At 39.4% G+C, this 72,089-nt stretch overlaps 1 protein-coding gene across 1 annotated transcript; it reads right to left on the minus strand.

Annotated features, from left to right (window-relative positions):
* Window positions 1-30,426: 30,426 nt before the first annotated feature.
* LOC306826938 (BMP/retinoic acid-inducible neural-specific protein 3-like) lies at window positions 30,427-50,566 on the minus strand. Its single transcript, XM_079348515.1, has 8 exons — window positions 50,005-50,566; window positions 49,535-49,829; window positions 45,162-45,364; window positions 40,864-41,081; window positions 38,932-39,037; window positions 36,161-36,397; window positions 33,887-34,109; window positions 30,427-31,707 (listed from the first exon to the last, which is right to left on the minus strand). Exons 2-8 carry the CDS (start codon window positions 49,795-49,797, stop codon window positions 30,573-30,575), a joined length of 2,385 nt encoding a protein of 794 aa, XP_079204641.1. The 5' UTR covers window positions 49,798-49,829; window positions 50,005-50,566; the 3' UTR covers window positions 30,427-30,572.
* Between the last annotated feature and the right edge of the window lie 21,523 nt (window positions 50,567-72,089).

Genomic DNA, 72,089 nt, shown 5'->3' on the forward strand with positions numbered 1-72,089 from the left:
TTTGAGTGAGTCACACAAAGTGCTGCACTGTTCTCCCAGAGCTCCTCTCAATGGTCACTCAAGATCCCACTTATTTTTCTGTTTATGTGCAACAATGAGTTTTAGGCTATATTTAAATCATATATTTTAGATATAAAAAATATGTAAAACATATTTTAGCAGTCAGTCAAATCTTAACCCCTACCACACAGATGAGTGGAGGTTTCAGTGTTTGATCCTACATTACACAGTTTGCAATAAACACAAGATATACAAGTGTCCTAATGAAAGGAGAAGTGCTCAGTGAAGAAACCCCTGTTTCCAATCATGCCCTAATGCCCTGATAAGTTACATAACCCACCTTATTGCCCTTGGTTCCCACAGCAACTAAACAGCATTGCTACCCTCAGCGGACCAAGGCTCTGGTTGTGTAAGCTAGCAAGGTAGTGATTACCCTGTCCCCTGAAATTCCTTAGATGTAAACATTTGTCATAGTCCTAACTTGAGTTTAAGAGGATGTTGAATGCAACAATATAATACAAAAAACAAGAACACCATTAATGAGAAAAATCCGCATTTTACATATGAAAAGAAGACAAAGTAACCGCGGAAATTACAACAAAATAAGAACACAGGCAATTTATTAACCCTCCCTAAACAGCTCACATGAATCCCTTGTAATTCTTTTCCGTAGGCCTAATAGTCCCATATTTACATCTGTAATAACCTCATTATCTCTATTTCAATAGGAATAGAATGAAGAAGAATTTCTGCTAAAATAAATAAAGATCCTCACAAATACAGTAACATAAACTGTGTGCCATAAGGAAGAGGTTACACAATCTCTGTCTGGACTTTTGTGCTGATCCGTCGACTTCCTTCCAGGCTTGCCCAAGCAAAAATAATTGTGCCTATAAAAAGCATCAAGGTGGAGAAGGCTGCTCTGTATTTAGTTTAACACACACACAAAAAAAAAACTAAATTTAGACCAGACAGAGAGCCAGCTGAAACTAAACTTGGCTTATGAGTTATTACTCAGGAACTTTTTGGTGAATAATCCCAGAGAGGAAAAAGCAGGCAGCCGGATGAAACGGTAAAGAGCTCATTGAAAGTGTCTGAGCAGACTTCCTGTTCAGGCAGCCACAAACAATACATTACCTCGAGCTTACTGCTGGGTCCGACACACAGCTCTGTGTCAGCAGCAGGTCACTGACAGACTGAAATACTCTACCGCTCCACGCCGCCTGCCTCTGTTGAACACAGTCTCACAGGCCTAACAGGGAGAGCAGAGCTTCCAGGAAATATCTTAGAAAAAGGCCTCCAGCTGTGACAGTTATGTGATTTCTTAGAGGAAGAGACGGCAATCCATAGCGTATAATATAATAATATAAGAGTCTAGAAAAATGGCCACAAACGGAGAGATAAAGGATTAAATACTCTTTAAGTCTCTCTTCACTTCTCTTGAACACATGACAACCTAAAACTTCCTTTATAAAGCATTATTTACTGTTTTATGCAGAAGTTAGTATTTCAACTTTATAGTTCTAATAATTAAATAACATCAAGAGTTCCATTTAATTTATTAAACTCTATATGATACCAGAATGTAAACTTTTAACATCCAACCTTCAAGTTACATGTAATTCTTACCTATAATGCAAATGATATAAGCCTTAATCTCTGCATCTGTTTTTTTTTCTTTCTCTAATTAACACAGGGTTTCTTCTTTAATGTATTTTTATTCACTGCCGGTGAAGTTTTTAGTTCCAAAGTTGTATCATTGTTGTAATTTAATTACGTTGCATTATGAGATCAAACAGTTATATTAATTCAAATATTTCTTTCTTACCAATTCAGTGTAGGAACCTTAATGTATACAAACTGAGCTGACATACTTTCTTTAAACAGAGTGACTGATGAGTTCAAACATCACTGGTTCCTGAGTTCTTTTGTTTACAGACACAAACTTGGTCTGTGTCTGATTTTACTTCATTGAAACAGCTAATAATACAATGGATGTTATATCACGAGAGTTCTGTGTTATCTAACAACAAAGAACGACCTGGATGAGTCCTCCCACCCATTGACACAGTTACACCGTAACCCTGATTTTCTTCTTTGGTCCATTCATCGTTTGTTTTCCTCATTGATCAAGCAATCTGTGTTAGCTAACAAAAGCATGAGTAACATGGCTAATGCAATTACACACACATTCAGACACCGGTGTCAATCTTGTCAGACTAACAGGAGATGTCATAATAGCTATCATGACAATATACAAATTAGGTCATACTGTTGTCAAAAACCAGGCCACTTAAACAACATGAAGCTGACACGCTTCCCTTTGTAGTCGCCTACTTTTGTTATGAGGAAAAAACTTTATAAATATAATCTGGATTATTATGAGGCTGAGCCCCCCCCCCCCATAAATAAAAACTGATATGGTCTCTTTTCACAAGTATAAACTGGACATTTTTTTTACCAACGGTAAGATTAACGTAATGTGCAAAACTGATTTAGACATCTTCAGATAGGCCATTAAAGTAACATTATCTAGCTTCCCAATTAAAAATGTATTGAAGAAGTTAGTGTCTTTACACTACTGCGGACTAACTCCACTTCCTGTCTTTCTCATGCAGAGATGATTTTCAGCCAAATTTTGAGCCTTGTTTCTGGAAAGCTCTTTGTAATGCGGGAAGTACACTGCTGCTTGGAATTCCCAGTTAGTGTGTCCATTTCCCAGCTGATGTGACCCCGGCCTTTAGTTGGAAGACTTCCAAAAACAACTGTTTACTCCTTTTCACTACTTCCCACCGCTCCACTGAAGCTCACGTGTTGGGATTTTATTTTGTTAGCTTGCAAACAACTTCAAGTCATAACAAAGAACATCATACACATTGGGCATTAAGTAGATCAGTTGTTGCTCTGTACACAATCTTTTTTTAACATGTGCAGGGTACAAATACATAGTGGCACCATATGGCAGAGTACATAGAAGCCATGATCTACATATTCACTCGGCTTATCTTACAGAGCAGGTGGATGCTTATCTAATGCATCCATACTTGGAAGCCCTAGAGATGGCTTCCAGTCGTGCACATGATCCTATCTGTGTGTGATCAAATGTCATATAGCCACCGAAAATCTGAGAAGCAGCAGCAGAGATGATCAATCAATGTTAACTAGTGGCGGACTATCAGTGACTGATCGTGAAAAAGTAGACCCAGTGTTAGCAGTGTTCTAAATTGTCCCATCTGTCTATGTAGCTTTCTGCACCTGCACAGCTACTGAAGCTGGATTTTTTTTTATTCTGACACACTGGCTTTAATAAATGAACAAGTTGTTGTTTGCCCATCTGGTTTCAAGCTGCACGAGCCTGCTCTTGTAACCTGGGGGGGAAACCCATGGCATGCTGACAAACCATAGCTTGATTACTTGCTGTTCTTCTCTTCACATGGGCACATTTGTTAAGACATTTAGAGCTATCCCTCTCTTCTTAGAATAATTACAGCCCCCTCCAACATTGGTTTAATTTTTCCAAAGAATTCTCTGCAGGAGACTAATTTGCACTCGCTAGCACCAAAACAGCAAGGCTAGCAAAGTAGCAGCAGGACATTGGCAGACTGGACTAATAGGGTACATTGCCAGAAATTCAGCAGCAGGCTAGAAAAAAAAAACTTTTTTAAAGCAAATAATCAGGGACAATACACAAGGCTAATGTGCCTTTGCTTATTCTGCAACATGACTGCTTTGTGACTGAGAGGTGAGCGGGAACATGAGGGTTCATGAGGTGACCATAAACAGGGAACAAATGTCACTTTGGTGTAATGAGGGCACGAGTGTTTTCTCCCGTTTATTGTGTCATTTTAAAAAAGATCGATGTGTTCTTTTTGAAGGTGTACTAAAACTAAGCATTCAGAAATAAAGCTGATAAAAGTATAAAACTCAAACCTCCTGTGAGGAACTTTCGCTTTGAGTTTTTGGGGCCCCCTATGGACAAAGCAGTAGGCCTACTTCTCGTCGCATTGCTTATCTTGCCCTGTGCATGTGTAAGTACAGTATTTAATACAAAAACACCTGGCTATGGCTAATACTGTATATCACTCATGGAGAATGTTGACTGTGTAAACTACAATGGAGGCTAATTCCTCAGAGTCCAGTTACTCACTTCCTCTGACACGTTCTCTATGGCAGGGATTTTAAGCATTAAAATGTAACATAGAGAAATAGTCAACCTTTATGCCGATTTTCTTGTTTGCTTTTGAAGGTCGTAAAAAAAGGAAAAAGGATTAGCTTCAGTCTGTTTAAAAACTCCTTATAGGAATTTAAAAAGTGAAGCATTGTAATGTAAAATTTGACCATACCTGAATTTCTTTTTCCTTTCTCCTAACAAGCAATGGAGAAAAAACAAAACAGTTATACCATTGGTAACACCAATGTGTCAGTTTAAATCAATTGCATGCAGGATTTTCTCTTTTTCCTTTACAGCAACTAAAGTCAATGTTTGTCTGCTTTTAAGCCCTGAAGCTTTTTGAGGCTGCAGGTGAAAGGTATTCATGGCGCGGCCTGTTGAAAGTACCCAGGCAAACACATCGGTCGAAAGCTCGCCTGCTCGGCAACACTTGAGTGCGGAAATCTTTGCTATGCTCTTCTCTGAAATGAGCAGTGAATGTGGATCATTAGAACGACATGTTAATGTTCTGGGCTCTTAGAGCACAACGAGTGTACTCAGGCACAGCTGGGCTGTGAGATGCATGCTAACATCAGCATGCTATCAAGTGCACAGTAACGTCTTTAGAAGTCAAATGTTTAGGAGGTGTTATGAAGGGTATTAGTTAAAGATGTGTGAGTTGAAAAGATTACATTTGGAGCAAACAAAAGTAAAATGACTGCCAAAGTTCATGTGTGGAACAAAAAAGGTTTCATTGCAATTTATTTCACTCTGAATCATGAATATCAACATCATGGCTGTCCTATTGATAAAGTCAAACACAGACAGTGTAAATGTGGCTTCAGTACATTTGTGAATTGACAACATGTTAGTTTACAATAACTTCATAACGGAACAATGGAATAAATAGGCCTACAACAGTCAAGGTCACACCTCAGTCATTTATAAGTGGAACAAAATACTTTCTTTGAATATCTTAGATTAGAATGCAGTTAAGTTAAAAGATCTTCTGTACTACCTCTGATGGCAGCACAAAGGCGTTGCATCACTTTGTTCCCCCATTACGCTTCTGTGACATTCATCGTAAAAGCGAGGCATCACAGGGGTGTAAATGTCGTACCTTGAACTTTCTGCCTTAATTGGGCTATAACTGTTGACATATTCTGAGGCAAGGACTCGTGGAAAGTAAAACATTGAACTGCTAAAAGACAGAAAGATGAGATCTAGAGTCAGGAAACACTACACACACACGTACAGGACAAGATCAGAGGTAAGAAATACCACTTTGTTCACAGGAAGCACCACAATCAACATGTGTTGATTGACAGAATCAATTAACATTTGACAATGTTAATTTAAATTCCTTTTGTGGGAAAGAGTTTTTAATGAATTAGGCTTTTAAACAATGTTTAAAAAAACATTAAATATTGGCTGCATGTTTGTAATATGCAGTGATTTATTTATAATTCTGTGTATTCTCAGGGCTCCTGTCAGTAAGTTTGGATCCATATATTTTGCTTCATTGCGCTGCAGATATCTCATGCAGCATGAATAGATGTGGGAGTGGCTGTTCAGCAGATTGTGTATAATAAAGCGTCTCCATCTGAAAGCATCTACAGCAGCTTGCTTGTGGCCTGCGGGGAGTCAGGAGAAGTTCAGAGAGAATTCATGTGCAGTCGATTGTTTCTTTTGCTCCCTCACAAAGCTGAGCTCAGAATGCTGCTGGTAGCTCTTTGACAAGAGCTCAGAGGGTGCACTCTGTTAGATCCCTCTCATTGCTATGCAGAACGGAGTCAGAGGACAAAAAACTAGTGTCAAATTTGCATTACCGCTAACCTGAAGGAACAAAGTGTAGGGAAATGTTGTGGGATATTAAAACGGACAAGAGAAGATACCTGATTCTTAAGCAGAGGAGTATGCTTCTACAGGGTCTTCTCAGCATACATTTCAAGGTCTTCTTTTGCTTTGGCAATGATAAATGATCAAATGTAATAAAAATATGCTTTGTTAAAAAGCCAGAGAGTAAATAATACATGAAGATAAAGCCAACAAACAAAAACCTGAAATGAATTCTATATGTGGGCCACTTTCCATAATAAATCTATAGAACATACTTTGTTCTTAAATGTGTGACATATGTGTCATGTTTCACTTGTTAAAACGCTGCTTTACACATCTGCTTTATGTTATAGATTTGGGCGCAGAAGCAAAAGGATTCTTTGCTATTAACCATTATGGCCCTGACACACCAAGCAGACAGCAATGGACCAAAAGTTGCACTAAAATGTATTATTATTAATAAGACTAAAGCCGACGGTCAACCACCACGTATGTTCTGCCCATTCGTGAGAGGAAATAACTCTCTATGCCAGCAGGCGGCCGGAAGTCTGTTATCGTTATTCCAAAAAAGTGGAACCATAAGAGGACGAGAAAGAATGCAAAAAAATAAACACTTGTTATGATACGAGAAGAGCATTTTCTCACCGCTGTCAGTCACCACTCATAATATAAGTAATTGAGAATAATGTCTGATAAGGAGTTGAAAAAAAAGCCCTCGTCTTTTCAGCTCTAGGTCTTTTATTAGTGTAACAATAACAGAAGAGGCGCTTCTGTTTTTCTTCTTGTGCACTGGCCCTCCAGTTTCGCCAAGTAGAAAAGCCAATCAGAGAGATCTCTCCCACCAACTGTGCTGGCCGACACTGTTTCAAACATGTCCAATCAGCTCAGAAAAGCCGACGGCTAGCAACAGAGCCAGACATACAGCATAGACTAGGACGACGACCACTCACCGATGGTACAAGTAGGACCGACGGCCGACGATCTCCTTGGTGTGTCTGAGGAGAGCCTTTAGGCATCAGACATCAGGCGTGTCAGTCTGAGCAAAAACATTTGAAGTATGATTTCAGTGAGACGTACATCTTAGTAAGTATTTTAAATATTCAGTTATAGGGGTCCTGTGGTCTAGTGGTTATTTTGCATGCTGCATGAAAAGAAGGCTAGAGTCCTCAAAGCGGGCATCTTGGGTTTAAATCTGACCTGTGGCTCATTTGCTTCATGTCTTTCACCACACTCTGTCTTCCTGATTTCTGACTCAATCCACCTGTCTCTTGATAAAGAAATAACCCCGCCTACCAAAAAAGTCCAGTTTTAGTCATACTTAATCTATAATCAATAGGAGAGCTAACTGCAATACTCCAAGGAAACAGTGGAAGCATCAGGTGAAATGTAAAACACAAATCCTTTCCTGTACCAAAGACATTAGCCTCAACTTCATGTTAACGACTCGTCGGCAGAGGTTAGCATGCTAACAATCGATCTAATGTTAGCACTAAGATCAACACACAGCCTCTAAGTGCTACTACTTCAAGTTCTTTTACACATTGTTCCCCTTTTTTCTGTGTTATTAAGATATAGAAACACTCCAAAGAATATAATGCTGTATCACACGCTTATCGGATCATTGACCCTATACATGGATGATAACCTAATCAACCCAAGCCTATATTACATAGACACTTTGTGTAAAAAAAAATCTTAATATGTGAATCAATGAATAAAAACATTTCTTTGAATGAACCCAAACATTTAGAGTCATCTCTTTTGGTTCTATGTTTTATTATATTTTCAGTTAACCTTTCTGTTACATTTGATCTTAACTGAGAAAATAGATGAGAGGAGCAGAGAGGGCAGTGTCAGGAGCTTCTGTAGGAGGAGACAGAGAGATTAATAGAGGTCATACTCCTTTAATTCATATATATTCCTCTCATTTACATCTTACATAAGTGTTGCATACATGTTCTCCTTCAAGGATTTTCTCAGAAATCTTCCCATCTCTGTTGATTAGTCTGACCCAATGTAATCCCACCGTGGTAACACTTAAACAAAAGCCCATTTCCATCGATGAAACAAGGCAAAGTGTTTCATGTTAAGACAGGAGGAGGAGATGTAAAACAAAACTTATTAAAAAAGAAGAAGGACTGCAGGTGTATGAAACTGCAGCACATACTGCACAACAACACGTTCAAAGCTTCACTTCTTGCTCAAGGCTGCTGAACGCCCACTAAACAACCAGTGCTCTCTTTGTGAAGCTGCAGTGAGTCACACGTACAGTGGTTAAACTTCTGTCTCCAAAACACACCTGCATATGATCAAAACGGCTCAAAGGTGGGAGACAATGGGTGATGACAAAAGAAAAACTAAATACAGATAAATGATTCCAGCTTTTCAGACACTGTATAAAACAAAGCTGCACCCACACACTCTACCAGTGATACATACAATAGTGTAACAAGTCATTTAACCCTTTGAGGGTCCTCTTAGCTATTAAAATTCAAGTCAGTCATTTTCTTCAGAAACACTTTTTAAGATTTTGGTTGAAATTGTCTTTAGGTCCTGAAAGAAATTGATAATTCATGTGTTCTGAAAAAGAAATAAATAAAATCCAACATTCGACCAATGTCTGCACTTGGTACAAGTTTCATGAACCAATAATGCCTCCCTGTCTCCCTGCTCGTTTTCTACCGCATGCATTCACAATCCCACATACAAAGCATGAGCTGAATCCGCTTCTGGACCAATGGTGCTAGTGCATTTAAGTGAGGGGCGTGGCTTTTGAGGGAGCACAGAACGGAGGGGGTGGGTGAAGACCGAGCACGGAGGGAATGCTACTTTCAAATCATATCCTTCCTTTAAGTTTTACACATTTAGAACAAGAAGTCCCTCTGCTGCTTGTAGTAGTTTTGTTTCAAAAGGCTAAAAAGAAACAAAATGTCTGACCATTCTATAAAAAATAAATAAATAAATATATATATATATATATATATATAGTTGGTGGGAGATATATATATATATTATATATATATATATATATATATATATATATATATATATATTTTATATTTATATATATATTTTTTTGCTAACTACTTATTTCCATTTAAAGTAATTAAAAATGCAACGCTTTCTTTCAAAGTAAAATATTGCCACAGAGTGTGAATTGTACTCACTGTGAATTCAAACCCAACTGATGTTTAGATTTATCCAATGAAAATACACTTTGTCGGTCAGTAAGTTCAGTTCAGGGTTGTTCAGATAATGAAAGACTAGACTTTTTCTTTACTCATTTAAAAGTTTGAAATATATCAAAAGCCGCAGACCTGCATGTCTGCAGCAGCCGGTTTGTCGCTATATTGTGTCTTGGTAGAGATAACCACCAACATATGTACGATTGGATCACAAGACCTTTAAAATCCCCTTCATTCATATCAGTTTGAAGTTGCAACATACTTTTTTGCCATTCTCAGTTCTTCTCAGCTTTCTCCACACTCTGTTAGCATAGCTTCCAAGCAAGATGGTGGACGTTAAGTTTTGATTGAAGTTCTGCCCACTGATCTGTGATAGTTCTGTAACTTCACTGGGTCAAAAAAATTAGGAACTAGCAATGTAGTTACACCCCTCTATCAAAACAGCCTCAAATGATGCAAAATGACGATTTTTGTGTCATCGAAGGCTCCTTTTCAAAAAAGAAACACAGAGCTTTCCCGTCTCAGGGGAAAATGAGGGCTGGATGCACAGCCAATCAAAAACACTACCAGGTCTCTAATGATACAAAGCTTAATATAAATGGGTGAAGTACCCCTTAAATTCTTCTAACATACAGTTGCTGTTATTTTTGAAATAAATTGTATGTACAATTACATTTTTATTTTTAAAGCTTTTAGAGACTTGCAGTATGTCTGTGTTGGTGCTTTTCCTCATTCTGCTGAGTCACAGCGCTGATTAACAAACTTCCCATGTTGCCTCAGACCAGCCTCAGTGGATCCTCTGGTGGGTGATTGCAGGCCACAGAGATATGTGTGGGAATTCAGTGTCCCCATGGGAGGACTACCATGAATCAGTGATGAGCCATAACATTTGTCACTTGGTTTGTAGTATGTTCCGCTTTAAAGATAAAGGATTGTGGAAAACATATCAGGCTTTAATCACAAAAGAGCCATGAACTCGTATTCCTCTCTAAGGAAAAAAAAGCCTTCTTGGCTTCAGGCCGACTGAAACCACAGTGGCTTTATTTCATCTACAAGCACATTATCTTAAATAAAGCCAAAGTTAAAGATGCAGCTGCTGTATCAACAAAGATCACAATATGAATATGCAACGAAACACAACTGTCCTTTCACTTCTGAGTCAGATAAGGCAGGTTTGACACATTTCCCAAAAGGCCAACACACAGAAAGTGGGACATCAAAACAAAACAAAACCTGGCTGTCCTTTTACAATCTTTCGGTCTGAAGCATCAAAGTCTGTCTGAGCTGACAAACACGAGACTGCTTTGTGCAGATAACTCCAAGAAATCAGGTCAGTAAAAATCAAACACGTGCCCCCTAAATCAGTCTGTGGTGTCACTGCTCACTCTTGTGTTTACCCAGGAGACCAACAAATGATCCTTCCTGACCAACCAGCCTGTGACTTACGGCGGAGAGTAATGTTGCGTCATGTTGGAGTTTTGCCCCTTATCTGTCTCTGTAGGCCTGTGGTAATCAAGTTCCATGGAAGCATTATGAATACGAATTCATAAAACGCTAAAAATGTCGGACTCTTTATTGAGCTAGCTAGTCTTTAGTCTTACCCTCAATTATGGGAACAATCATATCAGGTACAACTTACTGTATCAGAGAGAAGGATTTAGAAAAGGGCTGCAACTTATTATTATATTTTATGTGGACTAATCTATTGATTTTTTTTTGTTGCAATTAATCACAATTATTTTTAATCACAATTGTTATTTATTAATGTTTTGGACCCCCATTTAACCTTAAGCATGTAAAAATGAGAGAAGAAATGTGAATAATGTGAAAGAAGTATGGGTACTTATCAATACCTTGAACAAAAAACACTGATTTCTCCAAAATGGAGTTATGAATGTGCTCCAAATCTTTCGAATTAGTTGCCATTAAGTGGAGGTTTAGAGTTCAGAGGGAACACAAGTATTAACAGGAAAAATACCTAGTGGTTTAGCAAATTGACTCCAAAACAGATGAGTTTTTACCGGTATTTGATTTTACCAATAACAAACACAATAATACAACGCGTCGATGCTTGAATTCCTGTGTAAGTAATCAATTATGTTGACTAATCGTTGCAGCCTAGATCAGACCACAGTATTAACCCTGAGGGATCAGGATGTAATTAATGGGTTGGTAGTGTATCAAAAGTATGTTTTTTCAAGATAAAATGTCTACTGTACTCTGTCAGAAATGTCATAATTCTGTTTTTATTGTCCTGTTTTATAGTTGTGGCATTTTAACCCAAACAAATCAAAGCATTTGAGAAGAAAAATTCTCTGAGATGAATAACAGAGAAAACAAAACTTTACACAATAACCATACTGTTAATAATAACAACTTTAAAAACAGAAAACAATCCGTGAAAGCTATACAACTCAACAAATGAAAATACATATGAAGTAGGTTTTTTAAAATGGACTGTAGTTTACCATCCATAAATACTTATTTCTTTCCTTCTATTACAAGAAATGTGAATTTTTATGGTAAATCTAAAATGCTATTGTCAGCAGCTTGATCACTGTGAATACTCAGTGTTGGTGTGATTCAGTAAGTGTCCAGCAGATGGAAGCAGAGGCACATCACAGATCTCCTTAACTTTTGTCTGGTCCCTGACAAACCTGCATGAGTTCTTATTAAAAGCTCATCTATCACTTTTTAATAATAAAGCAACAATCTGTCAGCTGCATTCAGTCTTTCAAGGTGACAGGGGTAAGTAACAAATGAAAAGGGATCGTTGAAAAAAAGAAACAAAAATTTTGTTTTTCTTTTGCTGCTTACCCCTGTCATCAATAAATGAACATTTGAAAGGCAAATTTCATTCACTGCTTATAGTTGATTGCTTTGATCTACACGTACTTAAGAGACACGGGGCAGCTATCACAAATAAGCTTTTAAACTCAAGGCCTCAGACACACTTATTACGCTTTGTGTCATATATAATAGGATTGTGTGAGTATGCATGCCTGCAAGCTACTGAATACTGCATGTCTTTAGCACCGTATGTGTCAAAAGAAATGCATTCATTTAGTACACAAACACTTTTTCTGCAGATATGAGAAATGAATAGAAGCAGGCAGGAGAACGTTGTTTTTGTTTTTCTGATTTCCCGTAGCCTGCAGAAACCCCCTGACACTTAGTTTTGTGTTACATTCTTCACCCCCAAATGGCCACATTATCTTGCCTATTTCCATAGCAGACAAAAGAGAGAATGTGTAAAATGCCTCCATATGTTATCCACAGGGTGCAGATGTGCATGTGTAAGCATATTTGATCATGTACACTCGTGTTTAGTTCAAAATAATTCCAATCATTATCAGCTCTTTCTAAGCTATGTCTATTGTCTGTGAATGTACTTGAAAAAAAAAAAAGCCAAGTTGGATACAAAAGGTACACAAGCGTGAAGAATTTTCTTTTATGAATACATTTTAGTGCTTGCTATGAGGGTGGTCTTCTTCTAGACCTATTGTGTCTACAGGGCTCAGCAGGTGTGATTGAAGCCTAATGGGAATAGATGATGGCTATAAGTGCACCTGTCTGTAGATGATAGCTTAAATCAGTATTCTCTCTTGCAATGAGATGTGGAAATAGGGGCTGCAGTTAAGTCAATAGTGATGTCTCTCTCTTGGTCTGTGAAATGGCTCAATCTCTTCCCCCGCTTCACTGTTTGATTGTGATAAATCTTTTTAGAATCACATTATCTTGGCACTTTCATTACTGATGATTGTAATTCTGAGGCTGTGAAAGCAGGGTTTGTTTTCATAACTTTAGAGGTAATACTCTATATTCTAAGTTTATTCTGTAAAAATGTCATAGAGTCATTTATCAACCTTTACATATGGGACTGGTGTCTTATGCAAACAGTTGAAGAGAATGTTACATTAGCATGATTAAGACTCACCATCCATGATAGTGTAACCGAGCTTCCTGGGTTTGTCTGACCTGATATACTTAATAAGAAATCAATAAATGGCACATAGGCCAGGAGCTTTGTCATCCACAGCTTTTCACTTTATTCAACACACACCTGTGTACAACGAGCCGAATAACAACAACCACCACCGCTTTACAGCAGCTATGGCAACTCTCTCGGGACACCATCCAAAAGGGAGTAGATATCGTATATACAACAGGCCGTTACATACTCAACATGAAACTTCCCTGTTTCACTATGAACAGTCCAAACATACACAACACAACAGGAAACCTTTTGAAATAATAATAACTTTATTTATATAGCACCTTTAAAAAGAACTGCTGACAAAGTGCTTTACATATAAAAACAAATACAAATACATCAGCATTTAAAGAGGAACAGAGGTAAACGGATGGACCAAACTAAAAGTAAAAGGCTCAAATAACAGAACCAAAAATAAGACTGAAGGGGGGGGGTTAAAATGAGTAGGAATTATTAAATACTAAGAGCAGTGAAATGAGTGCAGGAAGGGAGGAATTGAAAGCCTAAAAACAAACAAGAGATAGATAAAAAGCAATGAAATGAATTAGGAAAACAAGAGATTAGTAGAAATCTTAAAAGAAGATATCACATAAAAGCAAGTCTATAAAAATGAGTTTTAGAAGTTTTAAGAAGTGATGCTACATACTCTGCCCGCCTTATCTCCTCAGGCAGGTTGTTCCAAAGTCGAGACTCTCTGATCTCAAAGGCTCGGTCTCCTTTAGATTTGAGCCTCGACTTTTGAATGACCAGAGGATCTGCCGGAGGATCTAAGATCTCGGGGTGGTTGATAGGGGGTTAAAATCTCACAGATGTAAGTTGGAGCGAGGCCAAGACGGGCTTTAAAAGTAATCAGTAAGATCTTAAAATCAATTCTAAAAGTGACAGGTAGCCAGTGGAGAGAAGCGAGAACAGGGGTGATGTGATGTTGTCTGTTAAAACCAGTGAGAAGCCTAGCTGCTGCATTTTGGACCAGTTGAAGGCGGGAAAGTGATCTGGGAGTTAAACCGGAAAGAAGGGAGTTGCAATAATCGAGGCAAGAAAAGATTAATGAGTGGATTAGTTTTGATTTAAGAGAATTGATTGAATTTTTTAAATGGATCTGATTTGGATGAAGCAGGACTGAACGATTTTCTTGATGTGCTGGTTGAAGGTGAGGTCTGAATCAAAAATGACACCTACATTTCTTGCAGTGGGTGCGATGTTAGCAGAGAATGGACCAAGGGTACTTACAATCTGGCAGATGTTTTGGTGTGGATAATTGAAGAGAATGATTTCTGACTTTGACTCATTCAATTGTAAACAACTTTGAGCCATCCAACATTTGATATCCTTGAGACAGATAAAAAAAAAGCAGCTAGGCTTACTTGGTCATCAGGTCTCAGTGGAAGGTTTATCTGTGTGTCGTCTGTGTAACAATGAAAAGACAGGTTATGGCGCTGGATAATTTTACCAAGTGGGAGCATATAAAAAATAAAGGAGGACCTAAAATTGAACCTTGCGGTTTCTTGAGCAGAATTTAACCTGAGAAGGAAAAACAGAACATATCACTGTCAACACCACATTGGACTTAACATGAACAGCAAAATACATTTAACAAAAACATGCCAGAAAGAGGGAAACAAACACTATGCATCAAACTCAGAACCTCACAGAATAGCTTCGTGCGGCTCTCGTGGGGTTATTCAACTTGGCACGGTGGCAAACATCAGTGCCATGATACTTTTTTCATCTCTCATGAGCCGCATCGCAGCAATGAACGGCACATGGGCGGGGAGCTTCAGCATCCACAGTTTTCCACTTTATTTAGCACACACCTGTGTACCATTTTAGGTTTGAGGTCATCATCATCAAGACAAAGTGGTGGTCTAGGACTGCTACAGTATATTTAGATTGATTAACTAAGAAAAAAAAGTCTTATATTCTCTTAAATGATCTACAGTATGGCCTCAGAGTTCTGCCCATGTACTGTATATAATGATGGCAATGCAGGGCATGTTAAACTGCATTTTAGGGCAGAGGTCAAAGTCATTTTCTGGAAATGTTCAAGAGAACTGTTTGCAAAATTACAGTTGTATGGTGAAAGGAGGATATAAAAAAAGAAAGAAAATTACAACTTCAGTACAGCATGATCACTTTTACGTAAATTCATCAGAGCACTTAAGCTATAGGGTAATTTCATAAATGGAGATGAAAGCCATTGAAGTGACTTGTCTATACCAAAGAGATTTTCCTGTTTATTTCATTGAGAGAAATTGCTATTCAGAGCACTGAGCTCTTGTAGCACCATTAGCCTGAACAAAAAGTATTTTTCAGACTGTGACACAGAAAAAACGTATCTGATAATTTTTTATTTGCATTGATTGAGCTGAAAGTGCAGCACTTCTATCACAAAATAGATGTTGAATACCCTTTTACGAAAGATAAATCAATATGACATGATTTTAATGGTTTTTAACTCTCATTGCTGCATAAAAGTAATACAAGTCAGAGGTAGCAATGTGGGAGCAGGTGTAATATTCATGGCCATGATATTGTTGTGGGGGCTTTGTATGTTTTCAGCATACATAATGAACTATTTTAATTAGAGGCATTGAATATTTAAAGAAACACGGAAATTGCTTTCAATATTAAAACATTCCTTCTGTCTCAGTCTGTCAGTCAGGAGCGCTGATAGGAATTTCAGGCCACAGTAAAACATGTGACTTGAGCATAAACTACAAAAATATCTTTATGAAGTTTTGACATTTTTTTCTGAGTTCGGTGTAGACAGAGGGCTGTTAAATTATTTCTATCCTTCCCCTCCATCTCACAGCAGCCCTGCCTCGAGTTCTCAGAGTTTGATCATTATAAAATATTTTATCATTGTTGAGGGTCATTAAGCATCTGCCATAGCAGTAATAAAACTTACACATAGTTCAACCCCTTAAGTAATTCAACAAGCAGTCAGTTGCCAAATTAGCATATGGTAATAGTCCTCTTGGAGGCCCAGCCCAACTGTGAGCATGTTAATTGCAACGCAGCTTAAAATGTCAGTTTCTTTGGCTGGAGAAGGATGAAAACTCTTGAGAGCTTTAACAGCCACATCGGTAATATAAATGCGTGTTACTTCAGCTCACTGGGGCATCTCAGCCTGCTAAGGACAGACTGCTGAGGACGAACAAGGGCAGTAGGAATGAAGTGAAGCTTGAAGCTCATCGTAATCCCCCCACACACTGCATGTTAGCTCTGGCTTTACCCGAGAGAGCTCTTATGGCTTATCAAGACAGAACCAAAGACTTAGCCTGCGCTGATCATGTTTAATTAAGAATCACTGGTGAATAGTGTAACGTAGCGCTAATAGAGGATAACATGCCTTAAGAGACCGGGGTCATTTAGTGAAATTGAGAAACTACTTATGAAATGATACTGTATGGAGATACGAGCTGTTTCCTAATGTGGAGTGAAGGTGCTGGTCAGGTCAATCACAAGAGCAGCACATTCATAGCTTTAATTATTATGGCATGCATTAGTGAACATTTATGTCAGTCTCTTGCAGCAGGTGAGCTCAGAGAGTGTCTGAAGCCTCTTTCATACATGCGCTACATTCATTGACATGGTGCAGGTGATGTGCCCGTATGAATGCAAAGGACTAAATCTGTTAAACCCTGACTTTTTGGACATCAGAGGCAGGGGGAGCAGAGATGCCTGGGTCAGCTCCCTTCTGCTCTGTTCATTTTTTTCTGTCTTTGACTCTCTTTTTTATGAAAAACTGTGTTTGGTGGATACAAAATGTATAAATAAAGGAACCCCATTTGCATGAAATGTTCATTTTAAGTGATATAATGATTAACATTTATTATTAATTAATAATTATTATTATTAAGCCTACTTATCTGAAATTTAGATTAAACATTTGACACAATACGATGCAGCTCACTTGTGAGTCATATTTTTATTCCTCCTCAAAGACACTGAAAATACATTTTTGATATTTGGCTTATTTTTTGCACCTTATTGATTGTTTTATAATGAACATTTGTACTTTCTCACTTTGCAGTGCACATCTCTTCTTTTTCAGATAAAAATAGTCTTATGTCACCTATTTGACCTTTCCTGTGTGTTTAGTAAAGTCTTCACTGTAAGATATGGGAAAGGTCACAGTTGGAGTACACAGTACTTATACTGTAGGTCATTTTCAACACAGAATAGCCTTTCATGTTCAGACATGATCAGACACAAGAGTCCCTAGCCATGCAAGCACCTGACTTGCCAAGACAGACAAGTAAACCTGACAAATATGTTTAATTGACTATATGTACATGTCACATTTGTGGTTGTTAATATCCATTGTGGTACTTTGTTTACTGTGTTGAGTTTTTCTTATTCGTTGAATTAACACTGTATCGCACTGCTATAATTTCACATTGTTATGTAGCTGACGCGGCTATCACCTTACACACCAAAGAGGGCATGGTTGGCTGTGGAAACGCAAACAGTATCAGGCTTTATCAAACCACACCGTACTGATCCATACCAGACCACTAGAAACAAGGCTATTGAAGCTAATCGGAAGGAGGTATTATTAGGTGATTGTTGAGAGTGAAGCGTCAATTCGAGTTGACTACCCTAGCTATGAGGCACGACCACCTTTCCGACGTCATGATAAAATCAAAAAAGGAGCTGAAGAGAGAAGATGATTAGTGGATAGCTTACTCATTTTGCAGTCTTTTAATAAAGACTAAAGTATTTTTACGAGTTCTGTTGGACTGCTCTGACTTTCATTCATCTCATTCAAAACTTTAAACACAGGTCACAGGATCTAGGATATCATTCCACAAACAAACACTCCTCTCCTGGAGGATTTACGAGAACATGTCTCTGGTCAGACTTGTGGTTATTGTCATTGTCGACCTGCATGTCTTTGATGCTTTACAATCCGTGAAATAGACCCCGCAGATGTTGGTGTTTTGAGAGCTTGCAGTCTCTTCAGCCTTTCTCTTTTTTTCTCTTGTCCTCTTTTCCTTCTTCTTCATGAGGAGGATTGTTGGCGACAGATGGAGAAGAGACGAGGTTATCAACTCTGTCAGGCAGTCAATCAGGATGAAAAATGGTATAACAATGTCAGGTTAGACTCTCATTCCTGAGCCCTGTTCTCTCTAATTTGTTTTTCCTATCCATCATTTGGCAAGCACGTGTAACACATAAATACTTTCAAGTTTAACTCTCTGTTATTGTCAAAGCATTTCCAAGCATATTGAAGCTCCACCATCCATCAAATCCTTAAAATTTTGGTACTCTGCGAAAGTCTTTCTCTGCGTACGACTACCATGATGCGCAAGCAAGGATATTGTAAACATCCAATTCAATTAAAGTAGAAATGCTGGCAACTATGCAGGCGTCAGCTAGTTCTGATGGTTGGTACAGGCAGATTTATTCATCTAGTATAGTCCTTCATCATAAAAGCCTGTTTGAAAGAAACCAGTGGAGACAAGGCAACTCAGAACTGTTCTGAGTCAATCAGAAAGAAAAAAAAATGGAATTCTGTGAAAAAAACAAAATAAAATCCAAGGAAAAATCACAAGCAAGAAGAAAAATAGCAGCACATGAAGCCTGACCCATCTAACATTGCCCGCTTTACCCATCTTTAGATTTTCAGAATAAAATGACTGACATATCACGTTTGCTTTACTCTTGGATAAGCAAATCTACCAATAGAAACAGGCGTAACCTTCAGTTTAATAATGTAGGTGAGTGTGAAGGTGCCTTTTGCAAAACATTCATTTGTCTGTTTTATCCCTGACTGTTGAGAATGAAATTTGCAACCAGGAAATCAGTTAGTGCAAGGTGGCACAATGCAACAACCTCTGGTACATTCAAACGATTTGTCTCAATTTTTACCATCAAAGTCCTCGGAGAACCATTGTGATCCTATTAGTGAACATCTCAGGCTGAATATGACTCTACTGAGCCGTGGAGAGGGGGGTGGGGACAGCTGATTGGTGGGTTCGAATGGCAAGGGGAGGTGACTGAAAAGGTGGAAGGGAGGAAAAGTGGATGGGAGTTTGTAAAAGACACCTGAATTGTGAGTAATGAAACTAGAGAGGAGCGCAGACATCTCTTTCATCTTCAAGCAGACTTGAATCGCTCTTTCATCATCGTCATCTGAAAAATGTGCATGCTCGTAGCGCTGGCACATTTACCTGCAGGGAGAAAAGACACGTTTCCCTTTCAAAGAAGATACTCTCCCACTTTCCCCCTTGTTATTGCTTCTCAGGGTCCTGCAGTGTATGGAGGCAGAGTGAGGAGTCATTTAAGATCCGACACACGCTCACTGTGATGAACATGGGCAGGTGACAATTATTTACCCAGAAATTAGCCTTGTTATTGTGCCTGATGAATGTGCGTGGAAATTAAGAGTGAAAGCTTTGAATGGCAGGCCTACCGAGCAGAATAACAAGAGCATGGAGGGGGTTTGAAGGGCCGCTCATCAGCTTGACAGAGAGCAACACGAGCAGCTACAGTTTCTTCTATACTTTAAAAGATGAAATGATTCAAGAGGAAGGGAGTTTCATTGCTTTGATTTCCTTTGGTCTGTCTCCTGTTAGTCCAAGACGAGTGTTTTTTATCAGGCTCTGGTCCGGACTGAAATATATTTAAGTCTATTTTTATGGACATAATACAAAAACAATATGAAAATCACAGTTCACTTATGTTATTTGCTGGCTTTTTGTCCAGTGCCATCAGTTGGTCAAAATTGTCGGCTTCAGGTCGTATATGTCAGCATCTAGTACAGATATTAGATAATATCATTCCTCTCAGGAGTCCATTTCTATCATCACTACGATAATGAATAACAGAAACGGATGAAAGCCCTTTGGTTTTAACATCAAAACAGAAGTCCCTTAAACCTGCTTTCCTGGCCAGAATTGGTCGACTTCTTTTGTTGCTTGAAAAAGTCTTATTGTATTTTAAGTTTTCTCCAAAAAGCATTTTTTTTATGGCAATCTCAGAACCACCAAATTTACAGAACATGGACACAGTCTTGGTGACATCAGCCATTGGTTTCTGAAGAACAATTTCCAGTGAGCTCTTAAATCATATTCAGGTATTGTATACTGCATGTATAGGAAACGCTATCTTAACGATGTGGACTTGAGTCGGGTCTGAAGCCCTCTGGAAAACAGCAGTAAGTGTCTACCTGTCAGTCAACATAGATACAACCATAATTATGCAATAATTTCACAGAAATTAGCTTTTTCTGGACCGGGCTGTAAAAATTTAATATTTAAATTTCTTATGTAAAAATGGGAAAGTATGGAACTAACAGAGATTTCTTGGCTTTTGTAGCCAGTTCCTCAGTGGAGACTCAAGAAACTTTTGCAATTCTGCTGGTTTAACACCAGATGTTGCTGCTTGCTCAGAACCAAGCATCTATCATCTGACAACTATTTAGTTGACTGAGTGATGGCTGACTTTTCAGTGATTCAGGTGTTGGCCAGCCGTAAAAAAGAAGATCCAACCAAAACTTCTTGCACAATGCATTGTTATTGTTAACAGTCGCTGGAAGTGCTAAACTGAGGTACTGTTTGATTTGTTTACTGCAGCAGTCCAATCCTAATTTGTATGCTTTCCTAAAGGTGAAATGAAATCCCTAGGTGACAGAAAAGGCATCACTGCACCCAGCAAGTCCAGCACAGGAACGGGCTCACTTTCAGCCCTTCAGCTTGCTAGCCAACATGTCGTGTGCAGGGCAAGGGTCTGTGAGTTCTTAAAAAAACATGTTCGCAAAAACTGCAGAACGGATAAGAAACCTATAGGACAAACACTAGACAGTTAAGTTATAAGGATCCAAACAAGTGGCATCATCAAGATTGCCCTTTTTTGGGTCTGAATAATTTAGAAATGTAAAGTCCTTCTTTTCCATGTGAATGAGCAGGCTAGATCTGGATAATTCGCCATTAATGAGTCCTCCAAAACCCTTTAACTGGGTTACAAGTTATCCAGAAATTGGCTGCACAAATTCTAAAGATGCAACCTTATAACACTATTTTTTGTTGGTAACCTTTTCTTTTTAGAATAACAATCAAAGTCCTCTTTTTGGATTGCTTGCTACTGTGGCTCCAAAGTAAATCTTTCAAAGTTTGTCGAATTATAAACTATGCAGATGTCCAGTAGGAACTTGAAGGATATGTGCTGTCCAAATGCATTTGAATTTAATTGAATGATCCTCATAGGCAGAATTGTTCAAAATGCACACAGCGGCCCATTATCTTTGACTTTAGGCTCAGAATAGGAAGCTCAAATGACTTTTTAATAACTTGATGTGTTCTGCTTTGCAACTTGTATAAACAGAGACTATTTATTTTTGTGATTAAATAAACATATCAAAGATGTTTGTGACATTTTAGACTTTATTCATCTTTTCTATCATTTCAACTTCTAATGTCAGCTAGGATATTGGATAGGATAGCTACCTTTAGCAGTTGATTTATCAAATCAGTTGTACTTTTCCCGTTTAAAATGTGTTTTTGAATCACCAATTGTCCTCCCAGTCTTATAAATGGACTATTCCAATTTCCAACTATCTATCTTGAGCTTAGGGTTGAATTAAAAAGCAATGTGTTGTTTGTGCCCCAAACAGCTAGACGGTAGCTGTTTGCTTGCTATTGTACTCTTGCTTATGTATCTGTTCATTTAGGGAAAATGCAAGACGAAACAGGAAAAAGAGAACATGTGCTCCTGTCTCCCCGTACATGTCTCTCACTCTCTCTATCTGTAAGTGTAAGTGTGTATGTCTGTGTGCATGAGTCAGTGTGAGCTGTTGAACTAAAGCTCAGTGGCCTTACTCGGTCCACAAGCAGAAGACGTGATGTGCCCGGACCATCTGACTGGATTACTGTGACCCAGTTAAGCTGAATTCTCGTCTGCTTCTGCTGCTGCACAGACAACCAGGCTTTGCTTAAACTCCTTTCTTAATTGAAGAGACAGTGTAGTGAGAGAACACACAGCAACTTTCAAAAGGCATTTAGGTAGAAGTTTTTATTCACTTGAGGTGAGCTTAGTCACTGTTTAGTCATCTGTAACAGACTTCGTCCCATTCCTCTCTGTTTAAGGAGCAGTTTGCCTTGAACTGCGATAACGGGCGTTTCCAAACGAGAGACAACATTTGGAACCTCTTCATTAATTCTGCAGGAGAAAATTATTTGGAGTGATAAATTTGTAGTGATTTTGAGTCATAATTACTCCGTCTGGCAAAGGTCTTCCAACCTGTCTCTGGAAACACCAGTTTACTGTTAATAATTAGTTGGAGAAATCTACAGCTGTAAAAAGACTATTTGTCCAGTGATGGCAGCTTCAGCTTTCCAACAGCTCCCATGGGCCCAAAAGTGCTGATTCCCTCTGCTTTGATGAGAGAACGTACTCTCTCTTATTCGCAAAACGGTCTCCAGATGCCTTTTTTAGTGTGAGTCAGCCCCAGTTTGATTAATGTGATCAGGGAGCACTGAGTGCTGCCTAGCTCAGAGGTGTCAGCCGGCTCTGCTGAATAAATGAACATAACTAATTGTTTGTTTATGATTTGAAATATTAATAACGCCAAATATATGAGGTCGTCAGTTGTAATCTCCATTTGGGACAGACTGGTGTAGTTCGGTGTTACCGTTTGCCGTAAAAGCGTTGACAGCATGTTGTCGGGTCTCAAACTCATTTAATACAGTAGTGGCAACATTAGCTAAACTTTGACGTTTTCATATTAGTCCCTTAAAGATTAATCTGTATTTACAATTCAAATAGCTTATGTGATGTATTGTTTCGGGGGGAAGTTTGAGGGGTAAATATTGGAAACCATTGGGGAAAACCACCAGATATGGCAATGGAGATAGTGGCTTCAGTTAATGAGGTGATGAAATATTCTCCTATAGATTACTGCACATTGCACATCTGCTTCACTTCTCACTGTGTGCCACTCACAGGGACGATCAAAAAGGCCCCAGTAACAGATACAGTTTCACATCCACAGGGATCATGCACCGCTACTGAAAGTGGCCTTCACAATTATCATCAAGTGTGATTGCACTTGAGGATCCTCGAGTTCCAGGGCGACACGTATTCCCGAGCCTCTGATTAATGGACTATTATATGGTATGTTCTGCTCTCGAGCCACTTAGAGGAAGTATCAGGGTTTCCACAGGCAGCGGTATAATGAGTACAGAGACTGTACAGTGCCTGTGTTTGAGCCCTGGAAATCCCAACCGAGCTGTTTTGTTCAAATGTTGCCATTTTGAGCTCTGCCGGGGTTCATCTGGATTTCTGTTCCATGCCTCTCAAACCCTCAGAGTTTAAAGATGATGACGTCGAATCTGGAGACTCAAATCCCTCTTCTCCCTGGTGCTCCAAACCCGGGGCAAAGTTTTGTTTACACTGTGCTTTATCAGTGATCTTGGAAGCATTGTAAATCCTTTGCATCTCCACTTTCATCTCCATGTGGCACCTTGATCCTCACTACGTCATTAGCGCTGCAGCAATAATGAGAGAGGGGTGAAGAATTGCAACCTGCTTTTGCACAGTTACTGGGTATGTGTGTGTGAGGAGGGGGGAGGTGCTACTCATTACAGGAAGACTATATGTAAATCCAAAAGCTTCTGTTGTTGTTAATCTCAGTGAAGAAGCGCCTCAACATTTTTTTGTTCAGCACACAGCATGCAAAATGAAATGAGATGCTGATTATGGATGATAGTGGAGAGTAAATAACAAGGTCTGAATTATTCTGAGGCAAGTAATCAGTTACTTAATTTGTATTTAATCGCGCAGCGAGAGGACATCTTTCAGAGAAGAGCAAAACAAACCAAAGTGTTGGTTTACAGATGGAGCACAGGATGAATACTTCCCTTTTTCACATCTTGTACAGCAGTCTTGTAAAGCCGCAAAATGATTTCACGATATTTTAATGAAATGTGCGATCATGATACATGTGAGAATATATCGAAAAAAAATACTTAAAACATGTTATCTGGTGTCTGCAGCTTGCAGGTAGCAGCAGTTCCTTGAAGCTCTTCCTGTCCACTGTCTGGATTGGCTTATGTCTTTGTCCAAACATCAGTAATCTCCGTTTGCGCTTCCTGTCTTATGAAGTGCAACTAGCGAGTGCTCCAGCGATTCTACAATCCATTTAGCGCAGTGCTTTTGTCCAAAGCAACTTACATCAGGAAACACTTTGCAAAGTGGCGTGTTTTGTTGGAGGTCTGACCTCTTGTAGCCGAACCACTTAGAAGTAACTCCTTCTATATAAATCATCATCAGATGCTGACCGGCTGCTCTCGCTCTCATATGACACCTTTTTTTAGTAGTATTAATAAGTATTATATTAAGTATTATTGTGGACATTGTGATACGACACAGCATTATTGTTTTCAATGAGTATTTTCCTGTGATATTTTCTTAATTTCAATGTCTTTCTGCAGTACAGACCAAATTTTACACTGCATCCATGTTTCCAAACACTTTATACTCTTTTTGGTGCCAAAAGGTGTTTTGTTTTTTTGTTGTTTGACAGAATTTTGCATCTTGTCAAAAGGAAAATCCTGGGCCAAATACTTAATAGTTGTCTTATTTGACTTAACATCATCAAATTTAATGGAGGCACATTGCCAGCAGCCCTAAAACATTTGGGACAGGGATTTAACAACCCTGTTTTTACGCCTCTCAGCCAATGGAAGCAGAATAGTAGAAGTTGAGAACAAAGTTGTTTAGTCAGTGAACCTGCAATGGAGAGAGTAAAAGAGGGGAAACAGAGACCAAACAGCCCTACTGTAAAACAGCAGGTCTGTGCATGTATATGTGTGTGTGTGTGTGTGTGTTGCAAAAAGCTGAAAATATTTGGGAGCTGGAGAGAGTTCAGTATGTTGGCAAATGTTTGCTTTGTGTCCTATGATGGCATTATTGTAAATCTGTGCAGGATTTCCCCCTGTTATAAGTGCCAAACAGAAAGGAGTGGTTGATCAGTATAATCTCTCAAAGTGATGGACAGCCCTCTGTTTTTCTCCCCCATTTTCCAATAACTTCTGTCAAAGACCGAATAAAATAAGAGAGCGACCTTTGAAGTGTATGTGGTGTTTGCGTAATGCCAACGGAGCTTCACTGATGCGCTGTTGCAGACAATGAGAGAAGGGCTAGTTTGACTAGATTGTAGGGATGTTATCATATGGTGGCTGACTTTGCCAGGTGATGCAATGAAGATTTTGATTTGGAGAAAGTGAATAAGAGTGTGTCAAGAAGAGCAGCTACACTTCATATAGCAGAGCTGTCTCCATTAGAATGTCTAATATCGACAGTATGAAGTATGAACCAGTGTCAGAGACACTGACACTTCTGTCAGGCAGCATTGATTGTTTCGTGGTCAGATAACGAGCACAGTTGGTGTCTGATCTCTCTATCTCTCTCTTTTCTTGCTGATCCACTGAGCACCCTCACAGGTCTAGACCATGTCTACTATTATGATAGGATTTGCATCCTTTTGCTGTTGCATGTTTTTTTTCTGTGATAATCTGTTTTTGACTTTCCTTTGTTTTCGTATTTTCGTCGATAGCTGTTCATGAACTGTTACTGCAATTAGCAGCATTTTTATTTATATACTGCATTTTCCCTTGTCTTCCTTTTAGATTATATTTGTTTTAAGTTTGTTTGAATGGGAATTGTTCTGGCTGTTGCAGCATCTTTGCACTTGTGGGTCCCTTTATTATTGCATGAAAAAGTAAACTCTCTTTGGGTTCAGTGTGAGGTGGTATCATGTCACATTGCTGCAGTAGTTCACATTATTTCATGTCTTATCATAATTCCAGTTGACATTACACCACTTATTACTGCTGGCAGAATAGCCCAGCTTTTAATTTTCTAAATTAACATGTCCTTATGCTAATGAATGGAGCCTTAATAGCTCTCAGTAGACAGCATTTAGAGTGGAAGAGAGGAGAGCTGAGCGCCCCTGTTGCCCACCGACATTTCCCGTGGACTAAAGCTTTTCTTATTCAGAACTAATGGCACAGGGTGCCAGTGGCCTAGCGGTTAGTCAACATGCCTCATGTATAAGGCTGCTTCCTTCAAGCGGGCGACCCAGGTTTCAAATCCGACCTGTGGCACCTTTCTCGCATGTCATTCCTTGCTCTCTTTCTCCCTGATATTTGACTCTATCCACTATCCTATCTCTAAATAAAGGCACAAAAAGTAAATATTGGAAAAAAAATATGATGGCACCTGTAGACGTCCAAGTAGGACACAAAGTCAACAAACAAGTGCTCAAAGAGAATTTGCAAATCAAAAGCAAACAAATGTTTTTGTGATTGAAATTACATACTGTATTTAAAACATGTGAACCCTAATTTGAAATATGTTGATCAATAACATTTTACTGCTTCTTTGTGTTCTTTTTTTAAATCATAAAAAGGTCTATAAGGAAGCAGTGCTATACAGTTAGTTTCCAGGAAAAGTTTCCCTGCAGGCTTTTAAAGCAAGCTGTCTGTGCTGCTCTGACGTATCGTCAGCTATTATTCCTGATGCCTCCCATGGGGTCGTCCTCTTCCATAAACTCTTCCCCTTCACTGAGCCCTGGCCTCCCATCACCAGCATGCTTGTTAAACAGAGTCACACATTAGTCCAACTCATGTTTCCTCTGAGGCCCAAAGGGCTGCCAAGCCGAAGCTCCTGCTTATCACTCAGCCTCTGTCCCCTGTGCATATGTGTGTGTGTGTGCTGAGCTGCTTTCACACATTATACTCCTACTCTGCCCTCAGATAAAACTGCTTGACGCATGTGTACATTTCCTTTATCCTAGAATCCTTCCTTTTTTTTTTTTTTATCCCAGAGTGTTTTCTTTGTTTGGTTCCAACCAGAAGATGTGGCCCAGAATGCATTATCAGAAGGCAAACATATTTCATTTTTCAACTTGAATAGAAAAATGCATTTTTTGATAAAGAAGGAATGCCGTCAAAAACATGATCACACAGTGTGGTAACACATCACCACAACATATTCAGACTTACAGAGCACAGAGGAATTCTGTCTTGGATGCATAAATGTCCTCAGGTCAAATTGATTCAATGCATCTGTTTATCTGTTCTCTAAAAGCTTCCATGTTAAGCATGTCAAAACTTTTCCTTAACACAAGTAGAGAAATCATCTCCAGGGTAAGCAGAAGGAACTCAAGCAAACAGGCCAAATCAAAACATCAGTGTGAGGAATGAAATCAGCAATACTTACCGACAGGATGTATCAGAGAATCAAGGCCTGCAAAGGTCAGTGTACTGGAGCGTCATGTTTCCAAAGACGAAGCATAACAAGAAAAGCAAAAACAAAGAGAACAGTACAAGTCATGTAAAGGGAGCAGGATGAGAGTTAGTGGTTGTAGGCAGTGTTAAAGAGGTGAGTTTTTAGGGATTTCTTCAAGGAAGTGAGTGTGGGGGAGTCTCAAATGTTCTTTGAGACTGAGTAGCAAAGAGTGAGAGCGGCAATGGATAAACACCAGGAGCAGGTGAGACAATAAACAGAGCAAACCTCTCTTTGTTTCTAATGAATCTTTGAGTCTTCAGCCTAAGGACGTTGACACTATGCTGTCAGTGCTTTTCTGTTCAGCAGCATTACCCTTTTATCTAGAAATAAAGAGTGGTTGGCTGTTTATAGGCTACTCTTTTTAGGAATAGTCCTCTGGGTATGTTTTTAATTCAAACTTTATTGACGTATCCAATATGGCATGCATTTAACTCCTTTGCACAAAAAAAGGTTAAGGAAGTAGAACTAGATCATGCATGCGTGTCAAAGCTAAAAAGAAATAAAAGTCAAATGAAGAACATCGTCCAACACCAACACCCCCCCAGTAATTATAAGACAGGGCTTGAAAGACAAAAACCTTTTTCATTTCCATAAGTTAACTTAATTGCTTCACACTCTTGATTTATGACATCAAACTGTTCTCAATGTTCGAGATCCTGAGAATAAGATATAAAGAATGAATTATATTTGCTTAATATGAAGCTATAAGCAGCGCTAACTACATTTAACATAAAGTCGCTGAACGGACGCAGTCCAGATTTGATGGTTATCAAAAACTCTAAATGGCACATATTACGCACCGCTTATTTAGTTGGGTTTCAAAAAGTAAACAAGGATTTTTTTTTTAACGTGTTTTGAAAATATTGAGGATGTTACTAAATTTCTCTTTAACTTGTCCTGTCTTTGTACAGCTAATTCTTCAGCAAAGTTCCAGTAAGGCTCTCCAAAGTAGTGACTCTTTGGAGGCTCATGTTTAATCCAATGATACTGTTGTCACCGTCAGATATTATTCCCTTACTCCTACTGAAAGTTAATGTAGCACCAACTCTTATCCAGTAGATATATTTTTTTTAGGATATTCACCCTTTACAGAAGTTCACTCTGCGATGCCTTCTTCAGGAAATGAACTGAACCTGTTTTTCAACTCTAGATAAAGTTGAATGTCCTCAAACCAAAGTCTGACCTCTAAATCAGATCAACTCTCGTCAACAAGCTCTGTCAGGTTCACCTGAGAGGTACCCTGGATGGCGTCCAATAACTCTGCACCACATTTCAGAAACCCAGATGTAGAATATGTGCTTGTTAAAAAGATTTTAAAAACACACCAGATGCTCCCTGTTTAACCACAGGCATTAACCCTTCACTGGGACACGGTCCAGATTCAGTATCTTCCTCATGCACACACCTTTTCCCTGCAGTCAATTAACAAACTCTGAAGGTAAGTCAATTTTGGAAAGTTAGATATTACTGCTTCTTCCAGCGCATTAAGCACAAATAACTTGTTTTCTGACATGAGAGCAAAGGAGGGGGAAATGACAGGGGTGTAAAAAAACACATTTTAAAGGGGGATTTAAACAAGATAGGACTAAATTAGCCAACAGCAGAGTGCTGTGATGTCTGATAGCTCAGTAAGGACTTGTGTTTTAGCCTGGAGACACACAGCTGTGTCTTTAAATGTGCCAATAACATTGCTGAATCAATCTATAAAGTAAAAGAGGATAAAGCTTGTCATTAAATAAATGCCTCAAGTATATTATTTTAGCCTTTGCCTGTCAATTGTGTGTAACAACAACACATTTGTACTCTCTTTGCATTCATTTTGAACCATAGCATATCAGAGCAGATTGTGTCTGGCTTTAATCTCAGGAGAAAAATGTCTGGTGAATCCTGATGAAGCTACGACTTTGCTCTTTAGATGCAGGCCTAATGAGAAAGCTGCAGCATGCTGCTAGCAAGTGGCTCCTCTGTTGACGGCTCTTGGCGGATTAAAGTTGATTTCCCGTTTGGTCGGAGTTGCTCTTGTAAGGATCCAGCGCCAGGCGAGAGTCCTATCCTTGTCACTGATACCTAGCTTACTTTTGTTTGATGCTGGGCATGTCTGCGCTGCGCCCCAGCTCATCTATCACAGTAAGTGTGAATGGCGGACAGGGACGTTGGAAGAACAGAGGGAGGCTGCACTGACCATCCCTCCCTCTGACTATATACTTAGTAATCTGTGCCAAGGCTGCTCCCTCAATGGAGAAAGGAGACCTTGTGTTCAGAGGCTCCAGATGGGCAAAAACAACACAGCCCACACACGCACATTCTGAAGCCAAATGAAGAGATAAATTGAAAGGCTGTGAGGGTATGTTGATGCATGCTCACGTTTGATTTAAATCGGACAGGATCCAATATTTTCTGCCAAGGAAGACTAACAGATTTGGCTATTTTAAATAAGATTGTTTAAAAGATACTTGTCTCTGGTTTAGATTTGAGAGAAGGCATTTGGAGAAGGTGATCTTCAGATTTTTAATGGTTTGACTTATTGACAATTAAATAAAATAATGGACAATTTTGGGGTTGCTGTAAAGGCACTTTCAACCAAATCCAACCCTGATAACATAGTTTTTTTGCCTGATGGTGCTTCTGCTGAGTGAAGGAAGCCATTCTTACTTTGAGGTACATCGGTTTTTATAATTTACTTAAATAATAAATGTATTTAATTTATTAACTATCATCACATTCATCCACTTCCACCCTCTGATCCAGGCTAACCTGACTGCGAGCTAAAATGTTTTTTTTTGTGTGCTAATTTTAGCAGGTCCAAACATGATATTCAACTTAAACTATCACCCAATTTCAGAACATTGTGTTTTAGCCCCTGATCAATCAAGGTTTAACTTTGCTCAATGCCTGTTTAGTCACAAAGCGGTCATATCCTCGCGTTAAAAAGAACTTTAATCCATAAAAATACACTGGAATGATAAAAACATCTAATTTAATTGCACATAGTGTACAAGAAAGCTTTGAACAACATACCACACACTTGACACAAATGGATCCAGCTGACAAAAGATACAGGCCTATCTGTGGTGAGGAAATAGTACAAAACATCAAACGGAGTCCATTAGCTGCACAGTTTATTAGCCTCATACTCGACATGGTTTGGTTGTCTGGTACTGAAAGCCTGCAGGGCAGTGAGTATCCTGCTCACATCTTGACTCGACAGTTTGAGTCTGTGGCGGAGTAGACAGGCGAACAGATCCACGTGCGGGGCCCCCGGAGGCGAGAGGCGGTTAACTCTGTAACGCAGCTCCACTAGCTGCAGCAACGCCGAGTCCTGTGATCCCTGAGTGTATGGGTAGTCTATCTGCAGAATCAGGTCCTGGATGGCCTCTGGGTCAAAGTGCACGCTGTATCCAAACAGCTGCATGCTGTTTACTTTCATGTAACCGATGTTGCTGGCTGGTTCTGTTGCCTCCAGAGGTTCGTAGAACACAGTCACGTTCTTGTTTCCTCCCGTTACTCCCACAGAGTCTCTGATACGACTCCGCAGGTAGAAATGAACGGTCTCAAAAAAGCTCTTCCATCTGTTTCCCAAAGTCAACGTCCAGTTATAGCAGTCCAAAGGGATATCCAGCTTGGTCCGCTCCCAGTCTGGATATCCGTGCTGACCAATAGGCATGGTCCAGCTTTCTGAATGGCTGCCCCCAAAGGGATTCACAAACAGAGACATTGCCGGCTCAAGCGTGCTGTTTCTAGTGAGGCAGAACTGCAGGGCTAGTCCGAGCAGCATATGAACACGGTTAGACTTTACCCTGTTGCTCTTGAGGGTGAGCAACATTCTTTTCCTCCAGGACGGGTCAAACCAAGTGTTAACACGCACGTCGTTGCTCACAAACACAGCATGCAGAGTGATGCGAGGATCACGCCGCTGTAGCAGATAGCGCAGCTCCAGATCCTGCAAGTCTCGGTCGCTCTCCAAGCCCAGGTAAGGGTCTGTTGGGTCGGGCACGGCAGGCCGGCAGGCTCCCTGGGTCAGCGTGAAGCCGGGGTTGCAGCTGGAGCATCGTGTTCGGTTTTCTGTGGAGCAGGAGGCACAGCGGGGACCATCACCCACAGAGCAGGGGATTAGAGCCTGGCAGGGCGGGTGGTTGTAGGGGCAGGAGCAGCTGCGGCTCTCGTCACTGAACACACCCACCTGGTTGTTCTCACTACAGTATAAGATGGAGAGCGCGTAGCTCAGCCAGGAGGGCAGAGGCCTGAGGGAAAAGAACAAAAGTGTTAGAGGTTTTATTCAAATACGGCTCTGTTTGTTAATGTTATTGAAACCAACATTGTGTAGTGGCCTGGATACAGTCTAACATCTCATAGAAGTCAATGACAAATATGCTTAATGCGTTTCTTATATACACAAAGGGAACTTTGATTCTATTTATCTGGACAATAGTTTATTTTTTTAACTTCTGTCCCATGTTTTTGATGAGAACATGATTCCTCTACACTGTTTGACAGTGCATCACTCGCTTCAACGTTCTATTCAAATTTTTTATTTTATTTTCAAGTTATATTTTTGGGCCTTCTTCGCCTTTAGTGGACAGGATGGCTGAAGATGGAAATTAAAGGAGGAGATAGAGGTGAATGACACTCACCAGAGGGCTCGGATTTGAACCCGCAGCCACAGTGGCGAGGACCACGGCCTCCAGTCATGGGGTGCATGACGTAACCGCTAGACTATACAGCACCAACATAGCTTATATAACTTTCAATAATAATAAATGTATTTTAGAAGGTTCAAACATGATATCAAGCTCAAACTCAAACTAGCACACTCAGCATCTGTTTTTCACGTTATTAAAAGTGTCCAGAGCTACCTCGACGGGACTTACCGGTAAATTAAACCTCAATAGAAACTACCTTGAAGCACCATTTAAAACCTGAACACAGTAAATCCCTCTGTAGCCGTGTTTAGGGCACATTTGAGTCACAGATGGCTTCTACATCATTTATGCCAGAATAACTGGCTCTACACAAAACAACTTTTCGAGTGTTGTTACTGTCACATCAGGTATTCAAACATCAGAATATAATTAGGACATTTTTGCTGGAATTTGGGGCGTACACATCATCTTGTTTATTTGTTCTAAATATGTAGTGAACCTCAGTCAAAGCAAAAATAAGCTTCCCAAGAAGTCAACATTGTGTGAGTTACAAATAATAACTGTGAATTAGCAGAGAGTTTAATTTTAAAGATATTAAAATTAAAGCCATATATGTCCGATAATATTTATAGTATTGTTTTAGTACTGTTAATAAAGTCACTAGAATCTGTATCAGGGAGTAGCAAGTTTTTTGGGACCATAGTTATATGGATCCTGATCTTGTTTTTCTTTTTTGAGTCTTTGTTGTGTTTTTGTGATTATGCAGTCATGGAAATGTTTTGTCCAAGAAGATTAATCCTGTCTGTCATAAATACAAAGTGTATTTATGATATGAGGAAACAATTTTAGCCAAACAAAGCAGGAGATAGAGAAGCGAAATCTGATCAAAATGAACATTTTAATCTATCGAAATCCCTCTGCTGCCGCTGTGGAGCAGATGGATGCCTATGACACAGTGCGCGCGCGCACACACACACACACACACACTCTTCAGCTTACATTACATAGCAACATTGCTTTCAAGATTCAGTTTCAATTTAAAAAAGAGCATATTTAAAAAAAACAGACATCTTTTTTTAAAATGTTCACAAAAATCTGTGTTACTCTGTGACCCGGCACTACGACTGGATCTTTCTTTATAAGTGGAAGGGGTGTGATAAAGACATGGAATTGGATTTTGGACTTAGGAGGTCTTGCATGCCTTTGACTCCTGAGCTGATGGATTGTGTCATTTTGTTAATTTCCCTGCCAGAAATAGCTATCAACATGGAGTGTGCATTAGAGAGGCATTAATCTGAGGGAAGTTATGACCACGGAGGTCTCTTAAAGATTGCTGAAATCTAGCATGCAGCTGGGAGTGACTCTGAAACAGCAGCTGTAACAGAAAAAGGAAAGAGATGCATTAGTGGCCTTCGCTCTTTAAACTCCTGGATGTGATTGTGTTAAAATAAATGGATTATTTTATGAGGAATTAAGGATACTGGATTGATTGTAATGCCCTTTAAATCTGCAGACAGTGAAACGACTATGTTTGGCCGAACATGGTCTCGTTTGTCTCGAACAGAGAAGCAGCTCTGCTCCTGTCAGCACTTTTCACCTCACTCCACATCTCCTCCTCCTCAAGTGCCTTCTAATAACCACCGCCTCGCTCGGCTGCTTTCTCCCAGCGCCTGGCACATAAATCTGTTTCATAATTATACGGTTTTTTTTTTGGGAGCACCTTGCATTCACAGGCTGCAGTATAAATATTCCTCCCTCTTGTCCCCGTCTCCCCTCTTACCTCGGCCTCTTCAGGACGACTTTGGGCTGTTTTCGACACCTCTTGCTAAGGCTGAAGAGCTTGTTAGCTGTGCGGCGGGCTTTGGCGAGAAGCTGGTCGCTGCTCGTCTCCAGCTGCCTGTAGCGCTGGGACAAGCTGGGGTCCACCCTCCACAAGTGTTCCACGACAGATGTGTTAACGGCGTAATGGGTTGGCAGTTTCCCAACAAAGCTCTGAAACTCTTCTGGTGGGACGAAAAAAAGAATGAATGAATAAAAACTGCCTGTGGCTACGAGCCTCAGGGTAACAACAGGAACAAAAAATACAACAACTGTCTACTCATTGTTTGTCCCAGAAAAAGCAAACAGCTCAAGAGGAGGGATAACAGCTGCTCCATGCCAAAAGAGCAGGTTTTGTTAGTTTGTTTTTCCTTTTGGACTGAGGATTGTGTGTCTCAGTTGCTGGTCATATTGCTATGCTATGATTTATGTTAATCATCTGTTTTTCCCAAACATACAGCACTGTACATGCACCTTCAAAGCAGCAATTAGCTAGAGTGACACTGAAAGCTAAATTTTTGTTCCTGCCTCCAACAATCTGAAAGTGAGGCGTTTAGCTCGAGCTAGCTGTAATGTTGTGTGTCAAACATTAAAAATAGCAACGTCTCTCAAAAGTTCCCAGACTTTGTGAGAGCAGCAGGAAACCTTTTGATACATGTGCTTTCCACATTGCTGAAATACAATATATAATTAGTTTCACACATGATAGCTGTGCACTCTTTATAATGTGATTCAACAGGCTTGACGTAAGAGCTAAAAATAAACACACACATGAAACTCACCTCAGAGGTTTTTGTGAAAGGTGCTCTTCATTATGATCTTCTAAATGTATTAGTTTATTGTTTTGTGGTCCTTATATTGTGGTTACTTGGACTTTTGCTCTGAAAAGCATTTTTTTCACTTTAAATTATGCCAAATGAAACCATTTGAATTTGTACTTTATCGATCCGACATTGGGAAATACTCAGGCTACTAATCTTTTCTGCAATTGAATCATATGTTTATGGGTTCAACAGTACTGTCTCACAACTAAAGGCAATAAAATGTTTTTAGGCCAGTAGGACTCTCCCTTTATACTTGGTTATTTATTTGTGGACTATTTTTAAGAGCTTAAAACTGAGAGAAATTACAGAAAGTACAGTGTTTAGTATTTAAAGCGCCTTACAAACAGGACATTGCTAGATTTTGTTTGCAGCGCTCTTAATCTGCTCGCTATTTATCTGGACTGCCCTGAGACACAGATACTGGTGCTTGTAGTCCTTTTGGTGTTTAATTAAGATGCACAAGAGCCTGACAGAAAACACAGGAGAGAGACAGCCTGATCTCTTTTCTTCAAGCCCGTACATGCAGTGCTGACTGTTAGCACCATCACTGACACACATAACTGTGTCCACACAGAAACATGACGAACAAAGTCACAGTGTCTTTGAGACACACACACGCTGTAAAAGTCAGCAAAAACTAGATTCAATCCATACAGGTTGTTCCTGCATGATCGGATCCACTACTATACGATACTGTACATTAAAAGGATATGATGTAGATACATATCGCCTTATTGTTACTTTGTCCCAACCCAGTTAAAGCGAGCATAGTCCTGTTCAGCGGTAAAGAAAAAAACACCACAGATCCTGACATTAGACCAGTTTTTTATGTCAATGATTTATTTTTTTTAAGTTCACATGGAGTTCTGTTCTTGATCAGTTTAATACTGAACCTTTTATATGAAGTCAACAAACAAAGAATCCCAAGGTCTAACTTTAAATGCATTTAATGCTTTAAATTTACTCATCCAATTCTTGAGCAAAGAAAAAAAAATCCATTAGCAATTTATTTATAACCTGCCAAACTTTGCTTCTCATTCCACCTCTGGTATGTGGTTCTTCAAAGCTATTTGTTGGACTTCTTAAAGAGTCTGTTTTTTCTCCCACTGCAGCCCTGAGCACACAAAGAACATCTGAACCATCATGACACTTTGATTGACAGTTCTCCTGATTCTTCATCACGCAGCTGTGCAAAGTTTGACAGCCAGGAATGCATTTAGAACAAAGACACATGTTCATGTTCACCCTCATATCTGTTTTTTTTTTATAGAAGTACAATCCTGACAGCCAGTATTCTGAGAGATTTTTAAAGGACAATGTTCCACCTGTAGGTTTTTTGAAAGGCACTTTTAAGGCTGACATTTTCAAGTCCACTTTTGGAGGTTCACGTTGAATTAAAGCCCCTGACTCACCTGATTGCTCAAACTCTTGGTTGTTCAGTCTCCAGGAGTCTGTGATACGCAGCAGGTTGTTTTGGAGAGTGTCTAAATCAGCGTGAGGACAGTTACACTGAGGATAGTCCACGCTGCACTCACACCAGCAGTCGCTACCCTGACACACAAACCGACCCTCCGATTTACAGCCGATGTAGTCGAGAGCTGCCTGAACGAAGCGGCTCTGCAGGTAACCCGGCAGGATGACCTGCAGCCCTGTGGAGGGGGAAAGACATGGTGAATATAAAGCTGACGTAACAACAAAAACAAACTATATGAAATGACACATTTCCTCTTGCATGAAGAATTTTTCATGTCTGTAAACTTGACTCAATCCTGTTTTAAAAACAAAATGGATTTGGAAGACTGAACTGATTGCATTTAATGCACAGAGAGGCCTCACATGTGCTAAAGCAGCAGCCTTTTAACTGTTTATGAAGCTTGAGATTCCTTTGATACAAAGTCCAGACTCTAAACTAAACTTGTTTCCAGCATCTGTTCTGTGGAGCAGCCTTTCAGAAGAAAAAAGGCTGCAGCACAAGATTTGACTATTAAATCCCTTTGAAAAAATGACTTTAATAAGCTGGCTTTTAGTTTTATAATATTTTGGTATCCTTTCCACATTTCTTCACTTTTTACTTATAATTTAACTTTTTTTCCCAGTCTTTTATTATTTCAATCGTATCCAACATTTGCTATGTGTTTTTTTGTAGAGGAACTTAAATACCTCATGCATAGCAGGGCTGTTTCCACCAACTAATTTCGATGTTGATTAGTTGACTGGTCTGAATTCTAATCTGGGTTTAAACACATATTTTTCAACATGAGTAAACACAGGATCACAGCATCTGTAGGCACAAAATGTCAAATTGGTTTGCAGAGTGTGCCGAACGTAAGCAGTCCTGGCACCACCAGCCTTCAGTCCTCCTTACGCATTACTAGTTATCTTGACTTAGTTCAACTTGACAGAGCCTTTCTAGATCAAAATACTCCCAAGCTGCTCTGCACTAAGAGACGCAATTTGTCCAGTGCTGTGGTTCTCATCCAGGTAGCAAATCAAAATTACAGAGCTAAAGCCCTGGATGTGGAGGGTGACTGTGTTACAGCTTACATCACATTTGACTAGACATAAGGGCCTGAATCAATACAAATATCAATAATTGTTTTAATCGAATAGTAGTTCCTGTCGTGACAAGCTGTAACAATATTTCACTGTTTAGCCAGCTAAATGAGTATATCCCAAATGCATAGTGCCTTTACAGTGTTTGCTCTCTCTCTTTTATTGTAATGTGCTTTATTCCTTTCATATTTGATAAGGAGCTTAAGAAGTGCTTCCCAAAAAAAGGATTTTAAGTCACATTATTATTATTGAAGGATTTCTAAGAAGTATGTCCATGTGGCCAGCATTTATCTACATCATCCCTCCAATAGAACTCCACTGATTGGTGGCATTATTCAAATCCGTACAATCCGTACATAACAGTGAGAAGGTGCTAAGGGAAGGGAAAAAAATACCCACGGTCAACAACTAAACGGCAGATATTGATGAAAACAGACAGACTTATACTTTATTAAGGACTTTATAGGTAAGTAGAAGGGAGTTAATACTTCAAATGAACTTGAAAAAAACTAATCCTTCTTGATTGACTGAGCCAGCTGCTGAATGGACGCATCTGACAAATCCAGCTGACACATGTTGGTTCAAATAGACCTATACATTGGTCTATTCAGAAAAATGTGAAACATATTGGATAAAGGGGGGAAGAAACAAAGGGATTCAAATACCAAAAAAATGTAGCTTAATTAACAGTAAAATGATAAGGAAAGCTGAGGGAAATACACTCTGATACACATGCTGCTTCTTTCTGAAAAGACAAAAGACTGTCCTATTAACAACAATAGTCGCAAAATTAATCAAAAAGCACAGACGAATAAAGAAAGAAAATATAGATGTTTCCCCCGCCATTTTAACTAATTCTAAATAAAACACAAAGAATCCTCCAATTAGAGTCATTTAGGAGCTGACCATTAAGGTTTCTGTCATCCTCCCCAGGCTTACCAATAAGTTCCTCCATTATTTCTTCCTAAATTTCAAAGTGTTGTGCAAGTTATTAAAGGGAAGACTTCCCTTTCAAAAGACAAATTCAATATTGACTCAAACATACATTGTATGCAGCTTTAAAAAAACACAACCACACTAATTGTGTTGGTATATATTTCATGAATAAAACAGATCTGTGGCCCCCTTAAATGTGCCTATAGTCATAAACAATGGGCTCTGGTTGGAGTGAAACGTGAGGTAGTTAAGAAGGAAAGAAAAAAATACCAACAGGCTTTTTTTTTAATGGATTTCACTGATGTAATAAGGAAATACAACATAATGCCAGACATCCATTAAACATAAAGAGAGGACGAAAGTGAAGAAGAGTATGTGCTTATTTGGTTTCCTGCTAAGAGTCTTAGAAAACGATTGACGTCACTACACCCCGGGGCTTCGCTAAGCTTACCAAAAAGACTAAAAAAGGGTGTGGGGGGGGGGGGGGGGGGGTGTTTCTCTGGTTCTGGCCTTGGGTTGTGAAATTCACAAAACAGCATGTCTAAAGCTGACTTATGTTTCATTGATTTTTATTTTTTTTTACACATCTCCCCCAAAAACGCTTTTCAGAAAGAGCTTGTTAGGACAAACTGAATAATGGTAGAGACAACAAGGATCACTTATATCACCAGCATGATCTGGGAGGGGTAGCTACCTTGTACATGGACCTTGTTTTCTGGACTGTGAACTAGTACGGAGCTGACTGTGTCCAGGTTGTCGTAGTTGCTGCATCCAAGCGGCCCGGTTCTGGTTTCTGTCACCTGTAAGGATAAGAGGTGAATGATTTTTTTTCCCATTTCATTATGCTGAAAAAACAGAAAAAGAAAGGTGAAGAGGCATCACTATGTGCAGAAGAGGCACATCGCTATAACATTACACATTTTACTTCCATAATACAAACTGAAGGTCAGAAGAATATGCAAAGGTTTTCCTTTGTGCGTCAAATGACTTATGAACGTGATGAGTCACAGTGAAGCCATATAAAAAAAGGAAAGCTTCCTTCGTCAAACGGAATAATCTGCTCTGTTCTGAGGGAAGAAATCAACAACTCACAGACCAAAAGACTTTGAACCGCTTCTAGGCTTATACCATTTACAGCAGCTGTTAATCCTTGAGGTAAAATTCTCAATTCTGACACACAGAAAAAAAATTCTTATAACGTTTCATGCTCAAAAATGATTCCCTTTGTTACTAAACACCTAAAACATGTTTTTTAACAATAAATGGACACATATCACAGGTGCTATTTAACATCCTTCATGAAATGTAGTATTCATCCATCTCTCCTACTCTGATGCTCAATCTGCTTCACTAGCATGCATGCACGCGCACACACACACACACACACACACACCCACACACACACGCACACGCTGCAAAGTGGTGAATGAATGGAAGTCAGCCTGGCTGGAAATTAATGGAATGATCTGTCCAATCCATCAGGCTGATTCATAAGCAGAGGAACACGTCCTCAGTGTGGTAGGGGGGCACCTGTCTTCATCAGTGGCTACTCACTTTAGCATCCACGTTTGCCCCCTCAGGCTGATTAATGCACACACTCTAATAGCCACTTCAGATGATAAAACGGATGATTGGTGTTTTATAGTACAGGACGCACGGCTGCTCTCCCTTTCTGCTCCTCCACTCTCCTCTTTAAAGCAACCAGGGAGCTCGTCTTTGAAACCTCTGATCAGCTTCCTGCTGCTTTAAATACTGTAAGACACGTTTGACCAACTCACCATTAATGCAACACAAGTTTGTTTATCAGTCTAATACAAATGTAATCGTCCTCATTTATGAGAAGATACACATTTTCCTCTCGTAATAAATTGCCAAATGCAGAGAGACAGATCTGAAAGTCTTCCTGCAGCCTCGAGCTCACAGGTGAGTTTGCTGGGTGTCAGGCCAAATCTGCAAATAGGCATTTGTTCTTAATCCTAGCTGATGAAAGAAATCAGGGGAAGACATTCCCTGAGCTGGATTAAAAGGAGTTATTCCATGTTTTCTTCAAGTGTTGAAATTTGAAGAACATGCATTAAGAAAAATAATTCAGGCATTGAACTGAAGTATAACGTATAAAATAATTAATTTTGATACATGTACTAACAAAATGGAAGACGAAGAAATTACATTTAAACATTCAGATGGATTGTAAACTTAATATTTGTGTACATTTTGAGAAAGTTAATTTAAGAGTAGATTGGAAAGATGTTTTTATCTACAATCAAGAAAAAAAGGGTCCATAGAAGGAATCTACTCGCTATGATAACTCTTCTTTGGTTACTTACAGTGTAAAATGAACCTTTTGGACGTTACGCTTTTTTTACACTAGATGTAGTGTAATGTTCCATGTCAACATAATGACGCAAAAAAAGGAAACCTTTGCTTTAACTTGAAAATAGTAATATTTATCTTGAATAAGTATTTCATGTATTTTCAGTGATGTACATGGAAGCCCATAAAAGCGGTTCAATACAATGCTTCATGCGTTGGTGTTTCCATGTGTTACTGCCAGAGGCCAATAAACCAGAATCCATGAAGCAACACATTTTGCTGCTGCTGTATTTACATCTGGATTTCAACATACCCGTATGGCGGTGGATGCGATCTGCAGGTGGTGTAGCCGTCTCAGGGTGCTCTCTCTGTCAGTGAAGTAGGAAGCAGCCAGCTGGTGGAGAGCCTCCAGGGTCACTGTTCCCGTACTGTTTGAGTTCCTTGTGCTGCTTTGCCCGGCCTCGACTCCAGAGGACGAGGACTCTTGGCTGAGCTTCCTCTTGTCCACAAATATTGTCAAAGACTCCTCCCCTGGTGACAGACAGGCAGGGGAAACGAGAGCTTCATTAGAACTGACTCAGCCGAGCTAATCACCTTTCATTAGTATCTTTTTAGATGGAAGAGAAAAGCGCAGCTGTGTTTAAGTGCTGTAGAGGAACTGATGGCTTGGATGATTGGAGGAAAAGGCACAGACAAGGTCTATTAAACTCTCCAGAGAGCTCACTTGAGATCATTGATCAAGGTCCCCTAATTTTTTTGTTGATCATCTAAATTAAATTGAGCCAAAATCACATTAAAAACAAATCACATCCCAGGTCATTGCTGCATATCTGGGAGACAAATACTTAATACACTAGGAGACATCTCTGTCAACTATGTCATGATAGCCAGGATATACTAATTTCTAAAACACACTCTTTAAAGTATATTTTTGAATTGGTACATACTGCAGGATTGACTCAAGTTATCTGTGTTCTAAATCTTAGTAGAGACGAATTTTTACACTGATTTTTTTTACCATCTCTACTACACACTTTACTGTCTGGCTTTCAGTTCCTTTGAGTTTGATAGTTCTGTCCTTTAGTATAAGTTGTTTCCTGACCAAATACCTCTCTCTGATGTCTTTGTGAAAGTAAAACGTAAACAAAAGCTCTTTGTACAGAGTGTCTTATACTAACCCAGTGGCAGCAGCTACCATACTGGATTACAGTGGGCTAAAGTAGACCCTAGCTGTCATTGGGCGGGGGTGCCGTGGACAAGGCTGACATAAAGACACAAACAACCATTCACATCCTCTCGCCTAACAAGCGTGTCTGTGGCCTGTGGGAAGAAGCCAGAGTATGTGAAGAGAACTCAAGCAGGCACTGGGAGAACATGCAGACACATCACAGAAAGGCCCTGACCGGCTGAGGATCAATTCACTAGAATAACAAAAAGATAACTTCTTGCTTATAACCTCTGTCTGCCCAACAGAAGCAGTCCTTTTTCATAACCAGCTGGAATATCCCCACAGCTTTTATCATTCAACTACTTATAGCTGTCAGGTAACATAAGCTGAAATAAGTCTGACCCATCATTCACCTGATGTCTCACTGTGTCCGATAGCTAACCCTGTATCTTCTTTTAACTTGAAATACGTCACGGAGCTGCTCCTGATTTTTTCTGTTCAATTTTTTGACGCTCTGAAAATGGATATATTGATACTGACTTGTCTGATTAATACATGTATTTACAACCTCAAACTCACTAGTATGACATAATAACAGCATTAAAGCTTCCCATGAGCATGATGTCAGAGAAACATGTCCTCTTTGCATCAAAATAGATCGGGTCGACTCTTAACAAAACAGGAACTAAGAAACCAGTCTTAAATAAGCCAAGTGATTATTGTTTATAGAAAAAGGCTAAGCTAAATGCATTTTGTAGTTGTCATTGTGTTTACAGTGCAGTAGGTGCTCTTCAGCAAAAAGAATTGAATCATAGCATGTGAAGACCATTTTATCAATACACTCCCTGGCTCTTATCTCAAACTTCTTCTTGTCTTAAGCACTTAGAGACTGTCACTTCAAATAAGGAGACATCTGTAGCTATGACAGCTCCTCTGTACTGTATTCAGGAGAATGACTTACAGTAAATACACAAGTAAACAGTAATGCCAATTCTCACACAGCTTCCAATTCAACAAGAACCAAAACCTGAATCTTTTCTTGTGAAAAATGTTTTTGCTTGTTTCCCTAAAGATGTTATTTAGTTCTATTGGCAAAACTGTTGTTGTGAAAGTGTTTTTTTTTTTTTATCTTACTAACACTAAAGTTTACAATTTGCCAAAGACAACTACTTCAATGTCAGTCCTCAACACGTTTTCTTTCAGTAAATCTCCTCTGCCCAGGAGTCTTCTCAGCAGAATTATAGAAAAACTACTGCAGTGTTTGCCACACATAGGCGACACCTGGATGGGACACCTAAGTAAATTAAATTAAAATTAAATTGCTGCTTAGTATATATATTTTTTATTCAATTTTTCATTTACTCATAAACTTACCGCATGCGCAAGAGAGTGACAGAAAGAGAACGTGAGAGAGCACGCGTAATATGCAATATGTTAAGTCCTCTTAAAGAAAAATTCCCTCTCGACTCCTACAAAGAGATAAGACACTGCAAAACCAAGACAGCAGTATCAGATCAGCATCAGAGAAGACAGAGAGAGAAAGTCCACTGATCCATACATCTCTCCTGTAAATGCAACCTGCTCCAATCAAAAATGAAGCTTCTCATGGCTACATTTTTAAAAGGTTAATGTACAGCTGCTTACTGCTAATGCGGTGCTGAACTCTGATAAGTAAATCGAGAGGAACTATTCCAAACACATTTTTTGCAAAAACTAAAATAATTTAGAGGAGAAAAAACACTTGATATAAGTATAAACCTTATATTAAAATATACCCTGAGATAAGAGTGAGAAAAAATGAAGTATGTCGAACTGCAGACGAATTCGTTTTGTAAATACATCAACTTGTACTTGCAGGTTTGAGTGTTGCAGAAGACTGGATTATGGCAGAAATCTAAACTCTCAGAGTGCACTTCTGCTGAGTACCAACTACAAGATATCAATATACACCATGTTTAGTTCTATAAACAAATGTATTGTAGTTTGATTAGAAAAAAAGTGCCTTGAGCAGTTTGTTTTGTTTCCTGTTATACAAAACGGTGCATTATTTCCTTTACCAAACAGTTTTACAACCCAGAGCTAACCAAAGGTTGATCATACCATTTGAGAAAACTGAAAAGTCATAAGAAAAGTCCTACTTATCGTAGGCCCCTCTAAACAGACAAGCCATAGTGTTTGTTAGGATCTTTGAAAATCCCATTGACATGTAATAAAGAATATGATGACTGATACATGCTTCTTTGAAGTTTCCATCCACCTCCACCTGGCCTCTATGAAACTATTTCAGGAAAGTCATTCAAAGTCAGCTGTCATATTTGTCATGGCTGCTCGAGAACCTTGTCAGGTAGAATTAAACCAAGATCATACATCCAAATGTACTCTCAACAGACACCTGCTTCAGTTGGATCATGTTTTGACGCCTACATCTTCAACAGTGTCTGAATGTCTTTAACAGCAGGAGATCAGGGAATTTTGAAGGTGACACAAACGAGTTAGAGCCTCATTCAAAAAGAAGCCAATGTGGTGGCAACGTGGTTAGTGCACGCGTCCCCATCTATGGCGTCCTCAACGTGGGCGGCCCGAGTTCGACTCCAGCCTGTGGCCTCTTTCCAGCACGTCAGTCCCATCTCTCTACCTGATTTCCAACTCTGTCCACTCTATATCTATATATATATAAAAATCTCTAATAAAGGCAAATAACCAAAAATAAACCGAACAACAATAAAAACCCAAAAAAAAAAAAGAAGAAAAAAAAAAAAAGAACAAAGAAATCAACGTATCATATTACAGTTTGCTGAATCCCCTGTAGAGGACGGTACTTTACTACGATGGCTCACAGAACACTGAAAACAATGGTTAAACTCCAAAGAAGCTTATTCCTGAACTCTGGAATACAAATAATGCCATATGCTTACCGTCAATTACTGGCTAACTTAAGCGTGTCTGTTGGCACACCAAACCTCAAAGTAAACCTGAATTGTAAGGTATAGTGCCAATCGTGTTTTCGACTGAATAAACATTTGAAAATATCTTCAAATCTGTAGTTTTCTTCCAAGACAACACTTTTCAAAACGACTCTTTCTCTCATAATTGGTTCTTTGTTTATTTGTTTTTAAGAAAGAGCAGTTAAAAGAAGCTAATTTCATTCAACTCATAGTGTTGTTAAGAAGAGCTTCATTTATGAACCATGCCAGTGTGCCAAACAAAGCTATTAAATCTGTCTTTCTCTGCCTACTCCAATTAGTTTTTCATACACCAAACCAGAAACAATTGTGTTTTCTGTGAGCCAGAGAACACTGATCCAGAAAATAATTATTACTTGCTTTGTTGTTCGTAAAGCAACAGACGGTAAAATTAATGCCCCGTGTGCTGTAAAGATTTTTTTTTTTTTCAGAAGCTATGTGAATGAGGCTAGCTTTGAAGCTCTGCATACTCTACTGTACCTCCAAGAGTGGCTGAGAGGAGGAAGTGGGTGCCATATTTCTTGATTAGACTCTCAGTGATCATCTGGAGGGTTGGACGCCTCCCCAGCTGCCGGATGGTGTGCATAAAGTCGGGATCGAGGGGCAGAGCAAGGCCTCCGCTGCCTCCAAGATTGTCCCTCTTCTCCACCGCCAGGCTGTTGACCTTCCATCGACCAAACTCCCTGGAAACACAACAACAGAGTTTTGCTCTCTTGGTTTAGTTGTTGGTGTAAAAGGCCCCTGGCAGCTGTTTGAAGAGCTGTGTTGAAAGCTAATGTGTGTACCCCACCTTGATGTATGTACCATACATCAAGGTGGGAATTCTGCACCGTGCTAAGATGAAAACGTACATCACAAATTATGAAAATTTAATGTTGTATTCTCGCAACAGCTGAAATAATTAGTCTCTAGTGTATAGGAAATCCACGTGAAACCACCTTCACATATTTTTTTACACAGAGTGAACAACCTTAGTTAAAGTTAATCAGGTTGCTTGATGTAATTTGTCATTAATAGATCTTGAATTGTTCCACCCAGTTCAAAAGGCCAGTGCTTTGTTCCTTTGAATTGATTGAGACTGGACTTTATTTAACCCTGTAAATGATGCAGTTTTAAAGTGGATGTTGTTTCAGTAAAAGAAGTCATCTTGCAATCTGGATCTCTTTCTCTCTTTGTCGGTAATTTCACTTGACCTTGGTTTTATTCTACTACCTCTTGGTACAAAGGCTCGACATTTCAACCTTTTATTCAGCACTTTTACCTTTCCTTTCCCTGTGCTCACTTAATTTGTTTGGAAGCAATAAACATCAAGGGCAGCAGCTAGAAATATAGACTTTTAAACTGCTTTTAGTCCTAAATGTTAAGAACAGAACAGTGACCTTTTCCTTAAAAGGTGTGTAATATCAGAGTAAAGCCCTAGGATGTTTTCTGGAATGACAATTGCCTGTCATTTTTTCTCTGACGTTACCATAGGAACGGAGAGCTCAAATGCTGTTATCAAGTTGTAATACATTAAAGGATGGAAGTTGTTTGAACTTAAAGAAACTAATTAACTACAATTATCATTTAAGTGCTTCAGAATGTTTCAATAATTGAAATAGGGGTGACCCCATATTGTCGAATCTTTGGCAATTCGTTTGAAAGAGCTTCAGTAGACTGCCATTCTCACAGGACGTTTCGATTCTGGCTACTGTATATGGGTTGTCTTAGTTTCTAATTTTTCAGTGATTTTGTTATCTCCAAATAAATCATGATTCATAGCCTATCTTGGAATAAATAATTATGTCACTATTATAATACAATTCTGAAAATATCTTGTACTTTTAATTAATGGTGTGTGTCTGAATAACTCACCCCATGTCTGTGTGTACAGAACAGGGGCAGGAGCCTTCTTTGATCACAAGTTTTCATTGGCTATTAAAGCCTAAGAACAGTGAATGTCAATTTGAAGCAATCCATATTCTTTATGTATGTAATGTGTTTGGATGTCATGTATTCACTGGATATGTGTCGTGGGCACCCTTGCTGATGCAGCAAGACTGTTTTAGTTGGAACATTATGACCCGGAGAGTACAGTAAATCTTTGAATGGTAAGTTAAAAGACAGTGAAAAGTGTTGTTTCTTTGTCAGAGGTCTGACAGTGGCTGCTCTTGCGGTTGAACCATTGACATTAATAAAATAACAGCAATCAGCTAGCAAGCATATTAGCGTAGCATTTTTGGGGGTTTATGTATGGATATAACAAACATCACAGCAAATAGAGAGCGGTGTGGATGCTAGTAGGCAGATTATGTTAGATTTGGCAACAATCTAACTGTCCAACATTAACAGTTGTAGCCTACTCAAAATAAAATGATTTCCAGTGTCTTTTTTTAAAGGTGACTGCTCTTTCAGAAGAAGTCAATAGGCGTTCAGGTGTCCTTAAAGGGATACTTTTCTACTAATCTTTGAAGTAGAAATACGAAAAACATTTTCCCATCTCAGGGGAAAACAAGGGTGGGATGCACGACCGTTTAAAAATACTACCAGGTTTCTAATGATACAAGACTTAAGCCAAACTAGTAGTACAGAGAAGTATCCCTTTAAATGTTTGGAATTTGCAATTTTTGAGGTAGTCAGTATTGCAAATATCTACATCAAGGCTATGATAAATTGTATTTTTTTCCCCTTGATTTCAAAGTTGTTGCATAATTTTAGTTCATTTGCATGCCCTTTTTGCAATACTTCCAGCAATGTATGTTGCTGTGCTTGCTGACTGGCTAACAAGCTGTTTAAAAAAACAAACTCCTGCACAGGTTAAACAGAGCTCATTGAAATGCAAACCCAGTATAGTCCCACATCATCTTCAGCTGCCATCATTTGTTATCTGTTTTTGCCTTTTGGACACACTTCTCGCTGAACTCAAGCTTTTCACAAACCAGCAGGGAGATATTGCTGCCACTCTCTCTTCACAGCTTCAGTTAATGTGTACCTCTCCCACAGCGCTGCCTGCTGCTCTGTGCACCTCCTTCTCCATCTCTCAGGCAATCAAATCACTGCCATCAGAAAAATGATCGGCAGAGAAATAATTGGGGGACTGGGACAGTGTGGAGTGTGTCATTACAGCCAATCATCATAACGAGGGGACAGAGTGAGAGTCCGTCCCTGGTGGACAGATGGGACGGTGTGGATCCAGCCCAGGGTTTAGCCGACAGCTATTCCATCAGCATGCACACATTGCAAACAGAGGCGAGTTTACTGCAGAGAAATACTCGAAGATATCTTACTATTTGCACTATAAGAAATCAACATTGATCAAACATCTCCAAGGAGGGAGAGAAACATAAAAGGAACTACACAGACAGTGTAATAATCACATACTGCTGAATGACTGACAGTCACTGATGGTGATGTTTTAGCTATTAGAGAAGTCAGATTAATAGAGGAACAGTTCAGACCCTCCGGATATTTAAAAGCTCATGGAAAAATATCTGTCACTCTGTGGGGGCTGTTTAAAATGAATCCATGACATATTTCGAAGAATAAAGGCCTTTCGTTTCAAACATTTTTTGCTTTACCTGATAATCTTTGCATGAAATGAAAGCAAACCAGGCAAATACATACGATTTTTTTTTAACTGTGGGTGGGTCCAATTTGGAGTCACCCTCTATCAATAATCCTTCAAAATGCCTTTGGGTGAGCAGTAAGCTTACAGGTTGCAGGATCGACTGCCTTAAGGTTTAAGACCCAGGAGTGGTGAGATGTCAGTTAGCTAATACATTTGGCAGCCACACGAGACAATCCAAACTATCTGCTCCTTTGTCGCTTTCATTGATTTTCACTGATTGTGGAAGAGGTTTGGGAAGCCTGTAGTCAGACAGCTAGGATAGCAGGTGCCTTAAAAAAAAATCTATGTGTGACCAAGAGATAAAAACCACAGCTTGAGATTTCTGAAAGCCGACATTGGAGCCATTGATTCATACACCTGCAGAAGCAACACCTGGGACTTTGAGGAAATGCAGTCTTTAGATTGTGCATTGATAATTGACCTATGAGGAAACTTGCATCTACACACACACACACACACACACACACACACACACACACACACACACACAAACACACAAACACACACACACAAAGAAAAATATATAGACATGCAGATACATTTTAAAAATCAACAGACATCTACCTTAGACAAAATCAAAGGTGGTTCCAGGTGTGGGTCTTAGGTGGTATATAGCCACTGCTGAAATCTGATTGACCACGTGTAGGTGCCAACCCCTCAAAACATACAGTATTAATTTTTATCTGTAGCTTTAAAATGTATTTGTGAGAAATAAATAACATTTCTGGTCAGAGGCTGGAAATTCAAACTAGCATATTTAGATGTGTTACAGAAGGTTTCAAGAAGCTCAGGGACACTTCAGAAAGTCGTTGGAAGGATGAGCCTTTCAACACACTGATTAGATAAGTTTTTGCAGGGGTAATTTAAAACACAATTATTTTTAAACTTGGATCAAAAACACAAGAAAGGAATAAGCTGCTTTTCACCTGTACTCAGCCTGAGAGACAGAGCCAAGGAAACAATCTGCATCACACTAATTCTTCACATTTGCTCATCAGTTTGCAGCTAATTCACTGCAGGTGTGATACCTGTGAGAGCAATCCTGAGAGTGAGCAGGAATTCTCTGTAAACACTACAGCAGATGCTTTTTCTGATTAGATCCTCTCAAAGTGTTCATCACTGAAATCCACCAGACCTGCATGTTAGGGGGAATGAAAACCTAAAGATACCGAAACTCCAATTAAAACTTACAATAGGTACTTAAAAAAACAAATATACATGGGATATAGCTCTGCCTCGATCTCACCTGTAGATCTTGTATCTGGTGCTAAAGCCCTGCTGGTATCTCTCCGCAGCCTCCGTGAACTCCAAAGACTGCTGAAAGGGTCCTTTATCGGACAGCAGCCAACCCAGCGATCCGGGTGTACCGTCGCCCTGTCCGGCTGCAGCTCCACCGGCCGCGGATGCTGCGTGCCATGATGTGCAAAAGGAGCAGCAGATCAAGAGGCGAAGAGCCGCCAACTCCCATAGCAGAGACAGCCGCTTATGACTGATCCTCTGACAGCTCATGCTTCACCCAGCGACACCTCATTCTCTCCGGACTGGAAGGAGAAAAAAATCTGCTAATATTAGGCTATTCACAATTTTTGGAGAATAGTGCTTCGCGTTTTGGACAGGTAAACTAACCCCTTTTTCGAGAGTTAATTAGCACCAAAGCATGAATGTTAAAGATGGAGCACGTAAATAATGCTTTATCTATTAAAAAACACAGCCTACCTGATTCTCCTATATTGAACTATTTCGATCTTGCAAGTGCTGTGAGTTAATCCACTCCAGTTCAATAACCCGGTCAAATTCATTAATTCTCAATGACTCCTCCGTTTAAACCGCAATTTCAACTTGATTTGCACCCTCGAACAACTTTTATTTCGGGGCTCGGTTCCTCTGCAGCCTCCCTGCTCCTTCTGTCCGCTCCTCCTCGGCTGGAAGTTGCAGCAGCGGAGGCACGCGCGCAGAGGACTTCATTCTAAAGGAGGTCCGCGCGCTCAGAAATACTTCCAGAGATCAAATACAAAATGTTGATTCCTGCATCATCATCATTTTATAGCCCCGTGTGCTCCCAAAAGTTGCTCTTCGTTTTTCTTTTTTTCCTAATAAATTTCGCGAGTGAGCGGTTATTTTTCCCTCCACTGCAGTGAGAGCTGGTGGATGAATGAGCGCGTGCTTCTACACAGAAAGCTTTTCTTCTCGTTTTTTTTTTTTTTTTTTTTTTTACCAGTGAGATAGCAAGATGGGCAAGCAAGTGAATCCTGATGAGGGTTATAAGCACAGTCAGGACGTAGCCTATTCTACTTTTGAAGACAGCAGGATGATGGTGATGGTGATGCTGAGGATGGTGTTTGCCTGCTTTCATCATTCTCCATTACCTTCCAATAATTCCTCCTCATTGTTATTCTCTAATTATTTCCCATCACAGTGATAACCTCAAAGTATTAAAAGGACCTCAACCCTGCATTTATAAGAGAAAGTAATTGCAGGTCATTATCAGGGAACAGGTTGCTTATTTGATGTGACTTAGGTTCAGAATTACTGCCTTCTTCAAGCAGCATCAATAAATGTTTTCTCTCTTAGTTCCAAAGGTTGATTGAGGGCTAGCTGTGTTCAGTGTAGGTGTCTTAACCTGAAGGTTAGGGGTTCAATTCCAATATACAGTAGCTCCTGCATCCACATGTCGGATATATCCTGGGGCAACCCCGAGTTCCCCCTATACTGCTTCATCAGTGGCATGTGAATATGTATGAATAGGATAAGTTAATACTGATGACGTGTTAGGAAGTTACTGCTGCCAATCAGTGTGTTGGGTAGGTGTGTCATGCACAGTAAAAACAATTTGTATAGCCAGAAGAAAAGAACTTTATCATTTGTTAAAATCCATATAATGCAAAAGAAATGTTCAACCTGTAACTTTTAAATAACAAACTTTGAGCCCCCAGAAACATTCTGGTCTTTAATCCACATACTGTTTAAATAATCTATAGGCCCACCACAAAGTCAACCACTGTTTTTGAAAACTGCCTTAAAGGATGTTGTCCTGCATCATTGTTGAAGCCATGTTGTTTTTTTTGAGCCAGACAAGAGGGTGGAGCTGGAGAGGAGTGAGGGGTTTGTGACCGCAAATATGAAGGCTCCCCAATCAATATCCAGGGGGTTGATGTTCATATTTCTCATAGAATGAGTCTGTTTTTTGGATCAATGCTTAACCAACACTCATTGCCATGGCTGGTTGTTTTCTCTGCAGGAAAAAAACCCCTCAATCCTGTCAACATTTTCTATGCATCAGGCTTATGCCAAACACTTGAAGGTGGTAGCTTTGAGCTAAAACTTTACTCAACAAAACCCAAGAGGTGACAAGTAGAAGGCTGCTAGCAGCACCGATCATTTCACCCACTTATAGGTTACTGTAGCGGGGCTTTGGAGGCCCATTGAAGGTGGCCATGGTGGAAATGTGGTTTCAACCTTTACATTCAGTCTTCCTAACAGCAGGCAAATAGCTGGTGTTGAGGCAGGCCTTAAGCTTCCTGGCAAACTGCTTCAACATGCCGCGGTATTATGAACAACTCTTATCCTCATACAATTAAAATTGAGTTTTAAATAATCAGGCTGTCTAAAGTTGCTTTTTTAAATAGGTGTGTATGTCACTTATGTGCTTCTCCACAGCCAGAACAAGTGGACACCCTAGGAACTGCAGGTGTTTGGACATCCACATTGCATTTATTCTCAGCCCTGGAGGTTGCTGCGTGGTGAAATCATATTACACATGAAGTTTCCCAGACAGTGATCCGAGAGACAGGTGGAGGAACAGATGCTGTTGTGGGTCCCCCCCTCCTTCTACTCCTCCCTTCCTCACAGCAACATCACAGCTACTTGACACACAGCCGACAAATCTCTCAGACATGTCAAAGCTGAATGGCGTTAGAGGAATGTTAGCTGCCACCAAGCCTTCAAATTCTGCTGGGGGAGAAAACAGGGTTGTAGCTCTTTTTGTGTCTGTTAGTGCAGCGACAGGTACAGCAGATGAATCTCTAATTAGACTCTTGTGTCTGCTCAGGGAATACAACAAAGATGAATAAAAAAGATAAATCCCCTTAGCCAGAAGTTGTTTGATGTTGGTGCAATTATCGTTTATGTTAGCCAGGAGAGTTCTTTGCCCTGTTCTTTTAAGTCATCGTGTCATTATGCTTGTCACTCACACGAAAAATCAGATTGACAAAAGCCTCCCTGTGTTAAATGGGCTGCAAGGAAAGTGTTTGTTATCCATGATGAGACTGAATCAATAGTCTGCTCCCATTGATTACCTTTTTGCTTTAATGTCATTTGGTCAACAACCCCTCAGAATGCTGGGTTACCCATTTCTTCTATTCAGTCTTGAAATAAAGAAAGTCAATAATTAGGACTCACATGTTTAAAGTCTAAATAGCTGTAGTCACTTTCATGGCTGGCGCTGCTGCATTCTCGCTAAAGGCCAGCATGGGATTATTCCACTGGTTGCAAAAGCACATTCTAATTGAAGAACATGAAAACAACATCCTTCTCTTTGTTGATTTATTAACGCAGGAATATTTTTCCTAATCGTTTGGTTAAAGTCTTTCTCCCCCTACCCTCTCAGACTTAAGAATGCTGTGGCTCTATACTTTCCTTTATACTTTCTTTCAGACCCATAGGTCCATATTACTATATCAAAGTACAAGACATATAATAAGTGGACATCACAAAGGGTTATAATCACAGTTCACAGCTTGTCAGTGATTAAAGGCAGGGTTGGTTAAATGTCTCATCTGCAACCATATTTTGGTTGCTTTTGAAGTTACGCTCCACTTGTGAAGATGAAACATAAGTGCCTGTGCTGCAACAAAATAATGACAAATTAATTTAGAAACTATAGTTTTAACATGGGGTCTGGACTTTACATCATAGCTTTAGATGGAACTTACCCAGAGCTAGTGCAACACACCAATGTTAAAAAAACCCCAAATGCAGACAACTAAAGTACCAAAGTTTCAGAATGGTGGTTCACACACCAGTCAGTGACACCATGGTGCATATGTCCATTTCTTATACATAGTTTGTGATCTCAAAAAGGTGAAACACTTTTAAGGTTTGGGCAGTTCTTCCATCAGCAAAATTTGGTCGATTTTAGCATTCAGGACATCTGTAATGATCGAAAAGCCTGTGCGCAACAAAAGAAACACATTAAATATTCCAGCTTGTAATTTGTGCAGAAAAGAAGAGGAGAAACGAAGGAGGCTAAATGAGCTTTTCCCTCTGGGCTGCAGATTGTTAAAGTCTCTTGAAATCTGGGTCTTTGTTGTCTGTGTGAGCTGTAATTGAAAAGTTCTAACCCCCCCATCTGTTTCTCTCTTCCTTGCTCTCCCAGTTTTCTTGTCTAACACCACATAACTTCCCCTCTACCATCCATAACCAATACTCCCTCCTCTTTCAATGTCTTTATTTTCAGCTTCTTTCGTTGAATTCTGTGTCATCTCTTCATCCCCCCCCTCGTTCTTCCAGCCTCTGTCCCCTGCTGTGCCTTAGGACGAATGTAGCCGATTTTGATCATTTGCAACCCAGCCTTCCTCCAGCAGATGAAGAAAGGGGGCGGAGAAAAAAAAATCTCAGAATCTTCAAGGAAATAGATGTGAAAGAGCTTGACATGACAGCGCAGTTAATATGCCCGACCACAAATACTAAACATGCAATGTGCCAAAGTAATCACAAGTCAAGAGTGAGATTGTGATTTTCTGCCGCATTAGACGCAAAGGGAAAGAGATTCAGCTTCACCTTATGTGACATAAATACTGGAGTATAAGGACTCTATGACATGAATGTGTGCATGTGAAGCTTGTCTCTGTTGAAATAAAAAAAAAGATTAATTTTACTTAAGAATTCTGCAGACTTTTTTCTGTTCAACTGATATCAGACTGTAGCTCAAATGTGTTTCACCAAATAATTGCCTCTTCTGCAGCCTGTATTGTGAAAGAATGAATTGTTCTTGATGAGTGGAGTGTAAAACACATCATGTCCACCCTGTGCACCGTGTTCTCATTGTTCTTTGAAAGTCTCTTCAAAATGGAAAGGGGATATAACTTGGCAGCAGGTGGAGAAGTGCGAACAAATTGGCACAGATGATGATGATTAGGTCTCAGCTTTGCTAATTCCATTTAACCCTGCACTGAAAAGACTGCGATTGGAGCAAAGCCTCTCGAGTGTGAGTAATTGGACAGGGATTGCAGAAAAGATGTTTGGAAAAGAAACATAGAATACCCCCACACCTTCATGTCAGAAAGAGGGGAATAAGGCACATTAGAGATTGTTCGAGTACATTAAACATGCTCTAATGCTGAGCTGAACTGGGAAGTGTGAAATTCTGAGTTCCTAATCGGATGTGTCAACTGGAATGCCCCCTGACGTTGTATTTACGTCGGAAAGTCGGAGTTGCCCGAGTTAGAAACCAACAACTGTACGTTAATGCTGTAAAGGGTTTATTAGCCACTTGCTCCTCTTTTTGTGATTAAATCAATCACACCGATAGTAATCACGATAGTTCTCGCTGTAGACATGTTGTCATGTTTATTTTTGTGCACAAACTATCACATAGTGTGTTGTTATTGTCTGGTATTAGCTCACAAAACCAAAATACTCCTGGCAGTCTCCATGTTGTTTTTCTGACTTGCAAATGGAACACACACAACTCGGGTGTGACGCTGTTCCCAGTTCCGACTTTACAGTTCCGAGGTTAATGGAATGCAGTTAAATCAGTCAGATTTATTGAATAAACGAGTTAACATGTAATAGCTTGTACAGCCTTTTTGTAAACCAAATGCTGTCTAAGCTTGTCGAAGAAATTGTTATGCGCAGATGAATATGAAGAAAAAGCAGTGCTATTTTCCGACAGGTCTGGGGTCTACCTGGTCGAGCGCACCACAGCACTCTTAGTTATTCAGGTCAGGAAACACACATGTCCGAGGCTTTGTCAAAGCTCTGGCTTCTGTGGCCCAGCTGCTATTTTTGCCTCTCCCCTGTACATGCCCTTTCATTCTTGAGTCACACTGGAGCATTGAGAGGCTGACCTAGAATACTGAGAGCCTGTCACACGACAGGATATGAACATCTGTGCACAGAAAAGGTAACCAAACATGATCACCTCTTGGGTAATAGAGCTACTTCTGTATTTATGGAGTATATTCATGGTAGCAGCATTAATGAAAGCACTTAAAGATGATTGGTGACTTTCAGTGGCATTGTACATAATGGTTATGCAAAAAAAAAAAACAATAATCAAGGTCTCAGTAAGTTATTACTGAAAGCCAAGGTTTCCTCTAATGCACATTAGGACTCCAAAGTAAAGACTCTATAAGAACAAAAGAAATCCAACTGTAAGCCACATTTTAAAACCAATTTTTCAGAGGCAATTTCTTTTCATGATTGTGTTCAAATAAGCTATGACTTCATCACTAAAAAAACAACCACTATTTTCTTAAATTCACACTCGTGAATTACTACGCGTTTGGTTAGCTTCAAGCAGAAAACCTTAAGGCACAAAATGGAGGCAAAAACTGAAGTGCCAACAACTACAGTACCTTAGGCATTGAAATGGTTTTTGCTGCAGAAGAAATTATGCACTAAAGTGGAAATAGCAGTTATAGTCACTCACTCAGGTTATGTCAATCAATGCTTGTGCTACCTTCAGAGAGGTTAGCTTTGATCTCCATAACTCAGGTATGCTACGACCGCAAATAGAATCTCACTGAAAACACAGAAGTTAACTACTTAATTTACTTTTTGCTTGTTAACCTTTGATTACTTGTTGTTAGTCGTTAACCAGTAACTTGTCTCCACCACCCTGTCATCCTAAAATGGTCATTTATTTTCTTTTCTGTTGGTTTGGCTGTTTGGCTTTTTACGCCTTAAAAAGATAGATCAGTGACTAGAGTCAGAAATCAGGGAGAGAGAATGGGGGAATGACATGCGGGACAGGAGTCACATTCAAACACTGGCCGCCTGATGGATGACTATGGCCTCCGTACATGGGGCGCGCCACACGCACTAAGCACTAAACCACTCGCGGCCCCCAAAAAAGCCAAAGAGGCCAAAGAAAGCCAACATGGCAACAAGAGTATTTTAAAAAACAGTCAAAATGCCATCCACTGGGAACATCTACTATATGTGTATGTTTAACCAACCCTCTCTGGTGGACAAAACAATGTTGTGTAATAGAAAATGCTTCACTTTAAGAAGTGGGGCACGAGATACAACTTAAGACCCAATTAGATCATGAGAGTTATTTTAAACACAAGAGATTTAATCAAAGATCCCACGGCTCAATCAACATTGTCTGAATAAAACTTTCATTATAATTATTTTAGTAGGGATTAGACAAATAAGGCTCAATGTGCTGCTTAGTGAGTTATGAGGTGCTTGAAGGTGGATTGAAATCTTTGGTTTGGAGCAGGGCAAGCTGTTTCTACTTGTTTCATCTTTTTTATACGCTAAGCTAACCTGCTGCTAGCACATATGCTCCATATTTAATAGACATATACAATGTCTGCATCAATCTTATCATTCAGCTCTGGGCAAAAAGTTAATTATTTCATTTTTTATTTGAGTGTCTCTTTTTGAATGTTCACTTATTTTGGGGGGTTTGAGGGTTATCTTCAAAAACAACGTACATGTGCCTTAATGTAAAGGGCATGCGATCAGTGAGAAAACTACCTCTCCCAATAATGCTATTATGCCTTTCTGATCAGTCACATGGAGATAAGCCAACAGCAGAAAGACAGGTACCGAAAGGTTGCATCACAGTACCTGTGCACAGAACTGCCATTTTTTGCGCTTCCACAATGGTCTCACTTTTCAACACCTGGGGTTGTGGACTGGTTAAAATACACAACTCTACTCTAAGACAAAAAAACATTAATCTGAAACTACTTTTTAAATACCCTTTGAGAATTGGTCAGCAAGAGGTTGAAAATAAATGAAAACATAAAGACCTTTAATAAACTACAGTGCAACGTCACATAAAACAGCTGTTGACTCTTTTACAAGGTGCTTTTAATTAAAAATGATTTATAAATTTCTTGCTATGATAAAAATGTTAATTATTTGGGGTATTAGTCAATCAGATAAGTGCAGGTTTTGTGGTACAGAACCTGAGTCAATAGTTAACCTTTTTTGGTATTGCCATATTGTATCTGCATTTTGGGATCAGGTTGAAAAGATGTGCATGAAAATGAGTTTAGTTGGGTCTCTTACCTTTGGTGTTGGGGATATTACAGAAACATGCTGTAAATTTAAACTTATTATTTGGGGAAAAGTTCATCTTCAAGGCAAGTGGAGAATAGAATCTTTAAATATACACAGATTTAAGGGTCTCCTTTAACACAAGTTTATTTTGGAAGGATATATAAAGAATAATGATTATTTTAATTGATGGAAAAGATCATAGAGGCCAAGGGATGATGAGAAAATACTTGTATACCTAAATTTAAAAAAGCAGTCTATCCTTCCTATTTTATGTTTTCCTTTGCAATAATATATAGGTTACTATCAAGTTAGTTTTGGACTATTGTTATGTTTCCATTTCATTGTATTTTATTAGTTCCTTGTTGTCTGGCATTGCTTAGTTTTTTGTTTGTATGTGGTTGTTGTGTGTTTTCTCTTCCTATTGTTCTTGTTTTTGTTTGTTTTGTGACAATGGAGGAGGTTGTTTTTTGCTTCTTTGTGCCTTTTTGGGTGGTGTGTGATCACCACCTGCTAACACTGGACTCCACTTCTACAACTGAAAGGAACTTGTGTACAAATAAAGTTTAAAAAAAATTATAAAATAAATCAAAAAGTAAGTGATAACAGGTCCCAATTAAGGGGGTGGTGGTGGGTTAAAAGGAAAAGAAAAAAAAAAGACCTTTATAAAACATTGTATTTAACTTCCTCACTAAAACCATTTACTGGTAAAAAACACAAAAATGTGCTGACTTTTCCAAAGAACTTATTTCAAATCATAACTTTTCTCAGCTGCTCCATTGTGACTCTAAGTACTCTGCCCTCGCACGCTGGGTCGCTCCATTGATCGACTGAGTTGGCCTCAGACTCAGGGTTCAGCTCACTGGGTGTCTCAGTCACACAGCCACTGAGGATTATTTGATGGACTATCCCAGTCACCTCGGTCATATGGGAGTACAAAGTCATCATTTGATTGTAAGATGAATGTTTGGAGGGCTCCTACTGACAGCTTTGCGATGCTCCTAATGCATCATAATTGCTTATAATGTATTTTTGTGAGCCTTAGCAAGGGGGCAGCTTTGAAGAGCCTTAGTGAATATGTAATGATTTCTCGGTCAGTGGTGCATTAACACGTGGAGAGAAAACATCATCAGCACTGTGCCAAAGGCAGTGACAGTGTCATTTGAATACATCACATCACGTCTAATCCAAACAATCGCTAATATATCCATCCTCACTATGGACAAAGCTGTGTACACACTCTGAAACCTGTTGCAGCATTTCCAAATAAACCAGTTTGCTGTCTCTCTAGAGCACCTCCAAACTTTTCCAAACTGTTCAGGTGGCACTTTTTCGAAACAAACTCTGACCTTCAGATCTCATTACATTAAGTTGTGTTTCTAATTTGCCTGAGATGAGAAATTCAGTTGCCAAATATTCCTCTGCAGAAGACACTGGCTGGTTCATTACACAGAAAGAATATATAATGATGTGTTCCAGCGGCAAGGTCAGACTCATCACGAATCCTCTGGTCAGAAGAGACAGATAAAACCTTTTTCTTCTTGTATGGTTTCTAAACTCCATCTCAGTGTGATTTTAATAATGTTATCATACTTTTTTGGGATTGTCAGAGTTAATTAATAGAGTAAGAGGACTGTGTATGTTCATTTTATTCACACTGGCTGCATGGCATGAGAGATGGTAATGTTGGTCTGTCCACTGCTTTGTTCCAGACATAATATAGGATTGATCATGTTAATTTAGGAAGAGACAGTCATGGTGCCCAGAGGACGAATCCTACTGACTTTTATTGACCCAATCCCCCCAATTCCTTGATAGTGCCACACTGATGTTGCAGAGTTTATCACATAGACTGTGAAAGTAATGGATGCACGAGGTTCAAGGTTTCTTTATTAGTACCCAGACCAACCATGACTTGTTTGACCAACTGAATAAATCGTTAACTCCATAGAGCCAGAAGTAACCATGTTTTGGAGGAAAAGGTGAATCTAAATAGAAGTGAGGGGTAATCTAACAGGAAATTATCAAAGCAGGTAACATAAAACAAGCATGGCTAGTACAATAGGGGGTTCTGTTTTTGGTGATGGCAGACTTTAGCTGTTAATTTATTGGACTAAAGTAACAAAGCATGTAGCATGACTCGCCACTAGCTAGCGTGAATCTCAGGTGACAGAGCAAACAGGCAACATGCATCTTAAATGTATTTTTGTCACTGTTGTCTACTACTGTTTATCCAAGGAGTCCCAAAAACAATCCTCACTGTACTGTACACATCATTAAACTAATAATTGACACTGAATGAGCTTACAGACAGGTATCTCAAGAGGATGAATATGTCTTGAACAAAATGATCAGACAAACAGCACCTTTTTCATGGTAACATTTAAACCATCAATTTCAGTGTCTCCTGTAACTGCAGAAGTTCCTAATACTCATTCAGCAGGGTTGAACAACAATTTGTCACTGCTCTGTTTTGGAAACCATACTCCTTTCCATTCATTAGAAATGTGATAAGATGACAACATATTGTTCCCTCAACATTAGATATTTGTATTTTATGTGATTTCTCTTATAAGAAAGATTAACTGTTATTTTGGATTGTGTCATGTTTATTTTGTGCCAGACTAAATGTTTCCACAGAAGGCTGTAATCCGTGTTGTTTTCTCTGTCAATCTGACTAAATCAACAAATCGTTTCAACAAAATTTCTTCAATGGAAGAAATGTTCTATTTTCCCTTTAGTTGTCATGGAGGTGTGTGTGTGTGTGTGTGTGTGTGTGTGTGTGTGTGTTATGCTTTATTCAGTTATGTCAACTCCGTTAGCAAGCTCAAGTTGCCAGTGTACAAGCTAAAGGTCAATGAGCAGTTTTTCCAGCCTCAGCTGCATGCCATCCACCTAAAGTAGTTTAGCTCTCACTCACCAATGACAAACCTTCATCAAAACAAACAGGACCCAGCCTCAGACCTGGATCCAGTTTTCCATATATGAGAAAAGGTCATATGAGAAAAGGAGACAAAAGAGAAAAAGGATAAAAGTGAGCCGAGACGGAAAATGATTGAGAGTGCGATGGACAGGAGAGGAGAACGACAAACGGAGGGAGAATGGAGCAAAAATGAGATGTTAAGAGAAGAGGAAAGAAAATGTTTTATAAAGGAGAGCAAGAGTAAAGCAATGGTGAGTTGGTGTGGAGAGGACCAAAGTTAATGTGGACGTGGATTTGAGGAATCAGAAAGAGAGAATTGAGAGAATGTTAAAAAAGGGGAGGAGAGAAAGAGAAATAAGATGAGATATGAAAATCAGGTGGAGAAGGAGAGGAGGAAGAGAGGAAAATGTGTTGAGAATAAAAGAGAGCACAGGTGTCAGAAGCAGTGGTGATTTTATTGAAATTCTGGTGGGGCCACACTATATATATGTATAAGTCAATAATGAAATACCACACTTGACCATACTTGCAAAACAAGACAGATAGTGTGCAAGTGAGAGATGGGGTCAGAGCACTGTTGATGTCAAAGTTCCAGCTGAATAATGCCATCTAAGGAAAGTGATCTCTCCTTTCAAATACTCAGGATCTAAACAACAGCAATGTGATCATGATACAATAAAATTAAAATAAACACTTTTGCAGTAAACGGCCATCAGCCAATACTTGTCAGTCAATACACAAGGCTGCTAAACATCATACTCCCCCCCCCCCTCCCCGATTTGGGTCTAGCCCCCAGTGTATGCATGGTCGAGATTTGCCCCTGGCACTGACTAATCAGAGGCTCACAGAGCCACTAGCATTGTGAAGTCTCATGGTCTTGTATTTGTAAAGAACCTGTTTTCCCCCACAGCTCAGAGAAAAAAAGCAACAACAACAAAAAGTAGGACACATTTTCACCAGAACATCATGTAACATTTTATATTTGGCAGTGAGTTATGAATCGTGTTATTGATGTGAAGAATTGTTTAGTTTTGTGCTCAAAGACAGACATGACATTAGCTCTGACCCGCTTGCTGTCAGGATAATCTGCGCTGTCAGCTTTCATAAAGGACCAAAGGACACAAAGAGTCCTTTGACTCAAACTAAGCCTCTTGGATTTTAAGTCTTTGCTCTTTTCATGTGTGCTCTTCCTTTTGCATTTTCTGTCTCCTATATCCTTCTCTTAATTTATCTGTTAATCTTTGCCCAAGCCTCTTACTATCAAAACTACCCAATGTGTGTTCGTAGGGGAAGATAATTAGCTGTAAACCCTACTGCTTAATTCTCCAGATGTTAGTCAACAATGTGAAGCATCGGTGTTTTCTCTCATTGCGTGCTCCTGTTGTTTACAGCACGTCGCTCATTACATGGTGATCACAGCCTTTGTGTCACCTGTTACCTGCGTACGAGTCACTGCTGCTCATTAACCTTCATTGTCATGGCAACTCTCTCCCCACAAAAAGCAAAACACACCACTTGTGCTTTCATGTGCCGAGCTCTGCGTACAAAAACAGCGGCTGTGAGATTATGCTGTCCAGTGGATGAAGTGTGTCCAATCCCCCGCCTGGAAAAGAGATCAGAAAACAGTGTGTGTGTGTGTGTGTGTGTGTGTGTGTGTGTGTGTGTGTGTGTGTGTGTGTGTGGCTGTGGACTACTTTTGATTCACTCTTGAGTGTCATTTTGAGCTTTAGGCTTTTTATGTGAAGTGAGGTCATTTTGGTCAGTCTTCGCTTCAACCGGTTTCAGTTTGAAGTTGAGGATTAGGATTTTGTATTTTGGATTATGGATTTATTTTTGAAATAAGGTTTTTCAGAGGGGTTTTAGGGCAAGAAGTAACTAAGTGTTGCTTTGCACCTGCTCATTGAGATGATTTACACCCCTCACTAGATTTTACATAGTCCACATGCCTTGATTAAACTGTGAAATTGCCAAAGAAGAAGGGCTTTGCTTATCACATAAATAAGTCCAACGTTCTCTCTTAAACTTTATGATTAAACATCACAACTATTAATTACAGAATTGAGTACATTATTTAAGGCATTATTACAGTATTGTAATAATGTTTACATTTATTACAAACATGGTCCCAAATCAGGCTAAAGAAAGGAAATGGCAGCCAAGGCAAGCGGAAAAAGGAAATAGCTCTCAGGCATAGAGTGAGGAAGAAGAGGAAGCTTAGTTGGAGGGACATGGATAAAAAATACACATTATACCCACAGTGTTCAGAGTTAGTAGCAAAGGCATATTCTGTCAGGTTTTGAGCATAGTCTGTCGCAAGGTCGATATACACGGTGACATAATCAGGTGTTGAAAAGCTTAGCAGCAGGAACTGAAAGTAGATGAGTAGATGACAGGTGAATTCAGTATGTGTCAGGAAAAAAAATGAGCCGTTCAGTTATTCCTTGAGAGAGTGAAATATAGAGGAGGGAGACATTTTGTCAATCAGCCAGTCAGACATTTGAAAGAGTATATGGTCTTGAGATGCAGGTAGGTTTGGGAGGTAAATTTGTGTCACAGAAAATAATAAGTACTTACCTGAGGTCTGACATCAGCCTGCCATTTTATTTCAATTTTGTTTCAGCAGATTTCTTAAATAAATAGGTGTAATGTTAAAATGTAACGACTGTGGGTGGATTTCGCCACTATAGCACTCCTAGATGGGTTTTCCAGGGCACCCAAGGGTGTCCGAGCAGATAATATCCCCATGCCTTGCTGAAATGTGCAATATAAATAAACTTTACTAATTATATAATCTGAGTCAGCGGATAGTTTATTCCATACAACCAACAGTTCTCTGGGAAGACTCTGTGGAGGAAACATTTTAAAGAGAAAAGTGTTATGATTAGTTTTTGTTTAGTGCCCTCCTATTTGTGTGTGTTGTCTGTTTCCCTCTGCCTGTCTGCCTCTCCTGTGTCTCCTCCCCTGTGGGACATCTGTGTGATCAGTGGCAGGCGTGGCAGACAGGTGTTCCCCATCAGCTCACCAACCGTTTATACCCGGACTCAACCTTCACTCCTCGCTGGATTATTATCGACCCCACAATCACACACACCGCATTACTTACAAAACTCTCCTCCTAACCTTCAAGGCCCTCCATAACCTCGCCCCTCCTTACCGCACTGAACTCCTCCACATAAACGCACCCAATTGGACCGTAACATTGGCACTCTAACAATCTTCAAATCAAAACCCATCCACTTGTTCAAACAAGCCCACTACCTCTGATTTCCATCCATTTCACTGCAAATTTCCTGTTTTTAATTTAATTTTTTAAATGTAAAACTGTTTCTTTTATTATCTCCTTCTAAATGTTTAATTTTCACGTTTTATATTGTTTGTTTTCAACTCTAGTGAAAGTATCTTTGTTCATGGTTCTTGTTCGAACCCTCCTTGTGTTTTTTGCCCTGCTCATCAGCGATCATCGATACTCACCTGCTGCCTGCCTGCTCTTCAGCTCTACACCCACCTCATGCATTTGGGACTTCAGGATTGTCACCGGGATCACCACTCACCTCACCGCTCACTGGAGAGCGAGGACTTGGCACCATTCACCTCACTCGTTTGGTCATTATATAGTCTGTTCATTAAAAGAACTTGTTTCATTGTTAAACCTGTCTCTGAGTCGTCTGGGTCCAAACACATGACACAGTGTGTGTATCGTAACAAAAAGCTTATATATGTACATCGAGGGACAGGAGTTGAACAATGACAATAGAAAGTTAGGGATCGTCCGGTAGAGTTGGAAGTTATTGAGGTTTCAGCAAGATCAGCTATCTCGTTACTGGTAGAGTTGGGTGTGTGGGGACAAAGTTTGCGAAAGTCAGAAAGGGAGATGTCAGGGGAAGCAGCTAAAGCCAGTTAGGGGCCAAAAAAAGTTTAGGAGAAACTATCAATCTTCTTTGTTTTTCTCTCTTCTCTCTCTCCTGAAATTGAGGGAGTAGGGTGAGGTAGAGCAACAGTTCAATCCAACAAGGGAGCCACTTCCCCCATTCTCTTACTAAACTGTCTCTTCCTTTCTCTGTCTCTATATTTTCTTTTTTTAGGGCAGGTAGTTTCAACTTTCATTAACCAAGCCTGGGTCTGTTGAAGGTGGCATCACTGTTTTGTGCTGGGGTGATAACTAAGGTGGCAACTAAGGTATTGGAGGTTTAGTTCATGCAATTAATTCGGGGCATATTTGTGTTAAGGGGTGTCTTCATTGAGTGCTTATCCCTTCGTAGTGAAAGCTTGGGCTACTCCAATAGATCGTCCATGTTTCCTAAACATTTTCCTTGAAACATGTTTTGCAGGATCAAGCAGCATTTTGGATTAAAATGTTTTGACAGTGCATCATTCGTTCTGCAAAGTATTCTTGTTGTAATTCTTATGTTCTATCAAAATCTGTTATTGCCAAGTAAGTTAACCTATAAAAGGAGTTCGCCTCAATCTTGTTTTTGCATATACAAGGTATGGAAAAAAGAAGGTGAATTAAACTGCATTACTCCACTTCATAAGCTAAATGAGCCATTTAAACTGTTTTCATACATACATAATATATATCTTTATTCATAATTAATATAATACCATTTTATATTGAAAGAGCTTTATAGTTGTGCTTAAATGCATTGCCCCATGTTGCCATGGGGATGTGCAAACATTTCCTGTATGAAATTACTGTATTTAATATTTAATGTTAAATATGCCTAACAGCATCATTACCATCACTTTTATAGCCTTTTTTGCAACTTAAAAGCAGTCTTTTACTCATAAAGTAAAATTCTAAGATTTACAGGATTGGTTTGGCGTTCATTATTCACAGAGGATACATCCAAAGACATTGGTGATTGTGTGAACAACTCTTCTACCGTAACTGGTTCAGAGTTAAACTGGCAACCATTAGATGGACAAGCATTAAAACTTTTCAATTCAATTAAAAAAACTTTGTTCTTACCAGGTTTTTTCTTAAAGACTTTGTCAATCACATTGTTTTTATCTGACACTATCTCAAGGGTACATTTGTCTACTGATTTGATTCATGATCAAAGTCTTTAAAGCAAAAGACATTCCCATCAGTCAGCTGTACTTTTTAAATTAATTCCATTTAAACAGATCAATAGATGTGTGTATTAGCCCCTTTTACATGGTCTGCTGTATACATTTGTAGAAAAGAGAGTGCCGGTTGTTGCCACAGAGCCATCAGCGGACAGCAAAGGGCTGTAAAAGTGCACCTCTTTACCTCCTCAACATCTTAACACTGTGGAAATTCCCACTCTGGACCAATCTCATAATTCTGTTGTGTGATTCAGTGTAAAAGTATAACAGCTGGGTAAAGACAGAGTTTCATGAGGACACTGTTGCTGAATCTTTGGGTAAAAAGGGCTAATTGAAAACAAGTAACATGAACATTTAGTAAGTATTTCTCATTAGATTTCCATACCTGAGCAAATTTGTTGCTCACTAATCATGTTACAATTCTAATATTATTTGTTTGGTTGGTTTCCTGGTTTTTCCCTGGGGAATTTTTTTTACTCATATCTCTTGTCATGAAAGGTTGTGTTAAATCTTACATAAGGCATTATGATAATGAAGCCTTAACTGAGCGACATGTTTCCCTAAAGTCCTGTGCAGAATTAGAAGATCAGCATTTACATTACAATGACGATCGACAATGTTTGGGATGATTTAAAATGAGAGATTTTCTGTGAGACTGAAATGTTATGTATGAGACCTCAGTTGGCCCACAGAGGCCTCTGAGCTGCACACTCAGTTTGGTTTAATGAGTCATGATAGTGAACGCTGCACGGTCTGTATCTGCATCAACTGGACTGAGTTTCCTCTGCAGCGTCTGCATTTCTAAACAGGTTCACTGCAGGACAAAAAACACAAACAGTCAAGAGAGTCAAAAGTCAACACACTTGTCTGAATTTTAATGTTGAGTGGTTCAGTTTTCCAGCATGAAGTTCAGGTTATTAGTCACCTTTAATGAAAGAGTTGAACCCTCTTCTCTTGACTCTGTGATGTTAATAACCAGCCTGGGATCACTGATTTCCTCCGGGCAAACACTGACACATCTTTAGAGTTATAAAAGAGTGCAGTGTCACACCATTTTGATTTATTTATGCTTTGAGGTGTCATGCTGACCTCACAAAAAGGTCACTCTGCCTGCTATTTACCACTTATTTCTGCTAATCTGTATTTAATAGTGGCTTGCATACAGATTAGAGTTCTGGTCTGTGGGTGTGAGACAGCTGACGTCAAAGTCATGAAAATGAAATGAAAACCCATCATCGTCATTCGCCAGGGTTTAAGGATCGAATATGAAAACATGGAATAACATTTTACTCATTTTTATCTTCTTACAGTATTCTTTGAATACTGGAGTCTCAGTTGAGGTTTTTGAGTGATTTCACACTGAATTTGATTTTTTATTTATTTTTGATCATTAGAAAAGCATGCAATGGCCTCTTTACTGTTTAATCAAAAGGATTCAAATGTTTCCAGCCTTAATCATTAAAATGAACAAACTTCTTATTAATGTAGGAAATAAAAGTGGATATAAATAGAAGGAGGATCAAAGCGTCTTTTTAGTTTTTTGTTTTGAAGTGGGGTTCTGTCACGAGTCCCTCTGGTTTTTCATATCACCTGCACACTCTATTTCTCGGTGTGTCTGTTTGTGTTTTTACCACATAATTTATTTGATAACTGTGTCCCCACGCAATTAAACAACTAAACTTGTTAACCTTGACAGTGCCCTGACGTGACAGAACAGCCCACCAGGCTGAAAGATTACAAAGTTCAGCAGCTATTTGGCTTACATCTCCTCTTCACTTTCAGCCTTTTGTTTAAAATGGCTCTCTTGTACGTGTAAGTGCTTCTCAAGAGATGTTCGTGGCTGGGAGTGAATACAGTCGCAGCCACTTTTTCATTTCACGGTGAGTTTGTGGCGTGTATTTTAGCCTCTTGGCTGCAGAACAGGTGACAGGGACTCAGAGTGCGGGTCATGAGAGAGCAGACACCATCATCGATCCCTCTAAACTAAATCCCCGGGAGTCTGAGAGTACATCAGAGAGCAACGTGCATGTGTGGTAGAGTGTGTGCACTCAAAACATGCATTAATGTCTGTGTGTGAGTTTCATTAGCAGTATAGGTGGGTGCCTGAAAATGGAGTGAGATCCCTACCGGGGTGTTAGAGCAAATATTAGTCCAGAGGAATGAGACACTCAGCAGCTCAGCACTGATTTTAACATGTAAGTACTTCCTATGAGGTTGCAGTTTGAAGTATTCCACAACTCTACAAGTCCTCACACCTAATGACAAGAGTTTTATCTGTGTTTCTAAACAAAAAACTCCAGTCTGAGCTCATTACAGTTATCCTCCTCTGTGTAAACATAGCTGTGTTTCTTCCCTCTAAGCGCCATATCTGGTCATCAGATCTACATTTACTGATGACTCATTTAGACAAAGCCAAACAGTGGTTTGCTAAAACACCAGCAGTGGAGCTCATCTGCATTCCAAATTTGTGACACAAATGGGAATATGAAATAAACACAGGGGCGAGGAGTGGGTCCCCAAGCTTCACTAAGCTAAATTAAAAAAAAGGTTTTTTGTATGTGCGTGGAAAGGCACAGAAAATTATACAACCCTGAACAGCATACACATATTGACACACACACACACACACACACACACACATGCACCCACCCCCTACCACACACACCTACACCTCCACGCACACAGTACACACACACACACACACACACACACACACACACACACACACACACACACACACACACACACACTTGCATTGTCTCTGCAGGATAAATAAAAAAAACCCATCAAAATATTTCTTAAAGGGTTGTGAGACTCGATCAATATTGACAGTGGTGGAGCATAAATGTACGATAAAAAAAGAAGAATGCAATCCAGGACAGCAGTGTTTTTTGGTTCCAACTTTATTGACAGTTTCTAAAAAATCTGTGTGTTTCAGAGCTGTATTGATCATAACTGTTATTACGTAGGCTCCTTCAGAAATCTCATCTGTTTAATGGTGATCAATTGAACTCATTGACAAAAAGCGAATGTGACTCAGGGCTGAAGTCTTTCTCATCAGGGTCAGTAGGGATCTACATTAGTTGTCCTTAAGTTAACCTTTGAGGGAACTAGTGTTAGTATAAATTTTTTGATGCTTCTTTTTTCTTCTACTCATATTCCATCAGAAAATGTTGACATGTTTACCTTTTTCAGACTGCTCTAGTTTTGTGATCTTACAAAAAATTGTATGAAAAGAAGGAAAAGCAGAGGGAGCTGCTGGACGTCTGTTAACATGTCTGATGTGAGTCAGAGTAGGTTAGAAAACTCATTTGATATAAATATATTATCAAGATGATAATAGATAAATATATATTAAACAAGAACTGAGATCAAAGAGTGCAGGAATGAGTTAACCATTTTAAAGTGGACAACAGAATTAACTTAGTTAAATATTGCACAAAGACCAACAAAAACTATTTGAAGAGCATTGTAAGCTATGCTACTCAAGGTTTACCCTGCGTCAAAGGTAGTCAAAAGTAGTTTGAATCCATCAACGATGCTTGAATTGGCACCATATCCTTTGCAATGCAGTTGGTGAAAATGTTTGGTATTTCTGTTGCCCTTCTTGCCAAGAGGCATTCTTTTCCTGAATGGCTCTGACAAAGTGTACTAAGAGTGTTTTTTGCTTTGCCCATTCCTGAGCTGTTATGTTGTGGCGGCCCGCTGTCGCTTTTCATATTCTTATTCTGTGTCGTGTGGTGGTTATTTTGCAAATGGTAAAGCAGGTTTATTGTCAAGCTGTCTGATTATTGTCTTTAACGGCAACCACTTCCCGACAAAGTCTGCAGATTTCGTGTCTTTTGGGTAACATCCATCTTTCCAAGCCAAATCACTTCCATGCAAGTAAAGGGATCTACGCCAAGCAATGAAATCTAATGACATTGATTCCGAGACTGGTGGAGTTTGTGTTTCGTCTGTTTGTTCACTCATTTTTAACCTCAGCCATGCTATGCCAATTTAGCTTTTTGTGATGCTTGTGTTCTCAACGCGCATGCACAGAAGTCTGTCTTCTGTCTTAATTGGCTTGATCATATGGGTTGGACTTGGGTTGGTACCTACAGGGACAATGGTTCAAGTCCTGATTTAGACCATAATATGGAAGTTTGTTTGCTAGTTATTAAATTATATTACAAAAATTAAAACACTGGAAATTAGTCACCTTTTATGTGCACAGAGACTGCACAAGACTTGTGCATACAGACTATGGTTGTGCAACTCTTTTAGGGGATAAACATTATTGGCCACTCCTGCTCACTTGTTGAGAATATCTCCTGCTGCGTTCTCACACCTGCTTCCCAGACTTTGCACAAGAAATGTATACTTGGCTGGCAGGCTAAAGTCTTCTCAAAATCAGAGGAAAAAAAATTGTGTTTGTGTTAACTCATGCAGCTCATCACGAAAACGTAATTAGTTTCCTTTTGTGTGCGTGTGTTAGAGCACTTTATAAGTATATGTCCTGGATCATTAAACCGGAGCACCCCAGGGTAACCTTTTCAGCCCCTTGTTGTATTCCCAATAAGCACATCATTATAAAGCCATTAATAAATCCAAGATCATCATAAAGTTCGCTGACAACAGAGCTGTTTTTGAAATGAAAACACACACCTGTAGAGAAGCTAGCCTGCTGCAGCCAGGACAACAAATGCTTCTAATTAACAACAAGACTGAGGCCTTTCTCAGCGCACATTTCAGCTGTTAATATGAACTGCAGCTGCTTGTGTTGCAATGGTGTTCACACAGGCATGTTAGCTACAGCACTGCAGCCAGTTACTATTGTCAGTCCTCTCTTATATTATGTAATATATAAAGAGTTTCACGCATTATCTAATTTCTTGGCTTTATAAACATCATAAAGTTATATTCCACACAGAAAGAACAAGAAAGAAGTGTTATCCACTATGAATGATAATAAATACAGGTAAATAAATAATAATCTCTCTGAACTTTGTCAGGCTGCTTACCATCTAGAAATGGTTTCAGGTGTTTGTCTGACACATTTCAAGGGGCTGGACATATCCAAAACTAAATCAAAATTGGTAAATTTACATGCACTGGCAAAAAATGGCTCTGAGCAGGCCATCCTCGTGGGGGGGGGGGGTGTTTGGGCAGGCCATCCTCACCAACAGTCCCAAGGAACCTAAGAGAGCTCAAGGAACCTAAGAGAGCTCAGGAGCTCCCAGAAAAAGGAGAGGTTAGAATATAAAGATAGTGACAAGCAGTAATAAGATATGAAAGCTGGGAGAGAAAGAGGGAGGGAGAGATAAGAGATCCTGGTGCCAGTTCCCCCGGTAGTCTAGGCCTATAGCAGCATAACTATGAGCTGGTCCTAAGCCAGCCCTAACTATAAGATTTATCAAAAAGAAAAGTTTTAAGTCTATTCTTAAAAGTACCTAGTGTGTCTGCCTCCCGGACCCCGACTGGTAGACGATTCCAAAGGAGCGGTGCCTGATAACTAAAGGCTCTACCTCCCATAGTACTTTTAGAGACTATAGGCACCACGAGCAGGCCTGCATTCTGGGAACGTAATGTTCTCGATGGATAGTACGGTACAATTAACTCTTTAAGATAGGATGGTGCCTGACCGTTTAGAGCTTTGTAGGTGAGAAGAAGGATTTTAAATTCTATTCTAGATTTTATAGGGAGCCAATGGAGAGAAGCCAATACAGGAGTAATGTGGTCCCTTTTCCTAGTTCTAGTAAGAACACGAGCTGCAGCGTTTTGGACGAGTTGAAGGGTCTTTAGAGATTTACCATAGCACCCTGCTAAAATAGACTTACAGTAATCCAACCTGGAGGTAACAAATGCATGAACTAATTTTTCAGCATCATTTTGTGACAGGATCTGCCTGATCTTAGAGATATTACGAAGAGCAGTTGTTTACAAAAAGCAGGTAAAGGACCTTACTTATGGCTATACTACAAGAGCCCAGCTTAATCCGTCATATTAAATATATATAATTCAATTATCAGGCAGGCAATATTGTATATCCTCAAGTTTTAATGCTACTAAACTGTGCTTCATATACTGTCAGTGTAAAGGCTGTGACCAGTTAATATGCATGCTAAAATTAAAATAAAGACATTCTGTACCCAGCATGTGCTGTAGCATGAAAGAAGCAGCTGTAAAGAGCTGATGTTCCAGACATAGGGAAAATAGGTAAAATGGTGTATAGCTTCAAGTGACCACATTTCAGAGGGCATGACATCAACACTATGGACTTAGAGGAGAACAAGACACTTACAGCAACATTATTTTTACCTCTAATATTTTGAAAAATATGCACCTGCTGTGTCTGTGATCAAAAGTGGATGCTGTAAATGACAAATGTCAGCATTTAAATGTATCAGATGTTTTCATCACTAATGTGCAGGCATATGGTGCTTTTCTTCGTGGTAATTTCTTTAATTCATAGCAATACGCAGTTCTAGTTGCCTAATGAACCATTTTCAGATGCTTGCCAGTTTAATTAGACCAATAAAAAGCTTTCATCAGCACTGAAAAAGGTTTTTGTTTAAACATGTCCATTGTT

This window comes from Symphodus melops (genome assembly GCF_947650265.1).
Source record: "Symphodus melops genome assembly, chromosome: 7".
Classification (NCBI taxonomy): domain Eukaryota; kingdom Metazoa; phylum Chordata; class Actinopteri; order Labriformes; family Labridae; genus Symphodus; species Symphodus melops.

Excerpts from the sequence above, each read along its gene's own strand:
- LOC306826938 (XM_079348515.1), bottom strand. The coding sequence starts at position 49,797 with ATGAGCTGTCAGAGGATCAGTCATAAGCGGCTGTCTCTGCTATGGGAG. Across the intron at positions 41,082-45,161 it reads CCTCTCAGCCACTCTTGGAG|GGGAGGAGTCTTTGACAATA; the intron begins GTACAGTAGAGT and ends GTCTGTCACCAG. Across the intron at positions 31,708-33,886 it reads GTCGTCCTGAAGAGGCCGAG|GCCTCTGCCCTCCTGGCTGA; the intron begins GTAAGAGGGGAG and ends CTTTTCCCTCAG.